The sequence below is a fragment of the Artemia franciscana genome, chromosome 11 (assembly GCF_032884065.1).
Source record: "Artemia franciscana chromosome 11, ASM3288406v1, whole genome shotgun sequence".
NCBI classification, from domain to species: Eukaryota; Metazoa; Arthropoda; class Branchiopoda; order Anostraca; family Artemiidae; genus Artemia; species Artemia franciscana.
Genome location: NC_088873.1, coordinates 13,013,435 through 13,085,523, shown reverse-complemented (window position 1 = coordinate 13,085,523; position 72,089 = coordinate 13,013,435). Strand labels below are relative to the sequence as shown.

Sequence of the window (72,089 nt, the reverse complement as noted above, 5' to 3'; positions counted from 1 at the left end):
ATGCAAATAATAAAAACTAGCCGTTTCCCCAAATAACTCCAATCTAGAAAAGGGCTAGGTTAGGCTAAATAATAAAAGCCGACTCACCTCGTAATTGTGATGATGAAAAGATGATTGGATATCCCAGGCCCCTTCCTAACAAAGAGATAATCAAAGGTACGACCAGGGCCACTGAGAGCCTGACTTGGACCAGGGAAAAAATTCCCTAACCTTTACCTCTCCCTCGTATAGTGCCCCGTCTAATCAGTAGCTGGCAGAAGTTCGATTGTTTTTCCGATCCCATTTTATTCAACTAGCAGACGCTCGGCCATACTCCATATAATTTGTACAGATTAATTTAGTTCTGAAATATGCCAATATTGAGCGTCAAAACGACACTAGATTATCAGAAACAGACAAAACAGATGCAATAAAGACAAATAAGCTAATTTTGTTTTATTTCTTGTTTTTCTAATACGCTTCGCTCTGTAGGTAGTGTTACCTGTAAGCAAAATCGGAAGTTTGTTTTGTTCAAAAGTGAAAATGAACCATCATTGGATATTCATCAGAGGCGCATCCATTTCTGGTTGACCCCCCTCCTCCATGGGGCAAACAAAAAATGCGTAAAATGGGCAGAGCTTTGGAGCAGAGGGAAAAGTTGGGGTTGTACAATATGAATGAAATTATATTCGAAATACTAATTCCAGTCATCACTTGTAATTTCTGTATAGTAGGATGTCGAAAGATAATTAAAAAACTCATGCATCCATTGATGTTAATATCCAAGATGGGTCACTTCCACTTTCGAACAAAACAAACTTCCGATTTTTCTTACAGGTAACACTACCTAAAGAGCGAAGCGTATTAGTCCATCAGCCCCGTGGGTAGCGGAGCGAGGTCTATATCCTGATTGGTTGAAAACCACTACACCCAGAACAAAACCAAACGGCTTTTTACAAAGCCACAAATCACTAAAAGGCTCATTTTTCTCCATGTTGCTCTTTGAGACTCCAGGCCAAATAATTACTAATAAATATAGAATACAGATCTCGCCCCGCTGCCCGCAAGGCTCATAGGAACATAAACGTAATATTTAACTAATCGCTCTGATTCGCCGATTCAAATTTTGTCACAGGCCAATGTCACAACAGTTAATATTACAATTTTTCAGAAACAGCTGGCTAATTTAAACTCGAAAGTGAAGGTGAAAGTGAATTAACGGAAGCGTGAGTTTTTTTTTATTATCTTTCGACTTCCTACTATACAGAAATTACCAGTGATGACTAGAATCAGTATTTAAAATATATTTTCATTCATATTGTACAACCCCAATTTTCCCTCGGCTTCAAAACCCTGCCCACTTTACGCATTTTTAGTTTGCTCCATGGAGGAGGAGGGTCAACCAGAAATGGATGTGTTTCTAGATTTGCATTTCTAAGTGATATAGTATGGAAACTATGCTGCTTCGCAGCATAGTTTCCATTTTAGACAGCTTGTGACGAAAGTAAAGTTTTACCGGGAATGAATTTTAAAGAGCTGTAATTGGGGGGGGGGGAGGAGTAATCTCATAAAAATAGGCTGATCATATGAAACACTATGAAAATCGTTCGGAAATTTAGTGCAGTTGTGAGGTAAGGGAAGAGAGTAGGTGGGGGGAGGGAATAGAAGCCTAGTACACTAGTTATTACTTATTATCAACCTTAGACGAGATGTGATCAGGGGCGGATCCAGGATTTTCTTTAGGGAGGGCAAATAATAGGTTGCTTTGATAAACTTGCGAACAAAGAAATACCCACAATTTAAAGGAAACCTCGACAATTATGTGTCGTAGGTAAGTAGTGGGAATGGTCGTAAATTTAATATGAAATCTGGTGAGAGTTAAAGTTCTAATGAATCTGTTGAAATTAAATGGTATAAAAATAGTGATGCCGAAAATAATAAGTTATAAAAACCACCCCGCCATAGAAACAATAAGTAAAAATTGTTCACCATCTGTAAAAAAATATGATGTTTAATATTTTCTGCATAATTTTTTGCCTTTTCACTTTTGACCGCTACAGTGAGTGAGTTAAGCTTTTTATTGTCAAAAAAAAGAAAAAATATGGTCTTGAACCATCTTTTGGGGTCATGTATTCTTTGTGACCATTTGTATAGGCCAAAACATTTAGCATGTCGCCTAACTTTATGGTGCCGCTTAGTAGTTATGATAGTAACGAAGGATACGAAATAAGGATAAAGATACAACTTGTATATTCATAAAAGATAAATTAAACATTAAATACTAGTTCTTGTAGGGGTTTAACAAGAAAAACAGAACGAAGACATAGAAATGCATAGAAGACATTTAAAACGAGGGTTTTAAGTATAGGCAATACAGCATTAACTAATCACTGTTTCTTTTTAAAAATAGTGTTTCAATAAACAGTGTCTGCTTCGATGAAATCTAAAAAATTTACTAATCAATATCTTACTTTTCATAACAACGTAGCGTATCTTTCCGCTTTTTAAAGTTCGATACGTTTCGCTTAAATTACAGAATTCACAATTTTATAAAAAAAAAAGTCTATTTCTGTTTTTCCACTCCTGCCATATCTATTCCATTATACGGTCGATGTCTACCTCAATATTTCGGTTATATGGCTAGTCCTATCAGTCTAGAGTCCTGTCCGTTTAGAGCTCTTCGTTAGTATTTCCTCTTCTATTCATCCAAAAATATTCGAATAAAGACCAAAATCCTCAGGAAATATGAACTCTAATAAAGATGCATGTAGATATGTGTTTCAAACTAAGTATATGAGTCGATATACTCCTTAAAAACTAATAATTGTGTTTTTGTTATTTTGAATTTGACAGGTATACATTGGAGATTTAAATTTTCAGGGTTTCAAACTGTGATAGATTTCTAATTATTTATTTTTTTTTATTGTAAGAGTTTCAGATATTCAGTTCAAAGTTTAAATCTCAATACGTCTGTTGAGCACAAAAATAAAAATTTAAAATTTGACTTAGATTTAGCATCAAGTAAGAAAATTGTCCTGTAAATATTTTCATTTATAAACAACTAATCGTGGAAATATGATTGGATGGCATGCATTAAAATAAGTATAAAAATTCTCAGTGGTATATATAGCAGTTTAGACAATTTTATGGACAAATATATGCAACCTCTATAACAAACATATAACTATATTTTAGGACTGATTGGTATTGACAAGGTGAGAAATTTTGAAGTAATATTGTAGTTGCATTCCGTTTCCGTGGTTAACTCAAGTTGTGTGAATTTTCACTTTTTATCAACATTTTATTAGTAAATATTTGAAAAAAAATTTGATGCCATTCCACTGATTCAAATTGAGAATTCAGAGACCCATCTATACCAGCTAGTCAAAAATAAATAAACACATAATTGTCTGCCTTCTGTTATAAACATTTTTTTGAAAATCTATTCTTCTTAAATGATTGCTCCGACCTTTGAAGGAGTATTTCGACTCATATACTAATGCAAGTTTTAAAGAGTTTGGTCTTTATTTTAATGTTTTAGGATGAACAGAGCAGGTGATAAGTCATATAATGTAGAGCTTTAAGAATATAAATTAGTAATTTTGCACTTCTCATACATTTAATTTCTATTACACAAATCCCATGAAAAAACAACAATGTTGTAAAAACTGCCCCGCTTCACAAAAAAGCAAACCCAAAAAACCACAACAGACAGCCAAAAAAAGTAATGATACAAATTTCTTCGCCTCAGTGCCGTAGCAAGGCTCGAAAACAAATTTTGACTGTAAAAAGAAGTAAATATTTTGCTTTTCAGCCCCATTGTGACAGCACAATCCTGAAATATCATTTCGACAGCCTAAAGAAGTTAGGATTAGAAATTTCCCCTCCTTGTTATTACAAAGTGAAGATTTTCGCCTACCAGTTTGCTTTTGTGGGAATACGGACAGATTCCGTATTTCCATAACCTAATGGTTATGGATAAACCTAATAAACCTTAGGTTTATCAAATGGACTCCATTTGATAAACTAAATTTAATTTAATACTTTTTGGTGGTATGCGTCATTAGTAAAATCTAACAGTGACCTCACAAAGTAACTAAAACCTTGTTTCAAACTTTTTTGCAAAAAGAAACAGTCTTCATATTTAGAAAACTTATTAAAAACTCAATTATTAAAAACCAGTTACAAAAAAATAACTTTCGTCTCAACCCAAACCAGAGCAAGTGGTCCCAACCGCAAATCCACCACTATATCAGGGGTGCCCTCGCACCCCCTAGATCCATCACAGGATGTGGTGACCCATCTCCCTCTCCCATTTGTGAGTTGTATTGTATCTGGACTTCCTAAAGAAGTTAGGATTAGAAATTTCCCCTCCTTGTTATTACAAAGTGAAGATTTTCGCCTACCAGTTTGCTTTTGTGGGAATACGGACAGATTCCGTATTTTCATAACCTAATGGTTATGGATAAACCTAATAAACCTTAGGTTTATCAAATGGACTCCATTTGATAAACTAAATTTAATTTAATACTTTTTGGTGGTATGCGTCATTAGTAAAATCTAACAGTGACCTCACAAAGTAACTAAAACCTTGTTTCAAACTTTTTTGCAAAAAGAAACAGTCTTCGTATTTAAAAAACTTATTAAAAACTCAATTATTAAAAACCAGTTACAAAAAATAACTTTCGTCTCAACCCAAACCAGAGCAAGTGGTCCCAACCACAAATCCACCACTATATCAGGGGTGCCCTCGCACCCCCTAGATCCATCACAGGATGTGGTGACCCATCTTCCTCTCCCATTTGTGAGTTGTATTGTATCTGGACTTCCTTTAGTCTCCTTATATACTTAAAAAGCAGTCGCATGTAAGATTTAAAACAATAGATGAAAATAGAAAATTTAACTAAACAACAGAATATTCAAAATTAACTATTTCCATCGAAATTATTTTTCTCTAATTGTTTCTCCTTGAGATATCACCTTGAGATATTCGATTTTTCTTCTCTGATCTGAAATAGCCAGTTTTTCAGTTTTTAAGCAAATCAAGAATCACTCGATTCCTAATATGTTTATATATGTATATATATATATATATATATATATATATATATATATATATATATATATATATATATATATATATATATTATATATATATATATATATATATATATATATATATATATATATATATATATATATATATATATATATATATATATATATATATATATATATATAGTTATTCAATTCCTATGAAGTTTTCTTGTTTTTTCGTAATTATTTTGCTCCTATGAAGTTTTCTTGTAATTATCTGATTCCTAAGAGAATTTTTATTTTGAATTATTTCATTCATAAGAAGCTTTTTTTTAGAGCTGTAACAGTTTCTATTTACCTCCTGTTGTTACTTTTTAGTAACCTAGAAATCTTTTGGAAGCCTAAAAATCTTTTGCTGGAAATTATGCAAATTTTAGAGAAGCTTTACCTCCATGTTTCACGATTGCCATGCCAGGAAATAATTTTGAATTTCTATTTTTAGTGTTATCAAACAGTTCGTAGTAACGAACCGTAAGAAAGGAGCAACCCGAATTTTTTTGCTGATTTCAAATGTATATATCTCATTAAGTTTAGTCATAGCTATTAAAGGTTACGAGCCTGAGAAAATTTGCCTATTTTCGACAAAAAGGGAAAAACACCACCTAAAATTTATATAATTTTACCAAAAACTACACCATCAGATTCAGCACATCAGATAATCCTACTGTAAGAGTTCCAAGCTCATATATGTAAAAACGTAGAATTTTGCATTTTTTTTGCCAGAAGAAAGATCACGGATGCGTGTTTATTTTTTTTTTTTTTCTCCCAAGGGTGATCGTATTGACCCAATGGTCTTAGAATATCGTGATAGGTATCATTTGAACTGAAATTAAAAGTTGTAATGCCCCTTTTAAGTGACAAAAAATGTTGAAGGGCAACTAGGCCCTCTCCCCCGCCCCTTTCCCCCAAAATTGTCCGATCAAAATTTTGAAGTGGCCATTCTTGCTCATCATAGTTGAAAAGCCCAATAACTATGCCTATAACATGCCCCCCACAGCCCCAGGGAAAGGTCTTTAAGTTATAAAATTCGCCCATTGCTTACGTATAGTATTTGTAATTGTGAAATATGAATATATTTTAGGGGGAGTACGAGTTTTCTGCTGAGGGTTTTCTAGCGGGAGAATATTTCATGGGGAGGGAAGTTTCCAGGAGGTGAGCTTGGCAGGGGAAAGTATAAACTGAGGGAATCTGTAAGAATTCCTATACAAAATTCTCTTTATATGTCTTGCTTTCTCTTTTCTGTCTTAACTTCACGCGTGGAGCTGTTAAGGGTAATTGTCCGGGGTAAAGTTTTGCTGGGATTGAATTGTCTAGAGGATGTATCCAGGGGAGAATATTTGTTCATCGATCCAGATTTCCTGGGACTATTTAAAAAATTATCAGAAATTAAATAAAAAGGAACAGATTTTTTCAACTGAAAGTAAGGAGCAACATTAAAACTTAAAACGAACAGAAATCATTACGTATGTTAAGGGGGTTGCCTCCTTCTCAACACCTCGCTCTTTACGTTAAAATTTGAATTTTGTTCTGATTCTTTAAAAACGACTCATGAAACACAAGGCTCATTTAATTAGAACAATAAGAAGGTTTTCTAAAAGTTCTAAAAAACCTTAGCGTGAAGAGCGAGGTGTTGAGGAGGAGACAACCCCCTTCATATGCGTAATAGTGGTAGTAGCAATTTATCATCCAAAAAAAAAATAGACAAAATCAATCGGTAGCACACCAAAAACGTCGGTTGAGAGGGGGTGCCACTAACAAAAAAAAATAGAAGAAAAAGAATAATAAAAACAAGGAACGAAGAACAAAACAAAAAACAACAAATTAATTTATAATAAGCAGAAGGTTGAAACCGTTTACCGAAAAAAACTTACATAAATAATTCGACTCTTTAAAAATGACTCACGAAACATAAGGCTCGTTTCATAGTAAATGTTTAATTTGGTTATTACATAATAGAGTTTTAGGTGTTACATAATAGGACTTGTTAGAAACCATTAGTCAAGCAGGGAAGTCCCGGTTATAACTGAGGGGGGAAATACGTTGGTGTTACGTAATAATGACTGCACGTGGGATGAGACGCAATCTTGCGTGCCTTGCTAGATTTATTGGGGGGTGATGTAATCTTACGTGACTTAGTAGATTTACTGTGAATAACACAATCTTGCGTGACATGCTAGACTTCAGGGGGCCCGTGGGGAAATTCTCGCTTGTAACTGAGGAGGCCAAACACGTGGGTATTGCGTAATGACGGTGCACACGTGGGTGTTAAGTTATGACGGTACACATGTGGGTGTCACGTAATGGCAGCGCACACGTGGTGACATTGGATTTTACTTAATGCCGGCTCACACGATGATGTCACATAATTGTGGCAAACACGTGAGATGCTGTGTAACGACACCTTGACGTGCGTACTACGTAATGACGATGTACAAATAATACTTTATGTGGTGGATATTACATAATACTTTAACAGATTTCATTTTGTTTGGGATTTCTTTTTTATTCAAAGAGTTTTTTCTTCAGGATTTTATTTTCTTTTGAGGTGTTTTTTTCTTTCGAAGCGTTTTTCACAGGGAACCTTTATTAACTAAAGATTTTATGTCCTCATTAGGATTCAAAAAGGAGATTCCTCTCAATGGAAGTGTGCCTTGAATATCTTGCGAATGAAACCCTTTCTAGTATTTTGATTCGGTTAATACCTTTGATTCGGTTAATGATAGCCTACTCAACGTACAAGGAACTCCTTTCTCGCATACTAGAATGATTAAATGTATTGCGTGTTCCCATATTATGGCAATAACTGGCATAGAGGGTGGAAAATCGATTACTGAAATTTACTTCCATTTGAAGTACACCTGCTTGTTGAATAATGCTTTAGCGTGTATTCTCAGATAACATTACGGGCTGGTCTTAGCCTATTTTTTACTGATAATCTTTCTCACACATATGACATTTTTCAGGCATTTTAACACAAAAATATTCGTTTACACTAGAATCGATCATTTAAACCTAATAAGAAAATCCCTATTAGCGATTCTTTTGATAACTCCTAGAAATTGAGGTCAATGTGGTACAATATACCAAACATTTTTCTTCAAAAAAATTTGTTCATGCAAGAATCGATCGTTAAAACTAAATGAAAAAAAAAAATTCCATTAGTTTTTCTTCAGATAGCTCCTAGTAATTGAGGCCAGCGTAGCGCAATGTACCAGACCCCCGCCCCTGAAATACACGCTGCTGGCGCACACTATGACACCTAAGGGTGCTTCAATACTTTTGCCTCAAAATAAATTTATAAACTAAAAAATTACCACTGTCATTTTTAAAAATATTCGTTTACGCTAGAATCGATCGTTAAAACTTAATAAAAAAAATACCCATTAGTGTTTTTTCTGATGATTCCTAGCAATTGAGCAATTGAGCATGGTACAATGTACCAGCCCCTGATGACACCCTTCAGGTGCATATTGTCACACTTAAAGGATTTTCGGCTTTTTTCCTCAAAGTGAATTTATAAACTAGAAAATGATCATTGCTTTTATTTGAACTGCGGAAACTTGTCATTTCTTTACTAGATTGCGATGTTCCATGACAATTCCATGCCTTTTAAACTCAAGGGCTGACAAACGAAACCCTTTAGCAAGCATTTTCACACATATAATATTTTTTTGAGTATTTTTCTGCAACAACATTCTTTTGCACAAGAATAGGTCGTTTAAACTAAAGGAAAAATGCTCAATAGTTGTTTTTTCTGAAGATTCTCAGCATTTGAGGCCAGCGTGGCACAAATTACGAGCCACACTGTCTTGGTGCACATGATCACACCTGAGGGTTTTATCAAGCTTTTCCTCGAAAATAAATTTACAAACTAATTAATAACCATTGTTTTTATTTGGACAACGGAGACTTGACATTTCATTTCTAGATTGCAATGTTCCATGACAATTCCCAACCAATAACACTTAATGGCCGACAGACAACATCCTCTAATAAGCATTGTCACACATACTGTATTTTTTCGAGCATTTTCCTGCAAAAACATTCGTTTACGCAAGCATTGATCGTTCAAACTTAATGAAAAATCCCATTTTAGCGTTTCTTCTTATGACTCCTAGAATTTGAGTCCAGCGTGGGCAATTTACCAATCCCGATGACACACTTCTGGCGCATATTATAACACCTAAGGGTTTTTCAAGATTTTCCCCTCAAAAATAATTTTGTAAACTAAAAATGACCCTTGTTTTATTTGAACAGCGGAAACTTGCCATTTCACTGCTAGATTGCGACGTTCCATGACAATTTCCAGCCCATCATACTCAATTGCTGACACACAGCATTTTCTAGCAAGCATTATGACACATATGACATCTTCTAGCATTTTTCTGCAAAAATATTCTTTTGCACTAGAATCGATCCTTTAAACTTAATAAAATCCCCATTAGCGTTTCTTCTGATTACTCCTAACGATTGAGCCCAGTGTGGCACAATGTACCAGCCCCCTCCCCTGATGACACCCTTCTATTGCACATTATTACACGCAAAGGCTTTCCAACCTTTTTTCCTTCAAAGATAAATTCATAAACTAATAATTGACCATTGTTTTTATTTGAGCTCCTTGTGTCTTGATTTATGTTCGTGTCATTCGTGTCATTAGTGTTCATTCAGTCTTTTCAGTGTTCATTCAGTCTTTTCAGTGTTCATTTAGTCTTTGACCTATATGGATCAAAACCATTTTGTATTGGTTGGCCAGTTTACAGAGGATTATTGTTTGGATATTTATTTCATTGCGCAACCATTGAAATTGTGTACAATGCTGTAGAGTGCTGGGAACAAATTGCTTTCGATAATTGGATAATTAAAATCGTGTACGCAACTATTGAAATTGTGTAACGTGTTGTATAGCGCTGTGAACAATTTGTTTTAGATAATTGCACATTTTGGATTATTGAAGTTGCGTACAATACTGTATAGCGCTGTGAACATTTTGCTTTGGAAAATTGGATAATATTAACAAAAATTGGCATGTTTTAATCCACTCGGATGCTCTCGTGAGGCTAAGCCCTCACTTTAAGATAAGTCTTTTGCTGTTTATTTTATTTCTGGTCTTAATTAAATAAAAAAAATAGTTTTTTTTTAAACTGAAAGTAAGGAGCGACATTAAAACTTAAAACGAACAGAAATTACTTCGTATATGAAATAGGTTGTCCCCTCCGCAATCCCTCGCTCTTTACGCTAAAGTTTTTAATTGTTTTAAAAAGTAGAATTGTGGCAAAGAGTCAAACTTTAGCGTAAAGAGCGAGGGATTGCGGAGGGGACAACCCATAACAGGATAATGCATAAAAATATTTGTATTGCAATAACGACATTTAGAACATCATCATACAAATAAAAATGAATGCTTTGAATCCATTCCATAAAATATTTCATTATGTTTTCTCGGGCACTTATTCAAAATTTCTAAGTCCAAAAAATTCAAAATTCAAAAATTTTAAGTCACAAAAAGGGGAGAGCCTTAAATGCGTGGGGGAGGGGCAATGGGGACCCTTCGAGGTTGGGTCATGGATGACCAAGGGCTTTTGTATCATTGCTTAAAATATATACGACTTTATTAATTTCAACTTTATGCTTACCCCAATACCAAAAAATACTTTCAAAAGACAACAAAATTATTCATGACCTAAATATTATGTATTATAATAACTGGACATTGCTTTTATTGCCTGAAGATCGAATGTTTGCTAATCGTGTCCGAACAGGAATATGTAGGCCATTCATCCAAAAGCGTCGGATACCTGGGAAATGAAATAAATCATCGAAAAAGAAAATAGTTTTGCATAAATACTAATAATTTTCTATCTGTGAGACCAACCTTATATGCAGAAAAATTAACTGGCTTATCAACTTTAATTGGGGTTATCCCTCTTATCAAGAGCGTGTTCTAAGTTTATTTTCATCTAAGTTTGTTAATTACGGTGTCATCAGCCCTGTAGTAGTATGAGTAACTGGTTATGCTAATGAACTTACTTCAGTAGTTATTAGGGGACCGTTACTGATGTCAAGAAGTTCCTTAACTTAAATTAAATACACTTAATGTCCTTCTAGTTTCAAAAGCCTCTTTATCTGCAACTGAATTTCTTATCTGCAACTTTTCGAAGATGGCAAGGATAATATACTCCATATACTGGTTTTGAGACAAATTGATGATTGCAAAAGTTTATTAGAAATATGAAGTAAAATCCATATATAATGCCCTATTTAAAAAAAACGTTTTGAATTCTTGAGTTTTTTTGCCTAAGTTGATTAAAAATATTTTAAAAAATTTAATGTGTATACATTTTAAGACCTAAAAGACGAACAAAATTTAAAAGTAAAGTGCGAAGTTGAAACTTAAAACCAACAAAATTACTGCTTCGCAGTTTATTCAACATGCTTTTGGAAAACTTTCTCAAATAAACTGACGTCTAATATTTTACCATCTTTTAAGAATCTGAAAAATTATTACTCAACTGAAAACAAAGCATGCTTGAGTTTCTTAGAGAATTTAAATTGTATATTGAAATTTATGAACAATGCCCGGTAAAAAACCTATTGAGAGCTTAATAAATGAGTCTTTAGTTTTCTGCAGGCTATTCAAGTATTTTTCTGCTCCTAATCCTATTTTGTTGCGTAAGTTTGTGCATTCATGAAGCTCTAGTTTTTCAGAATCCCGCCGACATAGGAAAATCATAAGAGTCAGTTTATCTGACAGTTTTTCCGAAATCTGTTGCATTAAGTTGAAGTTCATTTTAAGTCTCAACTTCGCTCTTAGCTATCATAAGATTAAAAAGAAAAATAATAACATATATTTTCAAGATACAAAACCGTTGAATCACTGAACATTACTAAATTACTAAATGACCAAACACTGGATGTGACGCAATAACAAATGATTTCAGGTCGTTTGAATCCACATCTTCATCTTTGCTTCCTGTTACTATTTTAAAAGTATCTCTAGGTGTCAATATTTTCAACTTTTCGATATCTTCCTCACCCTTATAATATTCATCTTTAATAAATATTTCGTCCCCAGGATGCATGCCACCATTTATTGAGTCGTAGAAAATGTATCCTTTTGACTGAAGAAAAATACGAAGTAATTTTCTCTCGCTTTCTGGCTTGCCAGCCATTTCTATCATAAAAATGGCAACACTAACTTTTTCAAATGGCAGAGTTTTCAAAACTTCGAGCTCAACACCCTCTATGTCCAATACAAATAAGTCTATATTAGTTATATTGGCTGCTAAAAGTGCTGTATATATGGGTATACATTTTACTTCGATGAAGTCGACATCACTCCCATTTAGTTCCCTTCTGTGTTGACTTACAAGGTAGCCGGTTCCAGGGTTGACTTCTGTGAATAAAGAGAATTTTTATAAGCTTGATCCGCAAGGGCCATCCAAAAATAAATTTACTATGTGCATCTATTATGTTTTTTTGGCTATAGGCAGCTTTGCGCGGCGTCACTAAAGTGCAAAAAGATGACTTAAATTCGGTAGAGTTTCTACCAACTTTCGCAACGTACTTTCTAGCAATTGAAAGAAGTCAGCCTTTTTGGTGACGTCAACCAAGTTGATTGCTAACAGAAAAGAAACAATCTGGAGGGAATTACATGGGATACGATAATGCTGAACAATCGCTTATTTTTATTATATTATTTATTTAATGCTTAGTGCAATGGACTTGCAATCCTATGTCCTTTAGGGCAAGGATTCAGGAACTGGTGTCGCAGATTATTGAGTTTGGCACGGGGTCCATGGTGTGACTCAGTGTGCTCTTTAGTAATACTACTAAGGAGTATTACTACTGATAACGGTCACTGCATATGTGACCGAAATATCTAGTATTTTGTGAAATTCGTCATTGTCTATTAATAGGATTTTATCCCTATTTGAACTTTTATTTATGGTCGCAGGAAAGCAGTGTGGTCCTCAAAATTATCTGAGGAAATCTAAAAGAAAAAACGGGAGGTGTCAGATACCTTGCCCCCAACCACACCTGTTCTGGGAAACATCTAGTAAATCTTAATCCTCTTTTTGGAGCGCCCATGCATCAGAACTATGTTTGACCACTGTCATCACTTTACCTTCCATTATTCTAATCTTGGTTTGCAGATATATATTCCTGTTATTCCAAATTTCTTTAACTGTGAAAAACACCCTGGGCCTTGGCTATTCTGCTTTTAATATCTTGTATGCTCCCACCGTCTTTACTACGGCTCCATATTTTTTGGGAAAATTGGTATTTTAGGATATTCTCGCATAAAAAAAAAAATTCTAGATAGGTCAGAAGTCTGAGAAAATTCGTTAAGAGCCTTAATTTTGGAAAAAATAGCTTTAATAATCAAATATCTTTGAACAGACTTAGTATGAAAAAATATTAAATTGCGGAAAGAGCAAAAAACTGGTAATTGCAAAATATTTGTATATATTTTAACGAGGGATTACAACAATTTAAAAACCTTAAAAATTAAAACCAAAAATTTGAATCTTAGTAGATATCGCTGTTAGAAACTGGACTTGCCTTAATAATCAAATATCTTTGAAAAGAGACAGCATGAACAGACATCACGTCGCGTAAAGAGCAAAACACTGGTAAAAACAATTTGAAAAAACAGCAAATGTTCTACGGTTAGAGGACAAGCGACAATGAGAATCCATATTTAAAAGCCTGCCACGTACCGGGGGCCGGGGCCCGGCGGCCGGTAATTGCATAAATATTTGCACATATTTTAACAATGGATTACAACAATTCAAAAACCGTAAAAAAGAAAACCAAAAGGTTGAAGCTTAGTAGATATAGTTTTTAGAAATTGGACTTGCTTTAAAAATCAAACATCTTTGAGCAGATTTCAGTATTAAAAGACAGCAAATTGTCTGCAGTTTGAAGACAAGCGACAACGAGAGTCCATATATAGAAGCCTTTCGCGTGCCGCTTATCGTGAGGTTTATATTATATTGCTTGAAGAGCAAAAAAACTGGCAATTTCAGAAATATTTGCATATATTTTGACAAGGAATTACAAAATTTAAAAACCTTAAAAAAGAAAACCAAAAGTTTGATGAATTATATCATTCTCCCCCTCCCAACAACAAGAGTGAATGTAGCATTATAAAGTTTACACTAAGTTGCTTCAAGAGCAAAAAACTGGTAATTGCAAAAATATATATTTTGACAAGGGGTTACAATAAATCAAAAACCGTGAAAAAGAAAACAAAAATTTGAAGCCTAGCAGAAATTGTTGTTAGAAATAGAACTTGCGGTAATAATTAAATACCTTTGAATATCCCTCAGTATGAAAAGATATTAAATTGCATAAAGAGTAAAAAAATGGTAAAGGCAAAATATTTGTATACATTTTAACAAGGGATTACAACAATTCAAAAACTTTAAAAAAGAAAACCATAAGTTTCAAGCTTTGTACATATCGTTGTTAGAAATCGGACTAGCTTCGACAATCAAATGTTTTTGTAAAGACTGCAGCATAAAAAGACATTAAATTACGTAAAGAGCAAAAAACTGGTAATTGCAAAAATATTTGCATATATTTTAACAATGGATTACTATAATTCAAAAACCCTAAAAAAGTTCTTTTCGAACGCAACCAGTTATATAATGTCAGTAGGAAGGCCTAGAAACGAAAATTTGCAGTTATTACAAATGATGATTCTATTTTGACAAGGGATTGCAACAATTCAAAAACCTAAAAAAAAATTTAAGCTTTGCACATATCGTTGTTAGAAATCGGAATAACTTCAGTGATCAAATCTCTTTGAAAAGACAACAGTATGAAACGACAATAAACTGCGTAAAGAGCAAAAAATTAGTAATTGCGAAAATATTTGTATATATTTTAACAAGCGATTACAAAAATTCGTAATCTTGAAAGAAAACCAAAAGTTTGAAGTATAGTAGAAATTGTTGTTAAAAATTGGACTTGCTTTAATAGTTAAATACTTTTGAAAATATTCACTATGAAAAGACATTAAATTGCATAACGAGTAAAAAACTGGTAGTTGCAAAATATTTGTTTATATTTTAACAAGGGATCACAACCATTCAAAAACCTTAAAAAAAACAAAAGTTTGAAGCTTAATAGATGTCGTTGTTAGAAATTGGAGTCGCTTTAATAATGAAATATTTTTGAAAATTACAGCATGGAAAGACAGTAAATTGTCTGCGGTTAGAAGACAAGTGACAATGAGAATCTATATATAGAAGCCTGCCGCGTGCCATTTCCCGGGGCCCGATGGCTGGTAATTGTATAAATATTTGTATATATTTTAACAAGGGATTCCAACAATTCAGAAACCTTAAAAAGGAAAGCAAAACTTTGAAGCTTAGTAGATATCATCGTTAAAAATTGGACTTGTTTTAATAATCAAATATCTTTGAAAAGACCCCAATATGAAAAGACAGCAAATTGTCTCAAATTGTTTACGGTTACAAGACAAGCGAAAATCAGAATTCATATATAGAAGCCTGCCGTGTGCTTGAGTGCTCCCGGTACTATATATATATGATAAAAAAAACTAAAAAACTAAAACAAGAAAACAACTAAAAAATAAAAAAAGTAAAAAAGGAAAAACTAAAAAAGAAAAACAAAAAAAGAAAACTGAAAAAAAGAAAAAAAGTAAAAAATTAAAGAAAGGTAAAAAACTAAAAAAAGTAAATAAAAATAAACTAAAAAAAACAAAAAACAAAAAAACTAAAAAAAGAAGAAAAAAAGAAAAAACTAAAAACTAAAAAAGGAAAAGCTAAAAAAATTAAAAAATAAAGAAAGGAAAAACTAAAAAAGAAAAAAAACTAAAAAAAACAAACAACTAAAATAAAGACAAAAAGACAAAAACTAAAGAAAAAGAAAAAAAAGAAAAAAAAAATAATAAAAACCTAAATTAGGTAAAAAACTAAAAAAAAATAAAAAAAAAAAGAAGAAAAAACTAAAAAACTAAAAAAGTTTCCATGCATCACTACACAAATATTTGTCAACTGATCTAGGCTAAATTGTTTGAAAGAATGATTGGCAATATCCAATTACCGTTGCAGTTCTGAACCTACATCGGATGTTAAAGTGAGCTTGGCCACAAAATCACCCCGCACGTGTTTCAGTACAAGAATTTTCCACGACTCTGCTTTTCAGTAAAATAAGGGCCTTTTCTGCAACAGTCAAAACAGTGCAAATTTCTGCAACAGTTTAGACAAGGGGCCTCGTTCTCCCCGTGGCAATTATAGTAGGCACCCTTGCACGTTATTTGGTCTTCCAAATGAATTTTTTCAAATCCACCACGGATTTGCTTTGGACGTTATTTGGGCAACATCCTTACCAAAAAGAAAATTCGTCACATTGGCTTCAGGAGTGCATAAAGTAACACTACGGTGGGAACTGGACCCACTTGAAATTCAACGCATCGCGTCTTTTCAGACTGAGATCAATATTGTGGGCCATGCGTGTGAGCTGTAGGTTTTTGACGATTTTTTCTTTAATACCATGATTTTCAAGCTAAATAACCGCATTTGCTACCTCTAAAATACAAAGGTTGAGTAGACAATAGTCTGCTGTACTTAAAGTGCCTTAGCATTCCTTGGCTTACACTGTGATGAAAAAAAGGCCAAATCTCCATAGCCACCTTCGGAACAACAGTTTTATTGATATTCATAGGCCTAGGGTGGTGCTCAAATAATCCTTTATTTGAATTATGAAATCCTTTAGCCTCCCTATTTCCAGAGGCTCAGATAAAGCTCTTTTTACAAATTTGGCAAGTTTTTTATGGATCTTGGGATCCTTCTTGGTACTAGAACGTTCTTCAGAAACCTTCTTAAATCGACCATCATTTGATGTGCTTTGTTTTGATATTTTGCCTTTGTGCTTTTCTGGAGAAGCCTTCCGGTTTCTGTCATTTCTCTGATGATGTATTCTTATGTGGCACGCTGAGCCAGGTCTGGTGGTTGTAGAACCTATTTTTGGGCTCCGAGAGCTGTATCTTGCGTTCCTAGAATCAGTTTCAGAGCTCTGAGAGCCGTATCGAGCACAAGTTTTTAAACTTAGGGACCCGAGAGCCAAGATGTGTTCTTTGATCAGTATCCACTGCTGGAAAGGTTGAAACAAGAAAGACTAGAGTTTCGGCCAATTCTTGAATCATAGTCAATTCTTGACTGAAAAACTTTGAAATCAAATCTGAGAATTCTTTAATTTTTATTTCTGGCAGGAAAATACCCATTGATCGCGAAATTAACAGAAACCCAAGAAATTCTGTTTGTTGACTTGAAATAAGAACTGACTTTTCCAGGTGAATCACAAACCCCAAATCTTTCGTAAACGTTGTGTTGACCTTCTAAAAGTAACCTTCCCAGAGGGAATAAGTTATCCAAGTAAACAAAACAAAGTAACTCTTCGTCGATCTATGGGAAACGTGAGTTTAAAGAACCCTTGGGCTGTTGACAACCCATTTGGCAAATATGTGTAAGCATAGCAACAATCTATTTCAGAGCAAAACCATATCTGGTCATTAAAATCAAGAGGACATGTATAAATCGAAAATGTCTACAGAGGCCAGGTAACAATTTTTTGTCATGAATTAAACCGCAAATCGAAGACTTTCCATTTTAAAATAGCCTTATTTAACGCTTTTAAAAATTTAACATAAATCAAGAGAACCATTTTCCTTCGGGACCGTAAAAACAGGAGAAATACAAAGTATTTATTTTGTTTTGAACTGAGCGCTTTAACAACCACACCTTTATGTAATAAAATATACACTACTTTCCTTATAGCCTTTGGTTCTTCAAAATTAAAACGTGTATTACTAGTTTTAAAGCTTTCAATGGTGTTTTCTCACATTTAGTCTTATAGACTGAAACTACAACATTCAAATCACTGGTTATTGATAGCCATTTTCAGACATATCTACTAATTCTCTTCGTTTTAAAGTTATCAGCCAAATGTTGTAACTGTCTATTAATCAACGACAATGTGTGTTAAACAGTGCATACCAGCTATTTGCGATCCCCTTTTCTGGAAATTTTGGAGTTTGGGCCTCCCTTGACAGTCCTGACTCTGCCTGAATGATTTTAATATAGCCTTCTACACTTCTTACGATCATAATCGTCATCCACTATATTGTTCAATAATTCAGTGCCTATTGTATCACAATTTCTCATTATTTAGTTTGTTGTCAATCCAAGGTAATGCAAACGTCAATTGATGTTACTCTTGGTCAATCGAGGTGAAGGCAGGCATCTATCTCAGTTGAGCTCGAAGCGTATGTAAGGCGCTCCTTTTTGAGTTGAATTAAAATACTACTCCAAACAAGGAGCGCCAGCGTAGCTAAGAGTTCAACTGAGATAGATGCCTGCCTTTGCCTCGATTGACCAATAGTACCATCAGTACTTTAAGGTCCTTGTAGTATGAGTAATCGAGGCAAAGGCAGGCATCTATCTCAATTGATCTCCCAGCTTTGCTGGCGCTCCTTCTTTGGAGTTAAGTTACAATCAAACTCCAAACTTGGTAAGTTTTCGTTTAATTTACAATTAAAATCAAGTAGCTGCGGGATTCAAGCCATGGTTCAATTGTAGAAAAAGCCAAGACAGATAGTCCGGTTGAGATAGTCCTTTTTAAGAATGTATAAAAATGATGTCATTTGATGTCACTTGATTTTAATTAAAAAGAGAGAGAGAGATAGAGTGAGTGAGTGAGTGAGTGAGTGAGTGAGTGAGTGTGTGAGAGAGAGAGAGAGAGAGAGAGAGAGAGAGAGAGAGAAAGAGAGAGAGAGAAAGAGAGAGAGAGAGAGAGAGAGAGAGAGAAATACAACAACAGAAAGAAAATTCAACTCTAGATGTGACATTACTGTAAATTTCTTACGGATTCATTATATTTATTACTCTTTAACTTACTCGTAACATTATGTCCAAGGAATGTCGAAGCAACATAAATCGGTGATGGCTTAAAAAGTGCCACTGATGGGTAAGAGTCACGACTTACGCAAGCATGGACTCCGTAGGCTCTCCGGTGAACACGCTTTAAGTCAGAATAGAAGCGATCATCAGCTTCTATGAGTATGCCTGTCCAATTCAAAAATCTCTCCAGATGTAGTGTTGTGGAGAATGTTACACCATCTATTGCGCCACATTCTAAGAAATGTCTCTGTCCTCTCTGAAATTATTTCTTTTAGGTTAGTTATATCACAGAGATATTAAATTTACATAAGGGATGAGAACTAACTTTTGCAAACTAACTACCCCCTCTAAACCCAAGTTTGCCCCCTCCCTGACCTCATTTCACACTCCCCTTTGCTGAAATTAGTTTCTACAAAAAATATTATCGAAATTAAGATCATAGTAAAGTTCATAGTAATATAATAGTAACTTAATAGTAATAGTAAAGTTAACAAAATAGTAAAGTTCTAAGCTCGACTTTGTTTTTTTGTGACACCAGGAAGTTTTAAGCTTCAGTAGTAGTTGTAGAGCAATTTTATTAGAAATAAACATTTCTTAATCAATAGCACAACATAAGCGAAGCTTGCGAGGCTATGCTAAATTCAAGGAAAACAAAGAGAGAACATTGAGAGTGAGAGAATATGGAAAATGAGACCATATACCGAAACTAACAATAATGAAAAAAAACATAAGCAATACATTACCTTGCGTGACCCCAAGAAAACAAAAATAACAAACAAAAAAAGCATTAATATTACCAACGAATAACCTATGGAAAATTTATTTTGTTTAATCTGTTTCAAAAGTATACCTACCGAGAAACTCTACACGTAAATCAGACTTCAACTGGCCAAAGCTACCCATTTCCTTGATATCTATACCCATTTTATTTCAAAGTTTTGAAGCTGTGTAAATAAGTGAAAAAGGAGACCTACTTGAAACTAATCGAGGAACCTCAGTATTTCCTCGTATCTGAGTAACGCGGTGATGAACATCAGCCCTCTCACAAAATATATCTGTAAAACAATCAGGAAGGCTCTCACTGTAATACTTATATATAAAAATCAACGTGTAAAAATCACGAAATGCAGCTGCAGGCATTATACTTAAATCTCTATACACGGACCTCATAGATTCCCAATACCACAAAAAACTCGAATAGCATTATTCTGGATCACACGGATTGGACGAACTTCGAAGGGAAAGAACTAAGCCAAATCGACGAGCAATACAAAATGTGTGGGTGAATCAGGGAAGAGTATAACAATCGTACAACATTTGGGGGGAAAATGAGCTTTAATTTGCGCATGATACCTAAGTTACATGACAATATTTTCGAAATCGACTTCACATGATCTTTAAATGATAGGGTTTCATCAACATTGATTTCGAGGTATTTGGTGAACCTTGTTCATTTAATAATTCCCCGCTCCGAAATCCTTTCGTAAACCAAGGGATAAAATTCGGAGATCGAGAGAAAATAACAAAATTCGACTTATCTATATTCAGGAAAAGGAGGTTTATTTTAAGCCATGTACATATCTTGCTTATTGCTGCATTTATCGTTGACATCAGCAGTTGTTCCGTAGGGGCAACACACCAAGGTTGTATCATCAGCAAATAAGGGCATAGTAATCTGGGTCCTACTCGGATTTTTGTCAACAAAGTCATCAATTCTGGGCAGAGCTTTCACAACATGCAGCAGATCATTAATAAAAATTAAAAACAGAGTCGGACTCAGTACGGATCCTTGGGGAACCCCACAATTAACAACATTTTTACTAGAAAAAAATCCTTGTAAATTGACATACTGCTGTCCATTTTGAAGATAACTGCAAAGCAAACCCAATACAGCACCCCTTAATCAATAAAATTCAAATTTTTTAAATAATATTCGATGGTCAACAGTGTCAAACGCCTTAATTAAGTCCAAAAACGTACCAGCTACCCTAAGCTTTTTATCAAGAGCATTATTAATTATAGTAGTAGTAAATGAAATCGCCATTTTTATTGTTCTACCCTTCCCGAAACCAAACTGATTTCGATGTAGAAGTTTATGACGTTCCAAATGCTCATAAATTCTAATATTAATACATTTGTCTAAAACTCGTAAAACAACAGGTAATAACTAGACCTCCGTTGCCTGTGCCACGGGAAGTGTTGCAGCAACTGTGCCCTGTTCCTTAGGGCACAGTTGCGGAGCAACACGTGCAACTGTGCCCTACGGGACAGAACTTCTAAAAATTGTTATTTTGTACATACGACAATAGATCACTCGTAATGTAACTTTGTTCACGATCCAATTCTACACATGTCGAAACAGCAGCGATATGGTTAGGTGAAGGCATTCCCAAATACTGAAGAGGTTTGTTTGCCATACGTACGCAAAAATCTTCTATAATAACTAAAGTGTAGTTATAAATTTCTGATGTAAAATCAAAAGTCATAACTGACGTCTCTAACTGTTTTCGATGAGGTATATCTTCGGACATTTTTGACTTATATTTTTCCCATAACTCTGTAGGAGCTGATGGAGAGCAAGTTGTCAAAATGATGCCAAACAATGCACGAATTTGACTTGGAGTTAACGTTTCGCACGCGTCATTGATGCAGTTATCCCAGTGTTGGTCATTCTCCAATAAATTCAGAGATTGGCATGTACTACGGTAAGTGTCATATATAGTACCGTTTACAGTTCTCAAATATTCAAAGGACGTCGGACCGGGTACATTCACCAAAAGCAGGCGTAGAAAGAAGTATTCATGTTGATTGGGGTGAACGGTGTAGAGTCTTCCTATCGTGGTATCTTTGAAGATGGTAGGTTGGCCGTCGACTGACTTACCCTGTTTTCGACGTTCAAATACTTTATTTTTAGTATTCTACGTGTTATGCAGCAGTTTTTTTGCAAAAGAATCATTTTTGCAAAGCGACAAGAAACCGGTTAACTTTGTATCAGGTAGATTCAGGGCTCTTTGTTCCACGTTGGTTTCCGAGAAATAAACACGTTGACCATTCTGTAAATGTACCGCTAAGTGAACAACAGCTGGACTACGTTCATGTATCAGAAATGAAAGAATTCGCCAAACAGCTTCATTACTGCTTGTGTATCTTCCAGCCTGATATCGTACGATTTCGTCGAAATCTTTGATTTCGGGCTGCAAGCCAAAACTGCCATGTCACTGCCTTTGTTGACGTATTTACATATGTATTTGATTGCCTTTACGGAGTTACAGTATTCAACGTTTATGTGTGCATTAAATGTTTTTGATAATAATGGGGAATATGGAACAACCCACTGGTTATCTACTTCGATGGTGGTAACATTACGCTTCTTTATTATTGCTGTTTTACCGCCATCTTCAGTAGATCTTCTTCTATATTGTGGGTAACCATCATTGCCAGTAATTGTGTTGGATACTAAAAGTCGAGGATATTGCTTTGTGCACGTTCCTTTGGCCATACATGGTGAATTTTCGTTCAGTGCACCGCAAGGTCCATGTATCATATTTTTTACAATAATATCATGTAAACCCTTATCGACATTTTCATCAGGTATTTCAGCGGAAATCACATCATCAATTTCGTTCGAAGTAATTTTTTTATGTAGCCAGATTATTATATGTGCGTGTGGCAAACCTCGTTTTTGCCATTCCACTGAGTACATCCAGCATCGCACTGACCCAAACACTTCAAAATTTACTATGTAGTTTATCAGTGATTTCAACTTTTGCCGGAAGACACGGGCCGTAATGTCATGTCTATGAACCACCGATTGTCCTTGAAGTAAAAGCTGCAGTATCTCGTCCCAAGATTGATTACATGTAAATGTAAAAATAAATCTGGACGACCATAGAGACGAACATACGCAATAGCAACTTGAGCATATTCATGTATATGACGGGGACTGCCACCATATGACGAAGGTAAAATTGTTAATCTTCCAACGTTTGTGGTATTACCGTCATTTATAACTGCATCTCGCAAATGAATGTATTGTTCAGAGCGGAGCTTGGTCTGATTCAGGCGGATATATAGCAAACGTTCTGATTCAATTTTAGCATACATATCAACGACGAATTGGTGAAAGAATTGACGACATTTTAAAATATAATTTTCTTCATCCTGCCGAATCATTAGTCTATAGGAATAATAATGCATTGCACTGCATTTCTTATTCATTTCTTTGTTAGTGGCTGGATTCATCAATTTAATATTAAAGTGATAGCCGTCGGCTCCATCCCAAAAAATGATAGGATATTGTAGGGCATCGTAGCATCGATGAGTTTCAGCAATTCTTAACAAATGAGCGTTTCGCTTATGAAGAATAATATCTCGAGGTAAAAACTGATCACCGACCATAACGATTGCCACTTCGTGATAGTTGGAGTATTGTATCTACGCACATGTTGTCCAGGAGGCGTTTTGTCAGCGGAAATAACAATTTTATGCGTATCAGTAGGCATCAAATCGATGGCTGTTTTGAACAGACGCACTAAATTATTATTTTCATGGAAAAGATGTTGCAATTGGGAAACGATTGTCCTTTCAACGTTGGGAGAAATTTCGCAACGTGCATTCAATTCAGAATTTCTATCACTGATGAAGTACAATTGTAAAAATTTATGATCCTCGCCTGAGAATGGTAGAAGGGACCCTGCTCTATGATAAATTTGCCCTTTTACTTTGAAAGTAGAAATAAATTGATCTGGATTTTCGATTTGGGCTCCAAACGACGTCATTTGGAAACATGAGTTATATTTTCTGATTTGTGACAAAAAACGCTTAGATTCTGACGTAGTTCCAGTAAGGAAAGTCTTCAATGGCTCTGGTGGTGCAGCCAATAGAGGAAGTTTAACTTTTCCTGAGGCGCAACACATTCCCATTGTTTCACCATTGAATTTCAAGGCCTTGCAATAGGGACAAATTTTAGACATAGTCCCGATTTGAACACATCTACTCAAGCTATAATCATCGACTGGGCTGTACCTGAATGCCAGGCGATAACTTTCAGGTTGCTCTGATACCTCGGCACGCTTTCTTTTCTTACTTTCTCTATCAGCAGCAAGCCTGATTTCTTGCTGTTCTTGTGCCTCGGCACGCCTTCTTTTTTCACTTTCTCTTTTAGCAGCAAGTCTGGTTTCATGTTGCTTTGGTAGTTCCTCGGCATGCCTTCTTTTTTCACTTTCTCTTTTAGCAGCAAGTCTGGTTTCATGTTGCTCTGGTAGTTCCTCGGCACGCATTCTTTTTTCACTTTCTCTTTTAGCAGCAAGTCTGGTTTCGCGTTGCTCTGGTAGTTCCTCGGCACGCTTTCTGTTCTTTCTTTCTCTATCAGCCTCAAGCCTGTTTCCTTACTGTTCTTTTAATTCCTCGGCACGCTTTCTTTTCTTACTTTCTCTATCAGCCTCAAGCCTGTTTCCTTGCTGTTCTTTTGATTCCTCGGTACGCTTTCTTTTCTTACTTTCTCTATCAGCCGCAAGTTTTTTGGCATAGACTCTTTGAGCATCTTCCTCGGCTGTTGCCATTGTAAGTTCATCAGTCATTTTACAGTTAAACATTAATAGATTTCTACGTGAATTTATGTCTTAAATATCTTTAATGACGTCACCGTCATAGCAAAAATGACGACAACTAACTTCATGACGTCAGTCAATACACAAACATGACGTCACCCGACAGACAGACCCACACATCCACAGACAACTTATTTTTATATATATAGAAGATATATATATATATATATATATATATATATATATATATATATATATATATATATATATAATGAAAAGAGAAATCACCAATGCTACAGCACAAACAAAAAAAAAAAAAAAAAAAAAAAAAAAAAAAAAAAAAAAAAAAGAGACAGAAGGAGAAAAGGAAGACTGTTTTCCTAAATTAGTTATATATATATATATATATATATATATATATATATATATATATATATATATATATATATATATATATATATATATATGCATATATATATATGCGTTACTCGCACGTATAGTGCGAGTAACGCATACAAAAGTGAATAAACGAGGAAGTGTTATACTATAACTTCATAAAAGACAGGTGACTAAGATTGAAAAATACAAAAGTGAAAATAAAGGACGGGATATTGATTTAACCTATAAAACGTCTATTTCAAAATCATTCAAGATTACCGTTCTTGTCTCTTCTCGATAAATTTGAAATCAATAAAAAAAAACGCAAACTTTATTCATTATCTCCGCTTCAAAAAGTAAAAATAAGCAGATGTTATAAGAAAATAGAAAATTGCCAAATTTGAGTAGAAAATATTAATGTTGGTATAGAACCTCTTAAACTATTGCGTAGAAGAAAACCTACTGAACAATTGAGGAAGAAAAAATAAAGAATAAAGACGTCTCTATAACTATATCATATCATCAGCTGATTCAAAATGGTGCCTCACTTCAATTTTTAATACCATTAGCAGCTGCAAATGGTAAAGCTGCTCTAACAAGTAGTGCAGCTGCATTTGGTACATATGCTGGAAAGAAAACTGTTGATAAAATTACCGATTCTTCAAACGCTAAAGGTGAAGGTTTAATATTACTGGGAACTTTACTGAAAGGTCGTGGTTAAAAATTACCCAGTACGCACAAAATTACTGGATCTGGATCGAAAGTGGTTGTTGAAAGTTCCAAACAACGTGGTCGGCCGAAGAAAATACAAGTAGAAGTGGTTAAAGTACCTACACAGCGTGGAAGAACCAGAAAAGTTACTGAAGCTGAGATTTAACAATTGAAAGAATTCTCACTTCTAAAAAAAAACAGTGAATGTCACAAAGAATGAAAATCAAATCATAGCGTTGACAAATATTCATGTTATGAATGAATTAGGTCATAGTCCTTATTTACGAGATGCTTTTTCTCGAGATTTCTTGTTAAGTAAAATAAAGAAGAAAGAAAGTAGTGTAAATAATTATGACTGCAAGGGATCCCCTGGGACACATTGGACTTGTTAGTTCAATGATCCCAATTACTCATTTAGAATTTTATGATTCTTTTGGAGTCCAACCTGGAAATTAAATTCCCAACTACTTAAAGACTATAAATAAAACTATTGCCTGTCATTCTAATCAAGTCCAAAACTTTAACGATGTGAATTGTGGTCATTAGTGTATTTTTTTTTATATAAAAAGAAGATATAACGTCCCCTGAGAGCGGTTTTGTCGTATCTGCAACTTTTTCGGGAAGTGGAGTTAAGACTGCCATCTAATGTGAAATACCTGATGAAAATGTCGATAAGGGTTTACATGATATTATTGTAAAAAATATGATACATGGACCTTGCGGTGCACTGAACGAAAATTCACCATGTATGGCCAAAGGAACGTGCACAAAGCAATATCCTCGACTTTTAGTATCCAACACAATTACTGGCAATGATGGTTACCCACAATATAGAAGAAGATCTACTGAAGATGGCGGTAAAACAGCAATAATAAAGAAGCGTAATGTTACCACCATCGAAGTAGATAACCAGTGGGTTGTTCCATATTCCCCATTATTATCAAAAACATTTAATGCACACATAAACGTTGAATACTGTAACTCCGTAAAGGCAATCAAATACATATGTAAATACGTCAACAAAGGCAGTGACATGGCAGTTTTGGCTTGCAGCCCGAAATCAAAGATTTCGACGAAATCGTACGATATCAGGCTGGAAGATACACAAGCAGTAATGAAGCTGTTTGGCGAATTCTTTCATTTCTGATACATGAACGTAGTCCAGCTGTTGTTCACTTAGCGGTACATTTACAGAATGGTCAACGTGTTTATTTCTCGGAAACCAACGTGGAACAAAGAGCCCTGAATCTACCTGATACAAAGTTAACCGGTTTCTTGTCGCTTTGCAAAAATGATTCTTTTGCAAAAAAACTGCTGCATAACACGTAGAATACTAAAAATAAAGTATTTGAACGTCGAAAACAGGGTAAGTCAGTCGACGGCCAACCTACCATCTTCAAAGATACCACGATAGGAAGACTCTACACCGTTCACCCCAATCAGCATGAATACTTCTTTCTACGCCTGCTTTTGGTGAATGTACCTGGTCCGACGTCCTTTGAATATTTGAGAACTGTAAACGGTACTATATATGACACTTACCGTAGTACATGCCAATCTCTGAATTTATTGGAGAATGACCAACACTGGGATAACTGCATCAATGACGCATGCGAAACGTTAACTCCAAGTCAAATTCGTGCATTGTTTGGCATCATTTTGACAACTTGCTCTCCATCAGCTCCTACAGAGTTATGGGAAAAATATAAGTCAAAAATGTCCGAAGATATACCTCATCGAAAACAGTTAGAGACGTCAGTTATGACTTTTGATTTTACATCAGAAATTTATAACTACACTTTAGTTATTATAGAAGATTTTTGCGTACGTATGGCAAACAAACCTCTTCAGTATTTGGGAATGCCTTCACCTAACCATATCGCTGCTGTTTCGACATGTGTAGAATTGGATCGTGAACAAAGTTACAGTACGAGTGATGTATTGTCGTATGTACAAAATAACATTTCCAAGTTAACGTCGGAACAAAAAGACATTTATGATACGATAATGCACTGTGTCGATAACAATGTTGGAGAAATTTTCTTTTTGGATGCGCCAGGAGGTACTGGTAAAACGATTGTGATAAAACTGATTTTGGCATCAATTCGATCAAAAAATGATATAGCGTTGGCAATTGCGTCGTCCGGAATAGCCGCAACATTGCTGCCTGGTGGAAGAACTGCTCATTCCGCTTTGAAATTGCCTCTGAATTTGCATTCTACAGAAACTCCCACGTGCAATATTTCCAAATCATCTGGGATGGGTAAAGTATTGCAGCAATGCAAACTTATTATTTGGGATGAGTTCACAATAGCACACAAAAAATCGCTCGAGGCTCTGGATCAATGTTTGAAAGATTTGCGAGGGAAGTCGAAACCCTTTGGCACCACATTAATATTGCTTGCGGGAGATTTCGGGCAAACATTACCTATAATACCTAGATCAACTCCTGCAGACGAAATGAATGCTTGCCTGAAAAATTCTAATTTATGGGCACACGTAAAATCATTAAAATTAACTACAAATATGCGTGTCCGATTGCAAAACGATGACTCTGGTCAAATATTTTCAGATCAATTCCTGGCAATTGGAAACGGAAAGCTCCCAGTAGACTCAATTTCAGGACGCATACAACTACCTGCTGATTTCTGTAATTTAGTGACGTCCAAAAATGAATTGATTGAAAAAGTATTCCCGAATATTCTAAACAATTATAAAAATAATAAATGGCTAAGTGAAAGAGCGATTCTTGCACCCAAAAATATAAACGTCCACGAAATCAACAATATTGTTTTGACCAAGATTCGAGACCAGGCAGTCCTTTACAAGTCAGTCGACACAGTTTAGGAACCAAATGAAGCGGTTAATTATCCATCTGAATTTTTAAATTCCGTGGATCTTTTAGGGTTTCCACCACACGTGCTACAACTAAAAATAGGCGTACCAATAATACTTTTAAGAAATATAAACCCACCAAAGCTTTGCAATGGCACGCGACTTGCCGTAAAAAAAAACAATGGAAAACCTAATAGAGGCCACAACCTTGACAGGGCCTTTTGAGGGTGAGGCTGTTCTTATTCCTCGCATTCCCCTGATTCCAACGGATCTGCCTTTTCAATTTAAAAGATTGCAATTCCCAATTCGATTAGCATTTGCAATCACCATTAACAAAGCTCAAGGTCAATCATTAGAAAAATGTGGTATAAATCTTAATACTGATTGTTTTTCCCATGGACAATTGTACGTTGCATGTTCGAGGGTCGGTAAACCTGAAAATCTATTTATATGCAGCGACAATTGGACAGCGAAGAAGGTTGTATATTCGCAAGTTTTACGCAGTTAATTTGTATTGTATCTATCTATCTATCTATCTATATAAAAACGAGTTGTGTGTATGCATGTTTGTTTGTTTGTAAAAAGAGCGGTTGCATATGACGTCATTATTAGTACATAAGGCTTTGTATATGCACAGACAATGGGAAAGCCAAGAATGTTGTATATTCGCAAGTTTTACGTAGTTTGAAACACATATATAAATCTATCTATGTTCACAGGTGGGACACAGGGACACAACTACAATGGCGCGTAATTAATATGGCGCGTAACGACTTACGCGCGCGGGGGGGCACGAAGCGCCCCACCAACTAGGTGCTGGGGTGGCGCGAAGCGCCACCCCACCAGCTAGTATATATATATATATATATATATATATATATATATATATATATATATATATATATATATACATATATCTTCTATATATATAAAAATAAGTTGTCTGTCTGTGGATGTGTGGATGGATGTGTCAGGTGACGTCACCTGAAAAAACTGGATCAGGTGACGTCAAAACTGAAAAAACTAAAAAAGGCAAAAACTACAAAAAAAACTAAAAACTAATAAAAAAAATAAAAAAGCTAAAAAACTAAAAAAACTAAAAAAAGGCAAAAACTACAAAAAAAACTAAAAACTAATAAAAAAGCTAAAAAACTAAAAAAACTAAAAAAAGGCAAAAACTACAAAAAAAACTAAAAACTAATAAAAAAAATAAAAAAGCTAAAAAACTAAAAAAACTAAAAAAACTAAAAAAAAGGTAAAAAACGAAAAAAACTAAAAACTAAAAAAAACTAAAAAAAAGGGAAAAAACTGAAAAATAAGCTAAAATAAAGGTAAAAACCAATAAAAAACTAAAAAAAAAACTAAAAAAACTAAAAAAAGGCAAAAACTACAAAAAAAAACTAAAAACTAATAAAAAAAGTAAAAAAGCTAAAAAACTAAAAAAACTAAAAAAACTAAAAAAAGGTAAAAAACTAAAAAAAATAAAAAATAAAAAAAAACTAAAAAAAAGGAAAAAACTGAAAAATAAGCTAAAATAAAGGTAAAAACCAATAAAAAACTAAAAAGAAAAAAAGGAAAAAACTAAAAAAAATTTTCATCTAAAAAACTAAAAAAAACTAAAAAAGGTAAAAACTAAAAGAACTAAAAAAGAAAAAAATAAATGACGAAACTCAAAGAGAAAGCGACCAGGACAAAAGGAATGTTCGATTAGCAATCAACAAAGCACCGGGAAGCACCGGGACACAGGGAGTATGAATGACGACCAGGACATAAGTAAAAAAAAAAAATTAACAAAACTAAAAAGAAGTTAAAAACTACAAAAAAACTAAAAAGAAAAAAAAACTAAAAACTAATAAAAAAACTAAAAAATCTAAAAATCTAAATAAACTAAAAAAGAAAAAAAAAGGAAAAAAATAAAGGAGAAAAACCAACGGGGACACCGGGGGAAACAGGGGGATATAAATGACGACCGGGACAAAAAAACTAAAAAGAAAAAAAAACTAAAAACTAATAAAAAAACTAAAAAATCTAAAAATCTAAATAAGCTAAAAAAGAAAAAAAAAGGAAAAAAATAAAGGAGAAAAACAAAACTAAAAAACGAATGTATATACAGACCGGGACACCGGGATACAAATGACGACCGGGACACAGGGAATATAAATGACGACCGGGACACAGGGACACAACTACAACGGGGACACCGGGGGAAACAGGGGGATGTAAATGACGACCGGGACACCGGGACAGGGAATGGTCGATTAGCAATCACCATCAACAAAGCTCAAGGGCAATCATTAGAATCATGAGGCATAGATCTGAATACAGATTGTTTTCCCATGGACCATTATATGTTGCATGTTCAAGAGTCGGTAAACCTGACAATCTATTTATATGCAAAGACAATGGGACAGCAAAGAATGTTGTATATTCGCAAGTTTTACGTAGTTAAAACCATATATATATATATATATATATATATATATATATATATATATATATATATATATATATATATATATATATATATATATATCTATCTATATTCACAGGTGGGACATAGGGACACAACTACAATGGCGCGTAACTATTATGGCGCGTAACGACTTACGCGCGCGGGGGGGCTTGGGGGGGGCGCGAAGCGCCCCCACCAACTAGGTGTTGGGGTGGCGCGAAGCGCCACCCCAACAGCTAGTATATATATATATATATATATATATATATATGAAATACGTTTTAATTTTTTACTTTTGAAGTTCTGATAGATAAATCGTATACCCTTCTATTTATTAGAGTATTATTTTTATAAGTAAAAATCTAATATTATTTATTTCACTTCAATCTTCCTTTCGTTCTTTTCTGAAATTTGTCTGATTCTACCATTTTTTTTTTTTTTATTGCAACATGTGAAAAATGCAAAATAGTTCCAAGGTAATCAGAGAACCAAGTCTAATGGAGTCGCACTTGTACGAGAATCTCGGACCAGGGGTTGCCTCCTTTCTTACGGGCAAATATCCGACAGGATACTAACAGCACAAATCCTACACAAACATGGATAATGGACCATCATTGTCTGCTACGCCCCAACAAACCAAGCTCCAGATGAGATGAAAGATCGTTTTTACACCCAGCTGTCTAGCATCCTAGTAAAAGTATCCCCTCATGATGTTTTACCTTTCTTGGCAACTTCAACGGCACTGTCAGAGATACAGACGGCGTTTGGGACAGTGCTCTAGGACCTGTAACACAGTTAACTAGAGCACTGTCTGTGTAACACAGTTTTACACAGTTTTATTTATGATATTCCAACTGAAGATTTTGATGAAGATATTAAAGCAAACCTCTGAGAAAAACTCGATGCTTCGGATTTTAAAAAAATAACCCTTATAACTTCCCCACAGTCAATAAAAAAGTGATAGGTATGATGAAGGATGAATTATCTGGAACAATAATGTCTGAGTTTGTAGGTTCAAGATCAAAGAATACGCTTATTTAAAAGATGATGACGACGAAACCAAAGCAAAGAAAACATTGAAAGATATCATAACGAATGTCTTTAAAGAATTACAAAGACGTATTATCCGGAAAAGTGGAAAGCTTATCAGAAACTCAGTATACCTTAAGAGCAAATAAACATAGAATGTTTTTAGAAAAGCAAAATAAAAAAAGCTCTTGATCTTAGTTACAAAAGAAAAGTGTTGAAAAATAAAGCAAAGACAGTACCCTGGGGATTTAATCCCTTGAATCTATAAGCTAGTTAAAGTATTATTAAGCTAATAAGGGTATTATAGTCAAGCTGGCTAGGTATTGAATATAAGATTCATAATTAAATTAAAGCTATAAGCTTCAAAGCTATAAGCTTCACAGCTGAATTTTACTTAAGAAAAATTTTTACCAGGTAACTGAATGGAAAAGCACCTGCTAAAGTATATACTTACTTACTTGACTTAATGCTCCTGCCGAAATGCTTCCGGCGTCGAGAGTGATGCTACATGGTGCCTCCATTTGGACCGGTCTCTTGCAAGGATGTGGACATCCTCCTGAATATTTGCCATGACTAAGAAGGTACCTGTCGTGTCCTTCCATCTGGTTGGGGGACGACCTCTTGGGCGTTTCCCACCGTGCAGCACGGGATCAAAGTCAAAAATCGTTCGTGCGGGAGTGTCGGGGTGCATGCGAAGGAGATGCCCGTACCAGCGTAGTGTTCGTTGGGCGAGTTGGACTGAGAAGGGCGTTTGAGCAGTTAACGCCAGGAGGTTCTCGTTGCTAACAAAATCGTGCCAGCGTAGTCCTTCAATGCGGTGAAGATGTTTTGTTTGGGCTATATTTACGGTGCTAAGCACAGACTGAGTGGCTGGCCAAGTTTCGGCTCCATAAAGAATCACGGATCCCACCGAAGCATTGTATATGCGCATCTTGGTCCTACGGCTGATAGACGGTTTCCTCCAAAGGGCACTTAGTCTCCCCACTACTGCTGAGGCTTTGGCAATTCGGTGCATTAGATCTTTAAGGATTGATCTGTCATTTGAGGGGATAGAGCCAAGGTATGTAAATTCCTCAACAATCTCAGCTGGTTTGTCACCGACCATTAGGACTGGCGGGGGACTCGGCGAGTTACAGGGTTCAACAAACATCACTTTTGTCTTCTGCCAATCTTTAAGGCTTCATCAGCAAGGATTTCTAGGGCTTCTATGAGCTTCGCCGGTGAATCGGAGACAAGAGCAAGGTCATCGACATAGTCAGCGTCTGAAAGTACTCTATCACCGTAATGCAACCCAAACTGGAGGCGGTTTATGGTCCGAGTCATAATGTAGTCGATGACACAATTAAATAGTTCTGGGGTAGCAGCACAACCCTGACGGACTCCTGTATTGATTTTAAAAGATGAGCTGCGTCTGCCATTGACTTGCACGCAGCTCTCAGTCCCTTCGTGGAGCCGCTCGAACAGGTTGCGGTACTTCGTTGGTAGTCCTGTTGTTTTCAGTATGAGCCAGAGTGATTGCCGGTCGACAGAATCGAAAGCTGCCTTGAAATCCACAAAGGCTACATATGCTTTTTGTTGAAATTCTCGAGTCTTTTCCATCAGCTGCCGCATTGTGAATATTTGCTCTACGGTGGACCTTCCTGGCATGAAGCATGCCTGTTGGATTCTTCGTTGGCTTCTGAAGAAAGTGATACAGCGGTCCAGGAGGGTCATAACGAAGAGCTTACAGGGCACAGAGAGGAATCTGATGCCACGATAGTTGGAGCAGATTCTGCGACTGCCTTTCCGTTTCCAGAGAGGTAGAATGATGCCCGCTTGCCAGTCTTTTGGAATCAATTATGTACGAAATACTATGGAAAACAGTACTTGCAGCCAGAGAAGGGTCGCTGCCCCACCATATTTCAGCAGTTCTGCAGGGATACCACAGACTCCTGGGGCTCGGTTGTTTTTCTTCCGTTTCAGAGATTTCAAGATTTCTGTAGAGGTGAAAGGGTGGGGCACACTTGCACACGGGGCCTCAGGGGTGTTGGATGCAACTTGGAAAAGGTCAGGGTCGGGCTGGCTATCACAGTCCAGGGATAGAAGCGAAGAGAAGTGATCTTTGCAGGCAGAGAGTTGAGCACTCTCGTCAGTGATAATATTTCCATCATTAGATATGATAGGGCCTAGGGAGGATGGCTTTTCATTTGCAAAATCCCGAAGGTGTTTGTATAGAGAGCATGTGTCACCCTTTCTGGCGGCCTCCTCGAGATCAGAGGCCTTTTTCTCGGTGAACAACTTTCTGTCTCTGTGGAGGAATTTATTTCTTATGCCGTTTAGACGTCTGTAGGTAACCATGTCCTTCGCTAGGCGTGCTTTACGACGCTGTTCAATAATATCTAGAGTTTCCTGCGATATCCACGACTTTTGCGATATCCAGGCTTCAGACGACCGATAGTACTTTCGGCCGAAAGCAATACGCCGTCCTTGAATAGTTGCCATGCTTCTTCAGATCCCGAAACTTGATCAAGTCAGTCGAAATGGTTTGGGATGGAGACAGCATAGACCTGGCGCGTGTTGGAGTTTGCGAGATTGTTCAGGTCTAGTTTGGGAGGACGGTGGTCACTTTTCTGGGCTTTCAGGCGTGGTCTAAGGTTAGAGACGACAAGCCTGTGGTCAGTGTTTCCCAATTCTGCACTTCTGTAAGTTCGGCAATTAGTTATAGAGGAACGCCAGCGTCGGGACACGATTATATAGTCTAACATCTTTTTTGTTCGTCCGTCATTGCTATACCAGGTATATTTGTAAACTTATTTCCTTTGGAAAAGGGTGTTGGGGATCACTGATCGTGTCTCTTGCACAGCTGAAGGAGCCTTAGCCCAAGGTCGTTCAAGCAGTCGGGTGTTACAGGTCCTAGAGCACTGTCCCAAACGCCGTCTGTATCTCTGACAGTGCCGTTGAAGTTGCCAAGAAGGGTTAAAACATCATGAGGGGATACTTTTACTAGGATGCTAGACAGCTGGGTGTAAAAACGATCTTTCATCTCATCTGGAGCTTGGTTTGTTGGGGCGTAGCAGACAATGATGGTCCATTATCCATGTTTGTGTAGGATTTGTGCTGTTAGTATCCTGTCGGATATTTGCCCGTAAGAAAGGAGGCAACCCCTGGTCCGAGATTCTCGTACAAGTGCGACTCCATTAGACTTGGTTCTCTGATTACCCGACCAGATTAGGTGATAGCCTTCACCGATGTCTTCACAGTCGTTTCCTATAAGGCGAGCTTCAGTTACGCCTGCTACAGTCACACCAAAACGCATGAGTTCTAGCGCAAACATATATAAATGTGGAAAAATAAAGATCGCCTTAAAAACAAAAATCTGCTAGCACTTCTATTGCCTTTACGACTATTGATTTGAGGAAACTCTGGATGAGGTAAAACCATCTTATTCTTTAATTTGATTTACGATTACTTATACATTCAAAAAATTTATCTGCATAATAAAGATCTTGAAACAGATAAATATAAAAATTTAATGCTTAACACTAACGTCTTGGAAGAAAAAAATTACATGGATCCTTTGGTTGCGAGTAATGATAAAAACAATATCGTTGACGTAGATGATCTAGATCCCAAGTGTCAAAATTTAGTTATCTTTGAAAATTTCGTAACAGATACAGATAAGAAAAAAGTGAAAATTTATTCATGAGAGGTAGAAAACGAAATACATCAATAATCTACGTTTCTAAGAGCTATTTGGATACACCTAAAATTATACAATCAAATTGTAACTATTTTGCATTTTTCACATGTTGCAATAAAAAAAAAAAAAAATGGTAGAATCAGACAAATTTCAGAAGAGAACGAAAGGAAGATTGAAGTGAAATAAATAATATTAGATTTTTACTTATAAAAATAATACTCTAATAAATAGAAGGGTATACGATTTATCTATCAGAACTTCAAAAGTAAAAAATTAAAACTTATTTCATATATATATATATATATATATATATATATATATATATATATATATATATATATATATATATATATATATATATATATATATATATATATATATATATATATATATATATATATATATATATATATATATATATATATATATATATATATATATATATATATATACTAGCTGGTGGGGTGGCGCTTCGCGCCACCCCAACACCTAGTTGGTGGGGCGCTTCGTGCCCCCCCGCGCGCGTAAGTCGTTACGCGCCATATTAATTACGCGCCATTGTAGTTGTGTCCCTGTGTCCCACCTGTGAACATAGATAGATTTATATATGTGTTTCAAACTACGTAAAACTTGCGAATATACAACATTCTTGGCTTTCCCATTGTCTGTGCATATACAATGCCTTATGTACTAATAATGACGTCATATGCAACCGCTCTTTTTACAAACAAACAAACATGCATACACACAACTCGTTTTTATATAGATAGATAGATAGATAGATACAATACAAATTAACTGCGTAAAACTTGCGAATATACAACTTTCTTCGCTGTCCAATTGTCGCTGCATATAAATAGATTTTCAGGTTTACCGACCCTCGAACATGCAACGTACAATTGTCCATGGGAAAAACAATCAGTATTAAGATTTATACCACATTTTTCTAATGATTGACCTTGAGCTTTGTTAATGGTGATTGCAAATGCTAATCGAATTGGGAATTGCAATCTTTTAAATTGAAAAGGCAGATCCGTTGGAATCAGGGGAATGCGAGGAATAAGAACAGCCTCACCCTCAAAAGGCCCTGTCAAGGTTGTGGCCTCTATTAGGCTTTCCATTGTTTTTTTTTTACGGCAAGTCGCGTGCCATTGCAAAGCTTTGGTGGGTTTATATTTCTTAAAAGTATTATTGGTACGCCTATTTTTAGTTGTAGCACGTGTGGTGGAAACCCTAAAAGATCCACGGAATTTAAAAATTCAGATGGATAATTAACCGCTTCATTTGGTTCCTAAACTGTGTCGACTGACTTGTAAAGGACTGCCTGGTCTCGAATCTTGGTCAAAACAATATTGTTGATTTCGTGGACGTTTATATTTTTGGGTGCAAGAATCGCTCTTTCACTTAGCCATTTATTATTTTTATAATTGTTTAGAATATTCGGGAATACTTTTTCAATCAATTCATTTTTGGACGTCACTAAATTACAGAAATCAGCAGGTAGTTGTATGCGTCCTGAAATTGAGTCTACTGGGAGCTTTCCGTTTCCAATTGCCAGGAATTGATCTGAAAATATTTGACCAGAGTCATCGTTTTGCAATCGGACACGCATATTTGTAGTTAATTTTAATGATTTTACGTGTGCCCATAAATTAGAATTTTTCAGGCAAGCATTCATTTCGTCTGCAGGAGTTGATCTAGGTATTATAGGTAATGTTTGCCCGAAATCTCCCGCAAGCAATATTAATGTGGTGCCAAAGGGTTTCGACTTCCCTCGCAAATCTTTCAAGCATTGATCCAGAGCCTCGAGCGATTTTTTGTGTGCTATTGTGAACTCATCCCAAATAATAAGTTTGCATTGCTGCAATACTTTACCCATCCCAGATGATTTGGAAATATTGCACGTGGGAGTTTCTGTAGAATGCAAATTCAGAGGCAATTTCAAAGCGGAATGAGCAGTTCTTCCACCAGGCAGCAATGTTGCGGCTATTCCGGACGACGCAATTGCCAACGCTATATCATTTTTTGATCGAATTGATGCCAAAATCAGTTTTATCACAATCGTTTTACCAGTACCTCCTGGCGCATCCAAAAAGAAAATTTCTCCAACATTGTTATCGACACAGTGCATTATCGTATCATAAATGTCTTTTTGTTCCGACGTTAACTTGGAAATGTTATTTTGTACATACGACAATACATCACTCGTACTGTAACTTTGTTCACGATCCAATTCTACACATGTCGAAACAGCAGCGATATGGTTAGGTGAAGGCATTCCCAAATACTGAAGAGGTTTGTTTGCCATACGTACGCAAAAATCTTCTATAATAACTAAAGTGTAGTTATAAATTTCTGATGTAAAATCAAAAGTCATAACTGACGTCTCTAACTGTTTTCGATGAGGTATATCTTCGGACATTTTTGACTTATATTTTTCCCATAACTCTGTAGGAGCTGATGGAGAGCAAGTTGTCAAAATGATGCCAAACAATGCACGAATTTGACTTGGAGTTAACGTTTCGCACGCGTCATTGATGCAGTTATCCCAGTGTTGGTCATTCTCCAATAAATTCAGAGATTGGCATGTACTACGGTAAGTGTCATATATAGTACCGTTTACAGTTCTCAAATATTCAAAGGACGTCGGACCGGGTACATTCACCAAAAGCAGGCGTAGAAAGAAGTATTCATGTTGATTGGGGTGAACGGTGTAGAGTCTTCCTATCGTGGTATCTTTGAAGATGGTAGGTTGGCCGTCGACTGACTTACCCTGTTTTCGACGTTCAAATACTTTATTTTTAGTATTCTACGTGTTATGCAGCAGTTTTTTTGCAAAAGAATCATTTTTGCAAAGCGACAAGAAACCGGTTAACTTTGTATCAGGTAGATTCAGGGCTCTTTGTTCCACGTTGGTTTCCGAGAAATAAACACGTTGACCATTCTGTAAATGTACCGCTAAGTGAACAACAGCTGGACTACGTTCATGTATCAGAAATGAAAGAATTCGCCAAACAGCTTCATTACTGCTTGTGTATCTTCCAGCCTGATATCGTACGATTTCGTCGAAATCTTTGATTTCGGGCTGCAAGCCAAAACTGCCATGTCACTGCCTTTGTTGACGTATTTACAAATGTATTTGATTGCCTTTACGGAGTTACAGTATTCAACGTTTATGTGTGCATTAAATGTTTTTGATAATAATGGGGAATATGGAACAACCCACTGGTTATCTACTTCGATGGTGGTAACATTACGCTTCTTCATTATTGCTGTTTTACCGCCATCTTCAGTAGATCTTCTTCTATATTGTGGGTAACCATCATTGCCAGTAATTGTGTTGGATACTAAAAGTCGAGGATATTGCTTTGTGCACGTTCCTTTGGCCATACATGGTGAATTTTCGTTCAGTGCACCGCAAGGTCCATGTATCATATTTTTTACAATAATATCATGTAAACCCTTATCGACATTTTCATCAGGTATTTCAGCGGAAATCACATCATCAATTTCGTTCGAAGTAATTTTTTTATGTAGCCAGATTATTATATGTGCGTGTGGCAAACCTCGTTTTTGCCATTCCACTGAGTACATCCAGCATCGCACTGACCCAAACACTTCAAAATTTACTATGTAGTTTATCAGTGATTTCAACTTTTGCCGGAAGACACGGGCCGTAATGTCATGTCTATGAACCGCCGATTGTCCTTGAAGTAAAAGCTGCAGTATCTCGTCCCAAGATTGATTACATGTAAATGTAAAAATAAATCTGGACGACCATAGAGACGAACATACCCAATAGCAACTTGAGCATATTCATGTATATGACGGGGACTGCCACCATATGACGAAGATAAAATTGTTAATCTTCCAACGTTTGTGGTATTACCGTCATTTATAACTGCATCTCGCAAATGAATGTATTGTTCAGAGCGGAGCTTGGTCTGATTCAGGCGGATATATAGCAAACGTTCTGATTCAATTTTAGCATACATATCAACGACGAATTGGTGAAAGAATTGACGACATTTTAAAATATAATTTTCTTCATCCTGCCGAATCATTAGTCTATAGGAATAATAATGCATTGCACTGCATTTCTTATTCATTTCTTTGTTAGTGGCTGGATTCATCAATTTAATATTAAAGTGATAGCCGTCGGCTCCATCCCAAAAAATGATAGGATATTGTAGGGCATCGTAGCATCGATGAGTTTCAGCAATTCTTAACAAATGAGCGTTTCGCTTATGAAGAATAATATCTCGAGGTAAAAACTGATCACCGACCATAACGATTGCCACTTCGTGATAGTTGGAGTATTGTATCTACGCACATGTTGTCCAGGAGGCGTTTTGTCAGCGGAAATAACAATTTTATGCGTATCAGTAGGCATCAAATCGATGGCTGTTTTGAACAGACGCACTAAATTATTATTTTCATGGAAAAGATGTTGCAATTGGGAAACGATTGTCCTTTCAACGTTGGGAGAAATTTCGCAACGTGCATTCAATTCAGAATTTCTATCACTGATGAAGTACAATTGTAAAAATTTATGATCCTCGCCTGAGAATGGTAGAAGGGACCCTGCTCTATGATAAATTTGCCCTTTTACTTTGAAAGTAGACATAAATTGATCTGGATTTTCGATTTGGGCTCCAAACGACGTCATTTGGAAACATGAGTTATATTTTCTGATTTGTGACAAAAAACGCTTAGATTCTGACGTAGTTCCAGTAAGGAAAGTCTTCAATGGCTCTGGTGGTGCAGCCAATAGAGGAAGTTTAACTTTTCCTGAGGCGCAACACATTCCCATTGTTTCACCATTGAATTTCAAGGCCTTGCAATAGGGACAAATTTTAGACATAGTCCCGATTTGAACACATCTACTCAAGCTATAATCATCGACTGGGCTGTACCTGAATGCCAGGCGATAACTTTCAGGTTGCTCTGATACCTCGGCACGCTTTCTTTTCTTACTTTCTCTATCAGCAGCAAGCCTGATTTCTTGCTGTTCTTGTGCCTCGGCACGCCTTCTTTTTTCACTTTCTCTTTTAGCAGCAAGTCTGGTTTCATGTTGCTTTGGTAGTTCCTCGGCATGCCTTCTTTTTTCACTTTCTCTTTTAGCAGCAAGTCTGGTTTCATGTTGCTCTGGTAGTTCCTCGGCACGCATTCTTTTTTCACTTTCTCTTTTAGCAGCAAGTCTGGTTTCGCGTTGCTCTGGTAGTTCCTCGGCACGCTTTCTGTTCTTTCTTTCTCTATCAGCCTCAAGCCTGTTTCCTTGCTGTTCTTTTAATTCCTCGGCACGCTTTCTTTTCTTACTTTCTCTATCAGCCTCAAGCCTGTTTCCTTGCTGTTCTTTTGATTCCTCGGTACGCTTTCTTTTCTTACTTTCTCTATCAGCCGCAAGTTTTTTGGCATAGACTCTTTGAGCATCTTCCTCGGCTATTGCCATTGTAAGTTCATCAGTCATTTTACAGTTAAACATTAATAGATTTCTACGTGAATTTATGTCTTAAATATCTTTAATGACGTCACCGTCATAACAAAAATGACGACAACTAACTTCATGACGTCAGTCAATACACAAACATGACGTCACCCGACAGACAGACCCACACATCCACAGACAACTTATTTTTATATATATAGAAGATATATATATATATATATATATATATATATATATAATGAAAAGAGAAATCACCAATGCTACAGCACAAACACAAAAAAAAAAAAAAAAAAAAAAAAAAAAAAAAAAAAAAGAGACAGAAGGAGAAAAGGAAGACTGTTTTCCTAAATTAGTTATATATATATATATATATATATATATATATATATATATATATATATATATATATATATGCATATATATATATGCGTTACTCGCACGTATAGTGCGAGTAACGCATACAAAAGTGAATAAACGAGGAAGTGTTATACTATAACTTCATAAAAGACAGGTGACTAAGATTGAAAAATACAAAAGTGAAAATAAAGGACGGGATATTGATTTAACCTATAAAACGTCTATTTCAAAATCATTCAAGATTACCGTTCTTGTCTCTTCTCGATAAATTTGAAATCAATAAAAAAAAACGCAAACTTTATTCATTATCTCCGCTTCAAAAAGTAAAAATAAGCAGATGTTATAAGAAAATAGAAAATTGCCAAATTTGAGTAGAAAATATTAATGTTGGTATAGAACCTCTTAAACTATTGCGTAGAAGAAAACCTACTGAACAATTGAGGAAGAAAAAATAAAGAATAAAGACGTCTCTATAACTATATCATATCATCAGCTGATTCAAAATGGTGCCTCACTTCAATTTTTAATACCATTAGCAGCTGCAAATGGTAAAGCTGCTCTAACAAGTAGTGCAGCTGCATTTGGTACATATGCTGGAAAGAAAACTGTTGATAAAATTACCGATTCTTCAAACGCTAAAGGTGAAGGTTTAATATTACTGGGAACTTTACTGAAAGGTCGTGGTTAAAAATTACCCAGTACGCACAAAATTACTGGATCTGGATCGAAAGTGGTTGTTGAAAGTTCCAAACAACGTGGTCGGCCGAAGAAAATACAAGTAGAAGTGGTTAAAGTACCTACACAGCGTGGAAGAACCAGAAAAGTTACTGAAGCTGAGATTTAACAATTGAAAGAATTCTCACTTCTAAAAAAAAACAGTGAATGTCACAAAGAATGAAAATCAAATCATAGCGTTGACAAATATTCATGTTATGAATGAATTAGGTCATAGTCCTTATTTACGAGATGCTTTTTCTCGAGATTTCTTGTTAAGTAAAATAAAGAAGAAAGAAAGTAGTGTAAATAATTATGACTGCAAGGGATCCCCTGGGACACATTGGACTTGTTAGTTCAATGATCCCAATTACTCATTTAGAATTTTATGATTCTTTTGGAGTCCAACCTGGAAATTAAATTCCCAACTACTTAAAGACTATAAATAAAACTATTGCCTGTCATTCTAATCAAGTCCAAAACTTTAACGATGTGAATTGTGGTCATTAGTGTATTTTTTTTTTTATATAAAAAGAAGATATAACGTCCCCTGAGAGCGGTTTTGTCGTATCTGCAACTTTTTCGGGAAGTGGAGTTAAGACTGCCATCTAATGTGAAATTTTTTGCTCTATCCGATTCAGTCGACAATTTTATTGTACCTCAGCTAGAAGTGCTTCAATTTTAAATTTCTCGTTTACCATATCTCAAATTTTGCCGTTTTGTTAAGAGCGGTTTTGTCGTATCTCATATGGGAAAATTACATGGGCATTTTTGTCGTAACTTCGTCGATTTACACTTTTGAAGAAGAAAAGATTTGGTAAAAGTTTCACAATGAGTCACAAACGGACATTATTAACATCTGCACAAGCTGCACAATATTTACAGGAATCCACTACCTCATTTTTGTGGAATTGACTAATATTTTGTTCCAAGAATATAATGTATATTATATCTTATATTATATATATTATGTTATACATTGTACATATATAGAGTATAATTTAATATTATCAAATACGAGATTTGTCATGATTTTTGTTGCGTATCAGTGGTCAGAATAAATCTTGGCTATGATCGTATTTTGGTAGTGCTTCCTTGTAACGCAGCAGCCTGTCGGTAAATTTTTCGCAGTTCGTATTATTGACTTACAAATAAAGTGAACATACCACTCGATGCCTTTTTTTATGTTCTTTACGAATTTAATAATCGCTTCTATCGCAAATTCAAATTTAAGCACTTTTTGACTTCACCTAACTAACCCAGCCTAACCTAACTAACCCAACCTAACCTAACTATAAATAATTTTGACGCTGAGAAAACGTGGTATTATTTTGTCAAAAACGACCGAAAACGCATACTTTAATTGAAAAATTAGCTTAAAGGAAGAAGAAAACGGCATAAACGGCAAAATAAAATTTATTTATCCAACTTAATCGTTGAATAATTGGTGCTTGTAGATTATATAACATTTAAACAATGGATTTATAATGAAACAGTAAGCTTCTAACAGTCAGAAACAGTAAGAAAATCAATGAGGTATACTGTTGCATTTGGTCCGAGTTTGAGGCTGGGCGTGGAGCAAACGAAATAGCTAGTGGACTATTGACCATACTAGAAAAAGTTCTTGATACTTACCCTGATATCTGTCAGTTAATTACTTGGTCGGACTCCTGCGTGTCCTAGAACCGAAACTCAATTATAAGCTTCGCCGTCCAAGATGTTCTAAGAACATTTCCATGCTTAGAAAAGGTGGTTATGAAGTATTGTGAACCAGGTCATTCGACTATACAGGAGGTCGATGCTGTACATAGCACTATTGAGTGGGGACTAAAGCACCTTGATTTGTTTTCTCCAATAGATCTGGTGAGGAAGTTACTGAAAGTAAGAAAGACACGTCCTTTGAATGTCCTGCAAGTGACCCAGTCAAAGTTCTTTGACTTTCAAAAGCCAGCAAAGCTGTACAAGTACTCGTTAGTACCGTATTCAAAGGTAAAACAACTTGAGTTCCATCAGGATAACGCAAAGAGAGTTTGGTTCAAAACTTCCTTCTCTGGAGACTTGCAAATGGCTACTATATCACAAGAATGTACTTCGGTTAAAAGTGTCCCAACACTTCGGCTGTCCGTGTTGTTGAACGTCTTTTTTTGCCCAAACTTTGTGGCAAAAATATTGATCTACCTGATGCGAAAATCAAAGATGTCAAGTATCTCCTGAAGTTCATCCCCAACCAAGACCAGAAGTATTCTGAAACCAAGATTGAACAGTACTACAAGGCCAAGGGGGATACTGAACGTTTAGAAGCCTCTCCGTCTGCGCGATATCCATATCCAGAGGAGGATTCCATTGAAACAAAACGGCGGCCAGCAAAGAAACTCAACAAAAAATGAACGTTTCTTAGGTTTTTCAATTTTTATAATTTTTCAAATAGCATTGCTGCATCAGAACTCGTTTGTCGTATCTTAATGGTGAAAAGAATAGGCAGCCCACAACATTCTGTCGTATCTAAGTTTACTAAAATTTCGGTAAGGTCGGATTGCCATATCTGTATTTCATTTCATGTTTTGACAATGAAAACTTCACCTTTTCCATCTCATATTTAGGAGACCCTCCTATTTATTTTTTCTCTTTTTTTTTATGTATTTGTGAAGAAAATCGGTTGTACCGTGTAAGTTCCAGCAAAGGTGAAAATTTCAAAGTCGTTTTTCTCGGAATTTTGAAAACCTTAGTTACGACAAAACCGCTCTCAGGGGACGATAAGGAAATAGATCCAAATAATTTTACTTAGAGTTCATTTTCAAATATAAATGGAAGAAAAATTAGAAAAGAATTATTTGTTTATCGTAGAATTTTTTAGTATTTTAAATTTAAATAGAATTTTGTAGGTTATACAAAAATGTGGTTCAATCTCTCTTTCTAGGGCTATAATGAAAGAAAGGTTGAGATGGCTAGGTCAGATCCTTCGGATGAAGGATGAAAGATTGCCGAATATTGTCCTTTTCGGCCATGCGTCTGGGACTAAACCTAAGATACCCCATATGAATGATTTATATCCATATCATATGAATGATATATACCATGTGGTAGTCACTACTACCACACAAGTACTACAATTTCACAGAATTACGAATACTCCTGATTCTAATACATAATAAACTATATCAAGTGAAAAATGAAAATTAATCAAAGGAATTTTTAACAGAAATACACTTTTTCAAACAAAAGTAGGACGAGCAGAAATAAATCATATAACAATTCGAGCTTGGGATCTTTTCCGTTATTCTTATACCACTATTTAAAATATACATTTTAGTACCCCATCACTTAGTACCCCATTTCCACCCCAGGAAAGGTAAGAAGAGGTAAAAATACCATTTGTGGCATTATAATAATATAATACATAATTGTAAAAATATACAATTGAACGGTCGTTTCTTATTAATTCAAGTCTAGGGAGACCGGAAATGACAATAGGATTAAAATATTGCGACATTTAGTACCCCGTTTGCACCCTAGATGAGGTGAGAAGCACACACACCACAGCTGATATCATGTTTCTGAAGTCAGTCAGATGTTTTATTAGTCTTCGGCGAACAAGGAAGAACTGATTGCGACAGCCATCGAGGCTCTAACGAATCCAAAAAATCCTTATCTCCAAAACCATTTCTTCATATGAAAAGTAGCCAATACAACTAGTTTTTTCCACCCTGAACAGATATTGCCTACTTCTGCTGCTGTACAGTGCCACTACCTGCGTGTCTGTTTTAAAATGACGACACGGCTGCATGACAGCTCTATAATCCGAAGACTGGGACTAGAAACTATCATCTAACAGTTACATGACTATTATAACTGATATACCGCCTGCTCCTGAAAACATTTTCAAATTGATTCAGTGTAGCTGTAAAGGTGACTGTGATAGCTGTCAATGCATTTGCAAAAAGAATGATCTTTTCAGCACTATTGTTTGTGGCCGGTGCCATGGGACGAGCTGCCTTAACGTTTCTTTAGTCTATTATGATCTCAATAATTTATGTAGTTAGGCCAAATTTTGTGTTTTATTAATATTTTTTGTAATATTTTTAGTAGTTTTTAATCAAATTTATTTCCTTTCCAAGTCATAGGAGCCAAAGACGAAATTGTGGTTTAAGTGTTCTTGTTTACTCTTTTTGTTTTAAATTTCACTTTTCACGCTTTTTTTTACAATTATTGCCAACTTTGTTTAATCTAGGAAAAAATTTAAAAATGGCATATTTTCTGATGTTCTCATTGCACCTCATTGCTAAAGCGTGAGGGTAGTGGGTGAAAATAATTGTGGAGAACCAATACAGACCTTAAAAAGAATTTAAAAAATCTTCTGCTTAGATTTGCGCCCTTTAGCCCTAAAAAAGAAGGAATTTCCAGCAAAAATATCGTTACAAGTAAAATTATCTCCCCCTTTCCAGCAAACACACCTACGAAGTCGGTTTGATACTAGTAGAGATGCCCAATGTCAGTTCATATTTGAGTTCACGGGTGGGAAATTGTAAAGAGGCACCGTTAAAACGAAAACTAGGCCAATAGTAAAAACGGTGCTTTCACTCCTCCCCCTCTGACCTTGCTTATGGAAAAAATAGTGTACTAAATGATATAGGTTTACAACCCCAATGTCATGTTCGTTGTTTTTTTTGTTTTTTTTTTCATTTTACAATCCTAATGTCAAACGACCTTGCAATCCACAAAATTCTGACCAAAGTCAGATTCAGATTTTTTATCCCCCTCTGACCTTGCTTTGGGTGAAAACGGGATGATAAGTGAGGGAATTTCCTAATTCTCATTTTATTTTTGTGTCTCCCTGGACTTGAAGTAATAAGAAACGACCTTTCAATTGTACTTTTTTTTTCGACTATAGATAATTCTGTCATGATACCACAAATGGCATTTCTACCCCTTCTGATCCCGCCTATGGTTGAAATGGCGTGCTAGGTGAAATAATTTTTCAATTTTAATGTCATTTTTGGTTTCTTTGTGGTCGTTTCCTTAATAGGAAACAAATTTTCAATCCACCAAATAGTGACCAAATTAAGATTCTGATTTGTCATCCACCTCTTACCTTGCTTGGGGTGGGAATGGGGTATTAAATGATAGAATTTCCTAATTCTGGTGTCATTTTTGGTCTCCACATACTTGAATTAAAAAATGACTTTTAAATCCATAAAACAATTGCAAAAACTTAACTTCGAGATTCCCCCTGCCCCTTTCCCCCTCTTTTCCGTGAAGTAAAAGGGATATTTCTGCACGGCCGATTTTGGCTGATTTTTGAATATGTTACTAAGCACATGTTTCTGAGCGTTTTCGTACAAAAAAACATTTCTGTTGCTCACAGGCCGGGTCAAAACAAAATTTTTACTGGACTGTAGGGTTAATCCGTCTTTCAAAGTTTCAAATACCACTTCTTAGAATTGATATATGTCATCTCTTTTGGATAAGAAACGATGAGGATAAGAAAAGAACACAATATTGTTTATCTTATGATCTATTCTCCAAAACGTTGAGCTCCCTGTTTGGATGCATTCGTATAAGTTTTTAGGGGGGGGGGGCTAATGTATGACTAAAAAAAAATAGGCAGCCTATACATAAAATATAACAGTTTTTATTCTCCAAACCTAGAGCTCCCTATTTAGACAGATTTGTGTAAATATGTTTAGGGGAGGAGGCAATAGTATAAAAAAAAAACAAGTGAACTATATCGAGAATACAATAGTTGTCTGAAAAGTCTTAATAGTCTTGAAATTTGGAGAGAAAATCTGGAAAACCCTCCCCTCAGTGAATAATCCTATAGTAAAATTCTGTTTTTGGAGCTTCTTGCTATCTTGAAAAGTAGTTTAGTTAGGTGAGATATATTTTCAGGAATGGATCCGGGGCCAAAAACATATGCTGGGGAGACATTGCCAAATTACTATGTCTACTATATTCTTATTTCTAGGGCTTAGAAGATTGCATGCACGAGAGCAGGTGTATTCCTATCTGAATTCTGGCAAAAAAAAAATGTAACTTAATTTTGAGTTTTTAGTCTCTTTTAAATTAGCTTTTTTTGAAAATGCAATTCCTATTATATCAGTGGAACTTGAAGCCATATCAATTTTTTTCCAATTTTGGGCCAAATATTTACTCATCTTTAAAACTTTATAAACTGGAAGTGATCGGAGGTATGAGGTTAAAAGCACCTTTCTTGTGCGTCATTTGAGTAGAAGATGTATGTTCCAAGGTTTTTCTCTTATAACATAAGGTCATCAAAGGTCATTGCGCTCTGAATGGACAAGGAGCGGATGCTTCCCTCAAAGATCCATTCACCTACATCAACTATTTTTTAATATATTAAAAAGCCCCTAAGCTAAAATTTTACCCCTGCGGTCCCAGTCCTTCAGTTTTAAGCAAGTATCTAAATAACTAGACATATAAAAACTATCTTAAAGGAACTTTTTCACTTAGAAGTATTACCTTTGGTACAAATGTTTCTACGGCAATCAGGGCTTCAATCCAGGGGGCGTCCTTTTCACTCAAGTAACTTTGAAGTGGGGTTAATGGAGTTACGTACCCTATTTTCTTATCAATCCGAGTTGTTAGGTTATACTGCAACGTTGACGGATAACACATTCTTCTATTCTTCACGTAATTCACAAGACATTCATCCTCCATATTAACCTTTTCCGCCACCATTTCCTCAAAAGATAAGCACTTTGTGGCATCTTGGTTTCTTTGCTTTTTCATTAAATAAATGAGCAAAATACCACACATAGTTATTACATATAAGTTTTTTATATTCATGGATCGACTAAAACCTCTCATTTTTTCTAAAACGCAGGTTTCTATTACATCAGTCTGCCATTACCTTGAGTGATTTACAATAAAAGTGAATCATTGATCCTTCAAAACGAAGTCCAAGCCCAAATTTAGGAACAAGCTCATAATTTTACACAACCTAGGCCTGTAGCCATGACTGACAACTTTTTTGTGTTATAGGCCTCTTTACCTGATGCTGTATAGCTGCATTCGAATACCTGTTTGAAGGAATATCATATGTGAATATTGTTTTTGGGCTATATATGTTTGGTAATATATATGTTTGGTAATAGACCATTCTGATCCTACAAATTCTAATTCTCAATGTAATTTCACAGAAAGGGGTTCTTCGGTACTTGTCTGTTAACGAAACACACTCAAGAATTACGCTGTCTAAGATCTGACAAAAACAGGTTTGTCTTTCTCGAATCGATTATGATTTGTTTAATTTGAGTGAGAAAATTTCTATGTAGGTTTATTTTAATTAGATACTTAATATTTGGAGGTGGTTAGGGGTTAGGGTAAGTTAGATATTTAATATAATACGTTTTGCACAGCCTGCTTTCCATAATTTTTTGTCGTAGTTTCCGTAATTTTGCTTCTAAGGTATCATATTATCGTCATGTTTTGGTACATTTTATTATGATTGATCCCACTTCACTTCTTTTTTGTGTTTTGTTTAACAGACATGTACCGGTTCTTCCATATATAAGTATATACTTATGTTGCTCTTTGACAATGAGTATTTTTTTACGGTTCAGTTTAAAAAATGCTGACAGTCAAATTCAGCGTTTACTAAATTGTTGCAACAATTTCATCTTCATTTTAAAAGTAGTGATAATTTTAGTCACAAGAGAAAATATGGAGAACAGTCCGTTGACTATTTGCAGGAATGCTGAAAATGCTGTTACTGGTACGCCAGAGCAGTGAAATCCCCTCCACCCCCTCTAAATCTGTTTATGTATGTTTTTTATTATCGTTAAAGAGTTAACAAGCAAACTCAAGTGGTTTTGTCCTCGAAAAATGAGCCAGGGACACCAGTTGAGTGGATTCAAGCCATTTTTCCTACAGCTTTGGAAAATTATAACCCGAATGGCTAGAAAAGAACTGCCGAAAATGTTATTAATTCAGAAGTAGTGAACGTTGGGGTTTAAACTCACGACAGACAAGTATGCACTGCACTAGTATTTAATTAAAGGAATGACGAACAATCCATAATATATGCGCCAACTCTAAGCAATTTTTTATAAAATTAAATAAAAAAAACTAGTTTAACTGAAAGTAAGGAGCAACATTGAAACTTAAAACGAGCAGAAATTACTCCGTATATGAAATGAGTTGTCCCCTCTGCAATCCCTTGCTCTTTACTCTAAAGTTTTTAATTGTTTTAAAAAGTAGAACTGTGGCAAAGAGTCAAACTTTAGCGTAAAGAGCGAGGGATTGCAGAGGGGACAACTTATTTCATATACGGAGTAATTTCTGTTCGTTTTAAGTTTTAATGTCGTAACTTTTGACAAAGACAAAATTTGATGAAACTTATATATTTAAAATCAGCATGAAAATCCGATTCTCTTGATGTAACTTCAGCATCAAAATTTCGTTTTTTAGAGTTTCGTTTACTAATGAGCCGGGTCGCTCCTTATTACAGTTCGTTACAACGAACTGTTTGATTTTAGCCATTCTTGTTGAACAAAAAAATAAACTTCCCTAGGTTACAAGTTCTAGATCTACGCAACACCTCTTTGTCAGGTTCTGTCAAAGTTTTCCCTTTTCTTGGAAATGATTTCGGTAATTATTCTGTTGCGTTAACTAAACTTTTGTCTTCATGAAAAACAACGAAGTAAAATGCAAAAAGATGTCTTATTTGATGTTAGTAAACCTAATGCAAATATCAGGTTTAATAACGTCTTTTCCCTAATTCTCACCGCCATAGCCTCTTTTTACAATAAACTATCCATTTTTGGCTACCAGCAGTCTCCTCTTGCTAGAATTTCCAGAATCATGGCTACAAACACGACCTGGGATGTGAAGACTGAACATAGGCACCTCGAATACAAAGTAGCTTCCCATTTCGAACAATTGCAGTTGTAAAAAGAGAAACAAAGTAATGAGTAGAAGGTTTTATTCTATGAATGTCCGAAATACCTCCTTAGATTTTTTTCTCCTTAGATTTAGTCAGCATTGCCAGTCAACTTTTTCAGTTTTATGCAAGCTTTAATGGTGACAGGTTAGGTTTTTAACCCAGTTCTGAAATTTATAACCTAATTTAACCTAACCTAGCTTTAACTTTTACCCTCAAAGCTTGCACAAGACTGAGAAAGCTAAATGAATCCGAGCAGAGAAAGGGAATTTTGGACATTCACCTTAGAATGCCAACACTAATCAGATTTCGGATATTCCCAGTAGCAAATATACAATCACTTATGGCTTTTAGAATAGGCACTAAAACTCTCAATTTCGGAACAATTGACAGTTGTCTGGAAAATTCTATGACTACAAGAATGGGCGTGGGATAGAGGAGGAGAAACCCTTCTATACGGAACAAATATACTTCTTTTAGGGCTTAACGTTAGTTTTTACTTTCATAACAAAGGAGTACACAAGGAATATTATCGTAAATCAAGAGAGATTCGATATTAATTTTGACTCCGCCCCCCCTCGCACTTGCCTAAAACTCACTCCAAATTTAACTGGAGGCTGAATGAGAGTTAGGGTGTTTTGGCTTTAAAATACACTCTTTGAGTGATCTGCCCCCTCCCCCACCAATATGATACACCTCCGGACTCACAAGATCAAATATGCCCCCCATGTTCCACTTTTAAAATCCATATGTAAATAATTGACAGCTCGTGTATATTACGGTCCCTTTCTGAGGGACTGCTGGGTTTTTGTTATCCTTGGATTCAATTTTATTGACATTTTCGGCTATTCTGAACAAAATAGTTATACCAAAACGTTGATCATATATCCTAAAGGGTTACAAAAGCAATGAATATAAATGAAAAATTCTAGGATGGAGATTGGTTGCTATCCAATCACCTTTAACGTTAAAGAAGGCATTAGAATTCAATTTCCAAAAAAACGTCTATGACGGGGGCCAGTGGCTCTACAATCACTGTTGGCTTTAAAAAATAGACACTCGAATCCTCAATTTCTGATCGAATGACTATCTTCCAAAATTTCTACAACCAAGGGGAAGGGGAGGGGTATTTTAGGAGAGAAAATATCCCTTTATACGGAAAAAATTAAGCTCTTGGGTTTAATGTTACTTTTTTTTTAAATAAAGGCGTAGGCCAGAAATATTCCTGTAAATCAAGGGGGATTTAGATATTAGTTTCTACCACCCTACTTTTCTAGAACTCGCTCTACATTTATCTGGAGACTCAATGAGATTAATGGTGGTGGGCTTTAATATAACGGGTGGTTGCGGCATCTGTCCCCCCCCTACAATATGATCCACCACCTTTTCTTTATAATAGCTGATATGCACTTACACATCATTGCATATATTTCTACGAACTATGAAGCGAATTAGTTTAGTTAAATGAAGTTATAAAGTAAACGTCTGAAAATTTTCTTCAGTAAGAAGGGAGGTATTAGCCTGCAGCAATCACATTATTATTTCTTTCTAAGATTGTTCAAGACGAATATAGTTTCACTATAAATAAGAGTTTGGATACTGCCCCCTTCCTTAACTGTAAAAACCTAAAGCATACTGTGTCATTGGCTCGCCATTGAAAAGAAATTATATTACGAATATTTTCTTGTCCAGTTCTTACAGCATTAAAAACGAAAATAAGATTTGCAGTGGAGCAAAATCTTGAACTGGTGGATTTTTAAACAATTAATATATCAAATATTCAATTTGATTTTGTTTATACTTTCCAAGACTGTTAATAGGTTATAGACTTTTACAGTGAAAGAAGGAGACGATACCGAAACTCTTGTTTCTAGCGAGTTTTTTCGTTTCAAGCTTGATTTGCATAATTAATTCAAGTTTCATTTGTTTTAAAATTTATTTATTCATTTATATTAGTATCTTTTGTATTTTGTTTGCATTTATTGTTTATTTAACAGCTGCTCGTTTTGGGTTATATTTAAACTTCAATAGCAAAATATTTGTTTTTTGATTATCATTATTATTATTTAAGAATTAACGACGCTTCTTGACTACTATGGTCCCTGCGTCGGCCCTGCAGTGCATTCCTGCAGCGTGATTCGATCTCTGGGTCCCGTATTACCAAGCTAAGGTCAAATCCACTGCGCCACTACAGGACCTTGTTTTTTGATTTAAAACTTAATTTGCATATTCAATTGGATCATTAGTCGCTCTAAGATTTATTTATTCATTTATATTATTACTTGTTGTATATTTTTGTCCTATGATTGTTTATTTAATTTCTGTTCGTTTTGGGGTTCCTTTATTCTTTAATAGCAATTTCTGGTCATTTTGAGTTTGAATTTTAACAGGTATGGGTTAGGTTAGGCTGCTATAACCACAAAGAATGCTGAAAAAGAATGCTATACGCACAAACAATGCTGAAAAAGAATGCTATAAGCACAAAGAATGCTGACAAAGAATGCTATAAGCACAAAGAATGCTGAAAAAGAATGCTATAAGCACAAAGAATGCTGAAAAAGAATGCTATAAGCACAAAGAATGCTGACAAAGAATGCTATAAGCACAAAGAATGCTGAAAAAGAATGCTATAAGCACAAAGAATGCTGAAAAAGAATGCTATAGGCACAAAGAATGCTGACAAAGAATGCTATAAGCACAAAGAATGCTGAAAAAGAATGCTATAAGCACAAGGAATGCTGACAAAGAATGCTATAAGCACAAAGAATGCTGAAAAAGAATGCTATAAGCACAAAGAATGCTGAAAAAGAATGCTATAAGCACAAAGAATGCTGACAAAGAATGTTATAAGCACAAAGAATGCTGAAAAAGAATGCTATAAGCACAAAGAATGCTGAAAAAGAATGCTATAAGCACAAAGAATGCTGACAAAGAATGCTATAAGCACAAAGGCTGACAAAGAATGCTGTAAGCACAAAGGCTGACAAAGAATGCTATAAGCACAAAGGCTGACAAAGAATACTTCAGGCTTTTCTTCGTTCTTGAAGCTGCTATCTTCTCAAGATCTAGACTGAAACTGAAAGCTATCGTCCATAGTCTTGTTTAAGAAAAAAGAGTTCCGCTTACTCAAAATATTACTTAATAGAGAAATATTCTTGATTAAACACAGATGTAGTTTATTCTCAAAGAGAAAATTTATAGCAAATTCAATCACAGCATTAGCAGTACACTTGAGACTAAATCGCTTAAAAAGTCATATAATCTATACACAACTCCTTGGCTTTTTATGAGAGAGTCTTTTAGATCATAACACACATTTTTTGGACGCATCATATTTAAAAAGAGATTTTCCACTGGATTTTGATAACTTATTGGTAGAGGAGAAAAATCCTAGTTTAATGGTAAAGATTTCTTCTTTTTTTTGGGGGGGGGGAGTAGATGGTTCACTTGGAGCCAATTTTTCAACAGTTTTTTTTGTTTGCTCTTTAAAGTGCGTAATCTTGAGAAAATAATGAGTTTTTAATATCATCTGGAATCGACGAATCTTGAATGAATAAAGTCGTCATTTTTAAATCGTTGTTTTAGCATTAGAGCTTCTCCAAAGGTATAAGTTTATAGGCACGTGACATTAGGAATTGACGAGATTTCCGATTAAATTAGCGACTATTGGTGTTAATAATGCAAATAATCCTCTGCCGCTTTTATATGGCTTTGCACGTTTCTGCTTAAGCGATTTTGTTTTACCAAAAAACCTACAACTTTGCTTGTGTTTACAGCACCCGTTCTTCAAACACTCTGGCATCTTAATTCGCGAGTATACAATATTTATACAGAGGTCACAAATGATTTTGATAAAATTCGGATCTACATTTTGTAAAATCTATTTTCTAAGTTTAGGCTTTGATTTAGCAAGGCTTTCATAAGAGGGTAGTGTTTACTCAGCTGCATCATTATGACAAATAAACTATTTTTTCTTTATGCATGGTAAAATGAATAACTACTTCTCTCTCAAAATATCACTCGTAAGCATCAAACTCCTATCTTGGACATATCAATCTATAGGTAGGCATCCGAAAAGCCAAGTGGCATGGATATAAGATTCAACAGGATATTTTTGATTGAAGGGGAACATTTGCCTAGCTAGTGTCATAATTGAAGACACATCTCTTGGATTTTGAAACAAAATAAGATTAGACATATTTAGAAAAAGTGTTCTAAAAACTTTATTTTGATTTATTACCACCGTTGACAAGATCAGATGGTGGGAAAAGACTGTCCACAACTCTGAAATGGATGTAGAATATTAATCAATCTCGGACAATAGGTCGCCTATAACCAGAAGACCATCTTTATAAAGATTTTCGAAAATGTCTAACCCTTAAATAAATTTAATGTATGAAGTATTCTCCTTCATGACGCCATAAGCCTTTTGCTAAATTTTATGGCAATAAACGATACATTTAGGAGGTGATGCCATAACAGAATCTAAATTTTCAATAATTTTTGAAATGAGGCGTGTTTTCCCTGAGGTTGAAGGTCTAAAAGGCGTAACATTCTAAAAGGCGTAGCAAGTTGAAACATGTTTATTGTTTAAAGCTAAACATACAACTAAAAAATATTTGAACATAAAACCACACAAATACATAAAAAACACTAAGAATGCAAAAACAGTTATGCGAAAATGTCAGAATAACTTAAAACCATAATATAAAAATGTTAAAAGAAAGTATAATATGAAAATACTAAAAACTTAAATTTAAAATGCAAAACATTAAAAACTTAAATTGATGATAGAAAAACTTTCGTTAAAAAAATTCTTTAAAAAGACCCCTGTGTTGGCTCGTCGAGAAGGCGGAGTTTCGCCAAGGGAGCAGGGGCTCGTCGAAGGGGCGGGCACCTTCCCGGAGCAATCCCATGGAAAAACTTGAGGGATATCCACGAAGGGTGGGACCCTCCCTGGGAACTTCCCTCGAATCATCCGAGGGACCTCTGCGAAGATCGGAGGCTCTAGTAAAACCCTAAAACATACTATAAAAAAACACGAAAATAAAGGCGTTGGTGCTTTAATCAGATTGAAGAGAGATATTTGGGTGTCCCAAAGGTAGGGTTGAAATATCATCTTCCAAAACATACACTTTATCTGCAATATCGCAAATGGCAGTTTTTATGATTTCCATAGTGTAAAGTTTGAAGTCTATGGAGCGAATCGTATTTGTTTTTTCCTTAATAGTTTTTGCTAAAAATAGCATCTTTGAATTTATCGGGTTTTAGATCTTTCTTAATCAATTGTCTCCCCACCCCCCTTTCTGGTCTTTTTATTCCACCACTTGATGTTACAATGCAGTTGAATTTTGGCCCAGAGATGCAAAGCTCCGTAAAACTGTCACTACCCAATTCATATTTCTATCTTCCGAGCTCATTTTTCTTTTGGATGTTAACTAAATGGAGTAGAGCTTATAGTCTCAGTTTGAGGAATTCATAACCCCTCGTGATTCATAACTCATATGAAACGAGGCATTTTCAATAAGACCTCTCAGAAACAACTCTTAATATTGCTTAAATTTATCTCTAAGCACAAGGCTCTTGTGCTTAGTTGGAATTGGTTTCTGGGGGGGCGTGGGTAAGCCACATATTGTCACGGTGGGAAGAAATATGCATAGTCTTGGCTCAAAGAAACGCGGAATTCTCATATAAACCTCTCAAAAATAACCGAATGCAAAAATGTGTCTTTTTTTTCTTGCAGGTTCGTCTAATAGAGCAACAAAAATGACGCCTTTTTATTAAGACCTCTCAGAAATATCTCTTAATATGGATTAAATTCATCTCTAATAACAGCCCCCCTGGAATTGGTTGCTAAGCCCCCTACCTGTCTGTAATTAATGTTTTTTTTTGCTTATATTTGATCCTTTATAATCTTTTTTCAAGTTTTGTATTTTCCATTTGTTGAGTTCTAATTACTTTTTCTGTGTTTTATTAATGCTTGTAAATTTGTTTTTATTAATAAAATTTGTATGTACAAAAACCCTCTATTTTTAGATTTCTTGTTCCAGGACGAATCTTCAATAGATTTCACTAATGCAATTTAAGCATCCTGTAGTCTATGTACACTGGTATGCGTGTTCAACATTGCCTGTAATGTTAGTGCTAAATTATGTTTTGTGAAGAGGAAAAGGAAAACTTTTTATCATATATGAAAATATATAGAGCAAATATATAGAGCAAAATTCCAATAGAGCAAAAGACCTTATTAGTAAAAATGCATTGTTAACAAGCCCCGATATTATCTGATAACACCCTCTAAAGCATTACTTAACAAGTGTTTATCAAATGTAAGCAATTTCTTGCAATAGATTTCCCACCCTGCATGTCAATTATTGCAGCCATATGGGGACACGCAATCCATTTAATTATTCTAGTATGCGAGAACAGGGGATTCTTCTTGCATTAAATAGGTTATCATGTAGAAAGTATTCCTCGAATTAAAAATTATGAACAGTTATCTGGTACAAATTGTTAAAGCTCATGTCTGGTCATTGGGGAAATCTCTGGTCTTATATTCGAATCCTAAAGTGGAGAAAAATATTTAAATAATAGATGTTCCCAGACAAAAACACCATGAAAGAAAATGAAATATAAAAAAAACTTTAAAAAAATGAAATTCTGAAGAAAAATGAAATCCTGAAGAAAAAATATCTTAAAATATTATGTAACATTCCACCTGTGTGCCGCAATTACACAACACCCACGTTTGCGTCACCATTATGCAAGCCGCACTTGTGTGCCGTCATTACGTGAGATTGCGTCACCCCCAATAAATCTACACAGACACGCAAGATTGCGTCACATCCCAAATATGTACTGTCATCGCGTAACACCTGCGTGTGTTCCCCTCAGGTACAATCGGAGATTCCCCACGAGGCCTTGACCTCCACCAAGTCACGTGAGATTACGTCATCCTTAAACATTCCCTATTACGTAAAAGGCACCCGTATCTTTTAGAAAACATTCCCTATTACGTAGGTGTACTATACCGTTACAGATGCACTACAGATATGCGTAATAATGTCTTGAGGGGCTAGTGGTTCCATTTGCACATCCCCCCTCTGTCTTCCAGAAACGATGAAAGCATCACTACTTTTGCGAGTTGGGTATATCCTGACTAAGAGGTTACTTAAGAAGTATGACATTGTAGATTAAGTTAGTTTTGTCTATAAGTATAATTTCTTCTCGTTTATTCCCATGGCCTACTCTCCTTCTCCGAGTCAGCTCCAAGCCAGGCCGTATCCAGAAGGATTAAGATTTTTGACCCCCCTCCCGAAAAAATTTCGACTCGTGAAGCGTAACTAAATGAATATAGTCAATTTTATACTTTTAAAAAATTTATTTTGTAAAACCTTCCGAAAAAATCCTCTTCACCCCCCCCCCCAAACAAAAACCTTGATGCGGCCCTAGCACCAAGTATAGCCCGGGGCGATTATTAAGGTATGCCAGGCTAAGATGTTAGTAGCTTTTCTTGACCCCGAGTGTGAGCTGAGTTTTCACACGACGCTTTAGGCTATAAAGGTAGCCCATGGTTGACCTCAGACCTCGCGGTTTTCTCCTTGTATAGGTTTGAATCTGCATACTTGGGAGAGGCCTGCAGTAGAGCCATGCAAATTCTAAACTATAAAATGCAAAAATCTCATCAAGTTGAAGATGTATTGATTCTAAATAATTTAAACTATGGAAGCTCTTTTTTACGCGGAAGCTCTGCGATCCATCAAAATTTCTCTTGTCAAATAAATTATCCAGTCACACTTCTCAATCACCCAAAAAGTGCAGATAAAATACGATAATGCAGTATACGCAATTTAAGTAAAAATTTGAATCTGCTCACTGCACAAAATTCCTCTTTTGTGAATTATTAAGACTCAAATTTTGATATAAGTTGAAGCTCTAGTATTTCATTAAATAAAAAAAACTAGTTTTTTTTTACCTGAAAGTAAGGATCGACATTAAAACTTAAAACGAACAGAAATTACTCCGTATATGAAATGGGTTGTCCCGTCCGCAATCCATCGCTCTTTACGCTAAAGCTTTTAATTGTTTTAAAAAGTAGAATTGTGGCAAAGAGTCAAACTTTCGCGTAAAGAGCGAGGGATTGCGGAGGGGACAACCTATTTCATATACAGGATAATTTCTGTTCGCTTTAAGTTTTCGCTCCTTACTTTCAGATAAAAAAAAACAAACTATTTTATATTATTTAATTTCTGAACGTTTTTGAATTAATGCATGTTTGATTTTGGCTATTCGCACATAAATTATTAAAATGAATTTTGTATATTAATTCTTTTTTTGGCTAAGTGACTTTCTCTTAGTTTTGATCAGACGATTTTTAGAAATAAGGGGTGGGGAAGGAGGCCTAGTTGCCCTCCAATTTTTCAGTTACTTAAAAAGGCAACTAGAACTTTCAATTTTTAACGAACGTTTTTATTAGTAAAAAATATACGTAACTTAAGAATTAACTTACGTAACGCACTTTTATAATCTTATATTTTTATTATGTATGCGAGGGGGTTTTTACCCTCGTTAATACCTCGCTCTTTACTCTAAATCGTAAGTTTTGTCCCAATTCTTTAAGAATGACCGTTGAACTGGAAAGGCTGTAGAGTAAATAGTTGAAATTACTAAGAATACTTCAGTATAAAGAGCGAGGTATTTATATCCTCCTAAATACCTCGCTCTTTATGCCAAAGTATTTTTAGAACCCCTCATATGCGTAATAATCTCTGTTCGTTTTAAGTTTCAATGCTACTCCTTACTTTCAATTGAAAAAAACGTTTTCATGTTTATTTTTTTATTGTTTTTTTATAGTAATGCTAGAAAATCCTGCGCCCTTCTCAATGAATTTCTCTTCCCCCATGAGATATTAATCCAAGGAAAGATCCTCCCACGTAGCCACTCCCCCTCAACCCCACCCCAGATAAAAAACATCCCCCTGGGAAGTTTTTATACTTCCCAATAACCATTACTGTATGTAAACACTGGTCAAAGTTTGTAACTTGCAGCCCCTCCCCCAGGGATTATGGGGGAGTAAGTCATTCCTAAAGACATAGTGATTATGGTTTTCGACTATGCGGAACAAAATGGCTATCTCAAAATTTTGACCCGTTGACTTTGGGAAAAAATGAGCGTAGGAGGGGGCCTAGGTGCCCTCCAATTGTTTTGGTCACTTAAAAGGGCACTAGAACTTTTCATTTTCGTTAGAATGAGCCCTCTTACGACATTCTAGGACCACTTGGTCGATACGATGACCCCTGGGGAAAAGAAAAAAAAATACAAAACACAAAAAAACAAATAAACACGCACCCGTGATTTGTCTTCTGGCAAAAAATACGAAATTCCACATTTTTGTAGATAGGAGCTTGAAAAGTGCTGTGGTGGCACAGTGGATTTGACCTTAGCTTGGTAATAGGGGACCCAGAGATCGAATCACGCTGCAGGAATGCACTGCAAGGCCGACGCAGGGACCATAGTAGTCAAGAAGCGTCGTTAATTCTTAAATAATAATAAAAGGAGCTTGAAAATTTTGCTGTAGGGTTCTCTGATATGCAGAATTTGATGGTGTGATTTTCGTTAAGATTCTGTGACTTTTAGGGGGTGTTTCCGCCTATTTTCCAAAATAAGGTAAATTTTCTCTGGCTCGTAACTTTTGATGACAAAGACTAAATTTGTTGAAACTTATATATTTAGAATCAGCATGAAAATTCGATTCTTTCGATGTATCTTTTAGCATCAAATTTCCGTGTTTTCGAGTTTCGTTTACTATTGAGCCGAGTCGCTCCTTACTACAGTTCGTTACCACGAACTGTTTGATTAAAATGTATCTTTTCGCAAAAAAAAAACATCCTGAAATTTCTCTTTAGCTATTGTTAAATTTTGTATAAAAGAATTTCACTACTTCAGTGATTTTTGGTATATTGTTCAGTTCAGGCACTAACATAATTTTTTGGGTGGAGGGGAGTGGGAAATTGTAGTGATCAGAACTTCAAAATACAAAAATGAATGAAATGGAAAGAAAAATATATTATCTTCACAGTTGTGGAAAATAAAAGATTTTGGACTGTACTGCCTCGAGGTAGCACTAATTGAATTACTTGAACTAAAGCATTTTTACTTGAATTTAAAGCATTTACTTGAATGAAAACATGTTTTCACTTACCATAATGTGTTTTAACCCCTTGGGACAATACATATCCTCCCAACTTCCCTTCACCTTTTCCCAGTAACAGGTGGGATTTGAAAAAAAAAACTATAGCTGCCCATGGTTAAAATTTCAAGCTTGTAATCAAACCTAACAACGGTTATTTGTAGAAATAATCGGAATGACAGTTGACTCGTCAACAAACACATAGTCACTTGGTGTATGTCCAAAATATTTGTTCAATATCCTTATTCCCGGCTTCCACGTTTGAACGTCGACATTCACTCGTCTTTCACGGTAACATATTCATATTTTACACCAAAAAACAAACGTTAAATGAACAATATCCTAGAACTAAGTAAATGAGCAACAATACACTAAAGCAAAATATGTTAGAAATAACGTAGAAATAACGTAGAAATAACGGTTATTTGCAACAACGGTTACAACGGTAACAACAGTAGAAATAATCTTTAACAAAATATTTACTCGTTGGATCTTTTTTTTATAAAACGAACCATTAAGACGAAAAAAACTATGCATGACCTAACAGGGAAACGCCTTTGACCCTGAGAAAGTGGCAGTTTTTTCTGGTAAGACTAAGCCATCTGACTCGAACTATGGGCTAGTGAGATTTCTTAGCGCAAAGCATAATATTCATATGCTACAATTTCAAGATACACAACTGTTGAATCACAGAACTTTGTTAAATTATTAAATGGCCAAACACTTGATGCGATGCCATAATAAACGACTTCAAATCGTATGTATTTACTTCTTCATCTTTACTTCCTGTGATTATTTTAAAAATGTCTCTGTGTGTTGCTAGTTTCAACTTTGCCATATCTTCCTCACCCCTATAGTATTCATTTTTGATAAATATATCGTCCCCTGGATGCATTCCACCATGTAATGAATCATAAAAAGTGTATCCTTTGGACTTGAAAAAGGTATTATGTATTTTTATTTCTTCTTCTGACTTGCCAGCCATTTCTATCATAAAAACGGCAACATGGACTTTTTCAAATGGTAATGTTTTCAGGACATCCAGCTCAACACCCTCTATATCCAATACAAATAAATCTATCGTTGTTATATTGGCTGCTAAAAGAGCTGTGTATACGGGTATGCATTCTGCTTCGAGGAAGTCGACATGACTCCCATTTATTTCGCTTCTTTGTTCACTTACGACGTAACCAGTTCCAGGGTTAACATCTGTAAAAAAAAAAGTTATAATTTGGGTCAACATTAACCGTCCAAGAAAAAAAAATGCGCATTTGTCATGCTTTTTCAGCTGCAGGTCTATCGCACAACAACAAAAAACCGCGGAAATAGTATTTTTAGGATTGACAAAGATTTCCCACTAACTCTCATTAAGAACTTTGAAGCAACTGAAAGGGGTCAAGGTTTTTTGATTAAGTCGACAAAGTTGACCAACAGCCGAAAAGAAAAGTATCAAGATTTTTAAATAAAAAGCATGTGACACTTCAAAAGCGAATGAATACTAATATTTTTGATATGTATTTACTGATATGTTAATTACTTACACATTCATTATAATCTGTTGTATTATTCATATTAAACAGTTCGTGGTACCGAACTGTAAGTAAGAAGCGACGCGGCTTAATAGTAACCAAAACTCTAAAAAATAGAATTCTGATATCAATAGATACATCAAAAACATTTGCTTATTATGGTGATTCCAAATATATATTGAATTAAAAACAAGTTTTTTCAACTGAAAGTAAGAAGTGGCGTTTAAACTTAAAACGAACAGAAATTATTCCATATATGAAAGGGGTTGTCCCTTCCTCGACGCCTCGTTCTTTAGGTTAAAGTTTGACTCTTTCTCACAACTCTACCTTTTAAAACAATAAAAACTTTAGTGTAAAGAGCGAGGCGTCAAGGAGAGGACAACTCCTTTCATATACGGAATAATTTCTGTTCGTTTTAAGTTTTAGTGTCGCTCCTTACTTTCAGTTGAAAAAACTTGTTTTTATTTAATTTCTGAATGTTTTTGAATTAATGCATGTTTTGATTTTGGCTTACCGTACATGAATAATTAAAACAAAATTTGTATTTTTTTTTGCTAAATGGCTTTCTCTTAATTTTGATCGGATGATTTTGAGAAACAAGGGCCCCGCGCGCGTAAGTCGTTACGCGCTATATTAGTTACGCGCCATTGTAGCTGTGTCCCTGTGTCCCACCTGTGAATAGAGATAGATATAAATATATATTTTTAACTACGTAAAACATGCGAATATACAACATTCTTCGCTGTCCCATTGTCTGTGCATATAAATAGCATTTATATTCCCTGTGTCCCGCTCGTCATTTGTGTCCTGGTGTCCCAGTTTGTATTTTCTCTTTTAGTGTCCCGGTCGTCATTTATATTCCCTGTGTCCCAGTGTCCCGGTCGTCATTTGTGTCCCGGTGTCTCGGTCTGTAATTTCTATTCAAACAATCCCTGTGTCTCAGTCGTCAATTATATATCCCGCCTGTGCCCCCGGCGTCCCCGTTGTAGTTGTGTCCCTGCGTCCCGGTCGTCATTTATATTCCCGGTCGTGATTTGTGTCCGGGTGTCCCAGTCTGTAATTTTTCTTTGAAGTTCCCGGTCGTCATTTATATTCCCTCTGTGTCGGTCGTCATTTGTGTCCCGGTCTGTAATTTATCTTTGAGTGTCTTTTCTTTTTAGTTTTTTTTAGTTTTTTACATTTTTTCAGTTTTTTTTCTTCTTTATTTTTCAGCGTCACTATGAAGTACACATCGCCGAACCTTTGTTTTTTAACTTAAATCTGGTAGGCATTGATGACCTTATCCAAGTCAAAATCCCAAACCCAATCATCATCGCTATCATTTTCAGTTTTGATGTTTTGACTCTCGCTTTCCAGGTGGATTTTCATCTAACTGCGAGGTTTTGCGTTCTTTAGCAGCAAGCCTGTTTTCTTGCTGTTCTTGTAATTCCTCGGCACGCTTTCTTTTCTTACTTTCTCTATCAGCTGCAAGCCTGTTTTCTTGATGTTCTTGTGATTCCTCGGCACGCTTTCTTTTCTTGCTTTCTCTATCAGTAGCAAGTTTTTTGGTATAGACTCTTTGAGCAGCTTCTTCGGCTGTTGCCATTGTAGGTTCTTCAGTCATTTTACAATTAAACATTTTTCCGTGAACGCATGTCTTAAATACCATTAATGACGTCACCGTCATAGCAAAAATGACGACAACTAACTTCATGACGTCAATCGACACAGAAACATGACGTCACCTGACAGACAGACAGACACACAGACAGACAACTTATTTTTATATATATAGATATGAGGAGGTTTGCCCCCTTGTTAATGCCTCGCTCTTTAAACTAAAACTTGAATTTTCTCCCAATTCTTTAAGAATGACCCCTGAATCACAAATCCCCTAGAATGAATAGTTGAAATCACAAAAATACTTTAGCGCAAAGAGTGGGGTATTTAGGAGGAGATAAACCCCTCATATGCGTAATAATTTCTGTTCGTTTTAAGTTTTAATGCTGCTCCTTACCTTCAGTTGAAAAACTTTTTCTTATTTATTTTTTCATCGTTTAGGTTTTAAATAATGGTAGAAAATCCTGCGCCCCCTTTATGGAAATTCTATTCCCTCATGACAAATGACCTCTATGGAAAGATCCTCCCAAGTAACCCCATCCCCTCAACCCCCCTCCCCCTTAACCATAAAAATTCCCCTGAAAACGTCTGTACGCTTCCCAATAACCATTATTATATGTAAACATTGATCAAAATTTTTAATTTGCAGTCCCTCCCCCGGGGACTGTGAGGGAGTAAATCGTCCTCAAAGACATAGTTATTAGGTTTTTCGACTATGCTGAACAAAATGGCTATCTCAAAAATTTGATCCATTGACTACGGAAAAAAAGAGCGTGGGAGGGGGCCTAGGTGCCTTCCAATTTTTTGGTAACTTAAAAACGGCACTAGAACTTTTAATTTCCGTTAGAATGAGCCCTTTCGTACCCTGGGAAAAAGAAAAAAGAAACTAAGTAGGGCTCTACTAAAAAGTAGTAGGATCCTACAGTGGGCTTCTCTGATACGGTGAATGCAATGGTGTAATTTTCGCTAAGATTCTATGACTTTTAGGGGATGTTTTTCCCTATTTTCCAATTTAAGGCAAATGTTCTCAGACTTGTAACTCTTGATGGGTAAGACTGATATATTTTAAATCAGCATAAAAATTTGATTCTTTTGATATAACTATTGGTATTAAAATTCCGTTTTTTAGAGTTTCGTTTACTATTGAGCCGGGTCACTCCTTACTACAGCTCGTTACCACGAACTGCTTGAAAATTCATTTAGTATAGTTTTACCCATCAAAGGCCACGAGCCTGAGCAAATTTGCCTTATTTCTATAAAAGAGGGAAACACCCCGTAGAAGTCAAGGAATCTTAACGGAAACCACACAGTCAGATTCAGCATATCAGAGAACCCTATTGTAAAGGTTCTAAGCTCCCATCTGCAAAATTGAGAAATTTTATATCTTTTACCAGAAGAAAGATCACGGGTGCGTGTTCATTTGTTGTTGTTTTTGTTTTTTTCCAGGGGTGATCGTATCGATTCAATGGTCCTGGGATATCAAAAGAGGACTCATTCAAACGGAATTTTAAAGCTCTAGTCCCCTTTTTAAGGACCAAAAAGAGTGTTGGGCAGCTAGCCCCCTTCCCATGCCCGTTTCCCCCCAATGTTGTCTGATCGAAATTTCGAGACAGCCATTCTGTCAGTTATGAAATTTTCCCATTGTTTACATAGGCTATAGTGTTTGTTACTGGGAAGTATACACACATTTGTCGGTTCGGGGGGGGGGGGTAGGATTGATTTTATTCTTAGGGATTTTCCGAGGAGATAATTTTCCGTGGGGGGAGTTTCTAGGGGGGGGGGTATTTTCCAGGGGAAATTTGACACTGGTGGAATTTACTATATCAAATTATTTGTATTTGTCTTATTTCTCTCTACTGACTCAATTTTACAGTTTGAGGTGTTAATTGTTGGTCGGGGGTAAATTTTCAACTAGAGGACAGTCTAGAGAACATTTCCTTGGGGGGGTGGATTTCCCGGGTTTATTCAAAAAATGACCAGAAATAAAATAAAAAAATAAGTTCTTCAACTAAAAGAAAGGAGTAACATTAATAATTAAAGCAAACAGAAAAATCTTACCAGCCTTTGGTTGACCCCTTCTTAATGCCGTGATCTTTATGCTAAAGTTTGAATTTGTGTCCTTGTTCTTTAAGAACGACTCTTGAAACACAAGGAAACCATATATATGGTTATATATATACACACACACACACACATATATATACATACACACGCAGATAAAAACACAGCCCTAGATAAGTACAATGTGGTTAACAAATACATTACCTTACAGCCCCTTTCCATGAACAATTTGCTTACTCAAGTACAATCATTTAGAGTTTGAATAAACGCTTCAACTTACTTGTAAAATTTCGTCCGTTGCGTATTGACTGAGTATAAATCGGTGATGGGTTAAAAAGTGTCAGTGAAGGATGGGAGTCACGACTTGCACAAGCGTGAACTCCATAGGCCCTCCGATGGACATGCTCTAAATCAGAGTAAAAGCGATCATCTACTTCCATAAGTATGCCTGTCCAATTCAAAAACCTTTCTAGGTGTAGTGTTGTGGAGTATGTTACACCATCTAGCGCACCACATTCCAAGAAATGCCTCCGTCCTCTCTAGAAATATGGAATACTGTCATATACTGATCTTTAAAAGGGTGAAAACTTCTGCATAGGAAGGGAATTATGTAAATAAAAAACTAACATACAAATTAAATTCTATTATAATAAATATTTAATTTGTTTTAAACGACATGCTGTAATTGTCTGAAAATAGTTTTCCTTCTTTTCATGGCCTCAATATATTGACTTGAAAATGACGTGAAACTAGGCGAAGTGCATGACGTTTCTATGAAATGCAAGTATTTTGTTACATTTTATTATTGGCACCTTTAGGACCAGGTAATTTTTAAGTAAATAAGCAATAATATTGCCCGATAATCACATGGAATCAGAACCCAGCATAAAAAAGGGGGGAAAATGAAAAATCACACTACGGAACATCACCAAACGCATTTACACATTGTATACATCACCAAAACTACTGGCAAAGGACGACTAGCCACGGATCCGTTCTTCCCTTAGCGTTTTTCAGGAAATTCTTGGTGGCACGATTCACACGCTGTTGGATCACGGTGACTGTTGGATCGGATACAACATAATTATGCATAATATAAGAGTTCTTCGTCCATGGTGGAAACCTCAGAAGGAACTACGCAAATCCAAAAAATGAAACTTACTTTTGCACGCTAAGCGGACGAAGATTTTTCCAAAAGGTGATATGTTCAGTACATATATAAGTGCAATGGCATTATGCAACGACGCAATATATTTACGGCGGAACCGATTCTTTTAAACCTGAAAGCTCCAAGGACAGTGAAAATGAAATCTGATGTTGAAATCTGATATGTTGTTTGAGGTTTATCTGACATACTGAAATGCAATTTCTTTTATCCATGCTCTAACCGTAGGCATACCAACATCTCATATTGATTGTTTTGTTGTCTATATAAAAAAGTTTAAAGGCTAAGTCGAGAAAAATTAAAGATATTTGTAAAATTCTATTAAGTTTTTCACTCAGCCCTGGAACATATGGTAAAGAACAAAAAACATCTTCCTTTTCTGTTGTTTCCACAATACCGTTAGAAAATTCTAGACATTTTTTCCTTCTTTTCGAAAAAGTCTGGTCAATTAACCAGCCCGGATACTGGTTTCTTATTAAAATTTCTTTTAACAACAATAATTCCTCCTCAATGAATTTTGGAGAACAAATTCTTAAAATGCGGTCAGTTAAGGATATGATTAAACCAATTTTTACTTGGCGAGAATGACCGGAGAAGAGCGAAAACAATCTATTATTGTTAGTAGGTGTTCTGTAAATCTTAAAATCCAGACTATTTTCATTTTTTTAAATTAGCGTAAAGAGCGAGGTATTAAGGAGGGACAATCCCCTTCACATAAATAATAATTTCTGTTCGTTTTGAGTTTTAATGTTGCTCCTTACTTTCAGTTGAAAAACTTGTTTTCTTATTTATTTAATTTCTCATTGTTTTTTTAAATAGCACTGGAAAATCCAGCACCCCAATCATGGAAATTTTCTTCCCCTTGATAAATTCCTCCGTAGGAAGATCCTCTCGTGTATAACCCTCCCCCGATCCCCCTATCACCAGAAAAAATCCCCCTGAAAACGTTAGTATACTTCCCAATAACCAATACTATATGTAATAAATGGGTAAAATTCATAACTTTACCCATTCACCAGAAGATTGTACTTTTTGGCCAATCAACTGGGGTTACACGGAAAGCAGGTCGTCCCCGGGGGATGGGAGGATGTCATAAATAAAGATTTAAAGGAAATGGGAACTTCCTGGGAAGGTGTAAAGAGGGAGGCCTTGAATAGATTAGGTTGGAGGAGGAGCGTGCGTAGCTGTGTTGGTCTCAGACGGCTGGGGGCTACTGTGAGTTATTATTATTATTAGTAGTAGTAGTAGTAGTAATAGTAGAGACTACACCCTATTAAATTGAAATCTGACCAGACTAAAGGCTATTTCTATTCTTAGAGCTGGGGCCCAAATTTAACACCGCTCCCTCCTCTCCATACACATGCAAAACAATATTTATAATATTTGACCAAATTTGGGGAAAGAAATCAACATCTGGTGATTTAAATGGAAACTGGTTAAAGTCCTACTTGAATGGAGTAATTATCAACTTTGCCATGCATGAAAAGATACACACAAAACTTATTTTTAGGGCCTTGGGTTGAGTTCTGTAAAACAAGGCGTGATTTAAATATGGGTGAGTTGAATATTAGTTAATTCACCAGAGGCTTAATTTAAACAGGGGTGCAGTAGAACGAGGGCTTAGATAAATAGGGTTGAGTTGTACGGGGGCTCAGTTAACCGAGGCTTCAGTTAAATGGGCCTGAATTGCATATGGGCTCAGTTCCCTGGGGCCCATTTAAACGGGGGTTAGGTTAAATGGGGCTGAGGCGCACATTGACCGAGTTGCCAGGGCCCAGTCAAACAGAGATTCAGTTGCACGAGGGTTAAGTCAATTAGGGTTGAGCTGCATAGGGCTTTATTTGCACGATGGTTCAATTAAATGCGGCTGAATTGCAAATGGGTTCAGTTAAACGGGGTTCAGTTGTACGATGCTTAGGTCAAATAGGGTTGAGCTGCAGAGGTGTTTAGTTGCGCGAGGGTTCAGTTAAATACAGCTCATTTGTACATGGTTCTAGTTAAACGGGGGTTCAGTTGCCCGAGGGTTCAGTTAAAAAGGATTGAGTTGCACGGAAGCTTAGTTACATTTGTTCAGGTACGCCTACACTCCTTTTTTACAATGTATAACGTCTTTGCAACACCAAATACATTTGAATGTGACGCCATTCAGATGAAAAATGTTTTTGTTTTTTTTTTTTTCAAAAAGGCCACAGTAAAGTCAGACGAATGTTGCATGTTGTGCCCAAGACCCACCAAAATATTATCAGACCCCATCGGTAAGACATGTGCCCCGCGTTGGGAACCACGGATCTAACTTATAATGAACTGTTTTTTATATAGTTTCAATATATCGGAGATATATAATAAAATATGCGATTATAGCTACATTAGTTCCTTCTTCTACTTGTAAGGCAAGTTCTGAAGTGCGTATCTGAGAAAATAATTGATTACAAATATTGTATTGTCTCGTCTAAATCGTCTATTTGTTCAACCATGAATGGAGTGTCTGGAAGAATCTATAAAATCTTAATAATTCTACCTTGAGATTACAAACCTGGCTTTTGTTGAACCAACCTTGGCCAGTAAATGTCGCAGTCCCGAAAGGGTTAAGATATTTTGCATAACTGTGTAGTTTCAATTTCATTTGATTTTTGTCAATCATGATTAATACTAGAGCCTCACCAAAGACTAGTTTCTGCCTCCCCGGGGAGGCGCACCTCCCAGTTTGGAAAGCACTGGTCTAAAATCTCCATTTTTTTTGTAAATAAGGAGCTGATTTCGCAAGCAATACCATGTCATCTGCAAATAATAAACAAAACACCTAAAATTTAAGAACTCCTCCAGCGACCTTCAATTTAACATGAGATTTGAAGAGTACGGAATGGGGAGGAGGAAGTAAGTTTTTAACGGAACCGAATGTTGTGTTTGGAGTCAGGATGAAATTCTGGTTGTAAATATAAGTACATTTCTTAGCTATATGAATAATCACAGAATTGAAAAATTTTTCGGGTAAGATAAAGCTAAAACAAGTAGGCGAACTTTATCGAAAAATACAAAAACACAAAAGAAATCTTAACAATCATGGAATTCAGGGAGACGGGCCGAAGGCATTTTCCTCAATACAAGTATGTCCCTAATTGCTCAGTTAATAAACGAGCATCTAAATAACCAGATAAACACATGCTCAAACGCACACACACACATAATACGTATATATATATATATATATATATATATATATATATATATATATATATATATATATATATATATATATATATATATATCATGAAAAGAGAAATCACCAATGCTACAGCACAAACACACACACAAAAAAAAAAAAAAAAAAAAAAAAAAAGAGACAGAAGGAGAAAAGGAAGACTGTTTTCCTAAATTAGTGATTAATATAGACCAGCACTTGAATGAGGCCTTAACCCTACTCATCCATACAATCACATAGGTCAAACAGCATAGCCACACACAATCAACCATAAAGAATAATCCATGGACAGGCAGTCATGTCGTCAATAAGTATAAGTCGTCATTTACCGAACAATAGAAAAAATAATATAGACAAATAATTCAGAGGCAACACCCAACATAAGGGCTCATCAGGAGAATACACTGGCCTATATAGGGTTTCGCCACTCTAAATTCTCTACCCAGCATAGTGTTGTGGCTACCACAGAATATCCATGGCATCCCCGCGTCAGGTATCACCCCCAAAATACATGCCTATGAAAAAAAAACAGCAAATGTAAAACAACCAAGTAAAACCAAAACAAGCTTATCTTATTAATATATCCCTCCCTTTAGCAACAATAGGTAAACTAAATATTATAAATTTTACCAAATCACAAATATTAACACATTGCAAAAAACCTGAATGAACTAAACAATTATAGAATTCATCTTTACCATGTGGCTAAATTTTTTAAAAAAATCCGCTCAATTAGAAACACAATTCAAAATAAATGGCGCTGTGACAACATTTCTCGAACCTCCGAAATCAGTTAAAAATTTCTTTAAGTACTTCTAGATAATTCTTTTGATATTTATTTAAAAGTTCGTTATAATGAAAACTAAATTTTTTAAATTGCCAAGTTAATTTATTTGTAGAAAAACCTCTTGATATCAATTTTTGGCTTAAGATTTTACATCTATTTTTAAAATCAATATAATTACTACAAATCCTTGCATAACGAAGTAACTGTGAGAAAAACGCTGAATATGTGATATTTGAGTGTATATTACTTTCAGGGAATAGGAAACTAATCACTTCAAAATCAAAATCATCCGTTTTATTATACATTTTAAAACTTAATTTATTATTATCACAAATATTAATATTTAAATCTAAGAAATGATCTTCATGACCAGCGCCATGACTAGGCTCAAGAATAAGCTCTGATGGATATATATTTTTAGAAATATCAATGAAATCCTTACAATTTAAGACCAAAATATCATCTAAATATCTTTTATTATTTGACAAAGCATGTTTTAAA

The 72,089-nt window shown here is 35.5% G+C and overlaps 2 protein-coding genes across 2 annotated transcripts in view; both read right to left on the bottom strand.

Annotated features, from left to right (window-relative positions):
- Window positions 1-11,905: 11,905 nt before the first annotated feature.
- LOC136032834 (uncharacterized) lies at window positions 11,906-49,093 on the bottom strand. The gene is made up of 3 exons (XM_065713244.1): window positions 48,638-49,093; window positions 19,005-19,263; window positions 11,906-12,469 (listed from the first exon to the last, which is right to left on the bottom strand). The coding sequence occupies exons 1-3, from the start codon at window positions 48,983-48,985 to the stop codon at window positions 11,961-11,963; spliced, it is 1,116 nt and encodes a 371-aa protein (XP_065569316.1). The 5' UTR covers window positions 48,986-49,093; the 3' UTR covers window positions 11,906-11,960.
- A 10,953-nt stretch (window positions 49,094-60,046) lies between these two features.
- LOC136032833 (uncharacterized) overlaps window positions 60,047-72,089 on the bottom strand; it is a 14,801-nt gene continuing 2,758 nt past the window's right edge. The window contains exons 2-3 of the mRNA XM_065713243.1: window positions 66,718-66,976; window positions 60,047-62,457 (exon numbers count right to left, since the gene is read on the bottom strand). Coding sequence (XP_065569315.1) covers window positions 61,949-62,457; window positions 66,718-66,976 — 768 coding nt within the window. The 3' untranslated portion in view covers window positions 60,047-61,948. The remainder of the gene's footprint in view (window positions 62,458-66,717; window positions 66,977-72,089) is intronic.

Excerpts from the sequence above, each read along its gene's own strand:
- LOC136032834 (XM_065713244.1), bottom strand. The coding sequence starts at position 48,985 with ATGAGAGGTTTTAGTCGATCCATGAATATAAAAAACTTATATGTAATA. Across the intron at positions 19,264-48,637 it reads TAGAAACATTTGTACCAAAG|AGAGGACAGAGACATTTCTT; the intron begins GTAATACTTCTA and ends AAATAATTTCAG. Across the intron at positions 12,470-19,004 it reads CCTTGGACATAATGTTACGA|AAGTCAACCCTGGAACCGGC; the intron begins GTAAGTTAAAGA and ends CTTTATTCACAG.